Here is a 60,948-nt window from a genome sequence, read left to right on the forward strand (position 1 = left end):
TCGGCCACGCCACACTCCTCTTCTGGGCGCTCATGCCACCGCTTCAGGAGATTCATGTGCAGGGTCCTCCGCCGACGCCGGCCAACCCCACACTGGACTTCGTAAGTAGTGGGGCCCAGCACCCTCCGAATTGGGTAGGGGCCCCTCCATGGGTCCCCTTCCTCTCTGGGGAATACCGAGTGGTGCACCAGGACCTTCTCTCCCGCCTGGAAGGCCCTCATCCGTGCACCCCGGTCGTAGGTGGCTTTCTGCTTCGCCTGGGTGCGAGTCAGTCTGCGGTTCGCCTCGGCTTGAGACTGTTGCACCCGGTTACGGAGTTGGCTTATGTACTCCCATGCGGTGGGCGCAGGGCTGCTGGCCTGGGGCGCCCAGCGTTCTGTCAGCCGGGAGAGCATCCCTCTTGGCTTGCGCCCATACAGCAGCTCGAACGGGCTGAAGCCAGTGGAGGCCTGCGGGGTCTCCCTGAGGGCAAACATGAGTGGGTCGATGTACAGGTCCCACTGATGAGGCTTCTCCCGTGTCATCTTCTTCAGGGCCTCTTTGATGGTCTGGTTCAGCCGCTCTGCCAAACCGTCTGTCTGAGGGTGGTAAGCCGAGGTGAACACCTGCCGGATCCCCAAACTCTGGCAGAGTTGGTGCATGGCGGTGGCACGGAACGGGCCTCCTCGATCTGTCAAGATTTCATCTGGCAGCCCCACCATCGCGAAGAACTTGGACAGTGCCCGGACCACCCCCGGGGTCTGCATGGTCCTCAGCGGGATGACCTCAGGGAACCGTGTGGCGTAGTCCACAATCACCAGGGCAAAGCGGTGGCCCCGGGGTGTGCGTGGCAGCGGTCCGATGAAGTCCATCGCGATGCGTTGGAAGGGCGTCCCCATGACGGGTAGTGGGGAGAGGGGGGCCTTCGGTGGGCGGCGGGCTGCCACCCGCTGGCAGGTGGGACACGAGCGGCAGTGGGCCTTCACGTCGGCATTCACGGAGGGCCAGTAGAACTGCTCAAGGATCTTCTTCAGGGTCTTGTGGTGCCCCAGATGCCCGGCCCACGCATGCTCATGGGCCGTGCGGAGGACTTCGGCCCGGTAGGCAGTCGGCACCAATAGCTGGCGGACCTCCCCCTGGCCACTTGGGGCGCGAGCTATGCGAACCCAAACCCCTCCTTGCTTCTCGATGCGCGGGAGCCGTTGGGACCTCCGCTCATCCCGCACTAGCTCCTCCTCACGAGCTGCCGTCTCTCGTAAGCGCTGCAAGGACTCATCTGCCCCTTGGGCGTCACAGAATGGGCGATCGGCCGGGGGCCCAGCTGGGTCTCCAGTCCGTGGTTCTGCCCCTGGTCTAGTAGAGGGACCCTCTCCCGGGTCGTCGGCCTCCTCCACTTGCAGAGCGGTGGCAACTTGGGGGTCTGTCAATTCCCCTGCTGCCTTCAGCCGAGACCCGGCTATCCCTGGGGTATCTCCTCCCAATTTCTTCGCTGCCTGCTGGAGGAGCCTGAAGAACCCCGGGGCATCTCTTCCCAGCAGCATTGGCACGGGTAGGTGAGCTAACTGGGCAACTTCCATTTGGTGGCGGACCCCTAGGTACTCTATCGTGATTAGGGCCGTAGGGTACGGCTGGGTGCGGCCCATCACATCCGTCACCGGGATCCAGCGGTGCACTGGGGTAGCAGCTGGGAGGAGCTGGGGCCGAATTGCTGAGACTGCACTCCCAGTGTCTAACAGGGCTTGTAGGATCAGCCGGCCTATCTTCACGGTGGCGCATAGACTCTGCACCTGCTTGCCAGGCGGTGGGTTATTTTCCCAAACGAGGGCACAAACCCTTGGCAAGGCCTCCGTGAGCGCGTCGGCTTGCAACCGCAGCTCCGCTGTCTGTGCTAGTTCCACTGGAGCGGCTGGGTAGGCTGCCTCCAGCTTTCCCCACATCCTATCCTGGCGTTCCTCCAGCCACAGTCCAAGCTCCGCTGGGGTGGCGGCCTTGGGAGGCCGCCCCTTGACTGGCGCCTGCGTTGGAACGTCTCTCCCCGTACGGGCCACCAACTTGTCAGGGCTTGCCACCGCTGCCACTGGGCGTGGCACTGGGCGGTCTGCTCCTGACGTCATAGGGGGGCCAGGGATTCTGCAGGACCCTGCTCTGTGGAAGGAGGGGCGGTATACCTCACCCAGACTCCCTCTCAGTCCACTCGCTGGCCTGCTCAACCTGGCCTGCTTACCCTCTGCGTCCTCTTTCACCTCCTCCTCCCAGAGCTCTCCTCCAAACCTCCATGCTTGCATCGCACCGCTCTTGCTCCACATCATCACTCCCTACTCACACCCACCACCACAGGGCTCTTCCCAGCCAGCTTTTATAGGGCTTCCTTCTACTGTCCCACCCCTCTTCCAGCCTGGTCTTGGGCTGCACCAAGCAGTTGCAGCTGGGGTAGCTGATCTGGCCCCACTGACCAGCACCAGCTGTGCCTTGTTCCCTGGCTGCCCAGCCTCCCTGCCTTGGCTGATTGCTGCAGGCCTGTCCAGCTGCAGTCCCCTGGCTAGCAGCCTGGCCTGCCTGGCTGAGCTGATGGCTGAAGGTGGGTCCAGCTGCGGCTCCTTGGCTGGTTGCCCAGGGCTTCCTGCAGAGTGCCTCCAATAGCCCCACCTGGAGTGGCTTGGCTTTTGGCAACTCCTGGGCCAGGCTACTATTTTCTAGCTGGGGCGTGGCTTTGGGTTGTTGGGGCTGCTGCTGCTTCTCCTCCTCAGGTAAGGTTTTTGGGTGGGTGACTGCTGGGCCCCCAATCCCTCTGCCCTTGCCCCCTTCTGCCTTGCTTAGTCCCCTTTCCTTCCCCAGGGGAGTGGGACTCGCTGGCCTCCTTCTGTCTCCCCCTGCCTCCTGAGGCCCTGGGCCTTTGCCCCTTGCCCCTGGCACAGGCAGGTTCTGGCTCCATTTGCCCATGGGAGGGGTTGACCTGCTGTCCCCCGGCTGCCCCCTCTGCTTGCCAGTCAGACCGGTTGACCTACTGTCTGCTGGCTGACCAGTTGACCTGCTGGCTGCTGGCTGCCCCCTCTGTTTGCCCGTCGGCCCGGCTGACCTGCTATTCCCTCTTGTCAAGTCTGGGGGCTGGGGCTCAGACCCCGGACAGAAATAACAGCACAGATTGGGCAGCTAAGGAAGGGGCACTGTGGTCCCCAACTCAGATGCCACTCATCCCAACCCTCGCATTGCCTGAGGAACCAGCCTGCACAGAAGAAGAGCAGCAGCGAGCAGGAAAGGAGGGAGCTGCCGTCAACGACATAGGATGGCTCATCGGTCAGGATGGTAGGATCTGGATCCAATGTACCCTCCTGAGGAATATCATGAGAGACTACCACCAGTCAACTCATCTCGACGGAACTTGCATGGGGGAAAACCCTCAACAGGCTGATTGTGGTGACAGGACTCTTCCAGGAAGCAGAGCAGGAGGCCCATGGGTGTTGCATCTGTCAGCAAGTCAATACCAAAAGGGGGGCTACCAGAGAGACCGGGTGCAAGGCCATGGGTCAAAAGACCTTTTGATGTGGTTCACGTAGACTTTACTGAGCTGCCTAGGGCAGATTGTTATAGGCATTTGTTAGGTTTTTTTTACAAGATAAACTTACAGGGGGGCTAGAAGCCTCCCTGCCTAGGGCTGCGATAGCAAAAGTACGTAGCCAAGGCTCTTTTGTATAACATGCTGCTGCATTTTCACCTGCCAATGACCTAGTTGCTGCCCATAGCATTGACAAGAATTAGAGCATCAGCAAGAGGAAAGTTGGGGCTGTCTCCTTTTGAGTTACTATATGGTGGACCTTATTCTATTACAAGGAACATTGGCGGTGAAGTGTCAGGTCTTGTATGCTTTTGCTTAACCGACTCCATTTTTAATCCTTTCAGTGTTTAAGTGCTGTCTTCACAGGTGCCAAGGTTCCTAGGCAGCTATCTCACAGAACTGAATTGTTTTGGCTACCGATGTTCCACCGAGAACCGGCCTTGAGGAAGCTTTCGCTCTCATGACTTCAAAGGGGTTGTTTTGAGAACTGTGGGGGGAGGTTGGGCCAGCTATGATCTTTTACTTTGTATCTCATGCTTTGCCTGCCATTGGTAACAAGGCATATGTACCAACCTGAATATTGCATTCAGGCCAGTGGACTATAATGATCTTTTTCTTCATTAAATGCTTTTTGGAAACAATGGACTATTGTCTATGGTTGTTGGGGGTTTTCCGGGCTGTATTGCCGTGGTCTTGGCATTGTAGTTCCTGACGTTTCGCCAGCAGCTGTGGCTGGCATCTTCAGAGGTGTAGCACCAAAAGACAGAGATCTCTCAGTGTCACAGTGTGGAAAAGATGTAGGTCATTTGTATCTACTCAGGAGGGGTGGGGTTGAGCTGAGTCATTCTGTAAGAGTTTTCCAGGGTGTGGAATGCTAATGGCGGGAGGCTTCACTGAATCCTGAGGAGGTTCTTTTGCATATGGATTGGTGCTTGATGTGCTAATCTTCTCTGCAGGGCTATTGTCGGGTGTGGAGTGTTTTGTTGGCCTGGTGTTTTTCAGAACTGGAGCCCATGCTCTGTTCATTCTTAAGGTTTCTTCTTTCCTGTTGAAGTTTTGCTTATGCTTGTGAATTTCAATGGCTTCCCTGTGCAGTCTGACAAAGTAGTTGGAAGTGTTGTCCAGTATTTTGGTGTCCTGGAATAAGATACTGTGCCCTGTTTGAGTTAGGCTATGTTCAGCCACTGCTGATTTTTCAGGCTGTCCAAGTCTGCAGTGTCTTTCATGTTCTTTTATTCTTGTCTGGATGCTACGCTTTGTGGTCCCGATGTAAACTTGTCCACAGCTGCAGGGTATACGGTATACTCCTGCAGAGGTGAGGGGGTCTCTGCTGTCTTTTGCTGATCGTAGCATCTGTTGTATTTTTCGGGTTGGTCTGAATACTGCTTGAAGGTTATGCTTTTCCATAAGCTTTCCCATCTGATCAGTAATTCCTTTGATATATGGCAAAAACACTTTTCCTGTAGGTGACTGTTTTTCCTTGGATGTTTGATTCATCCTGGGTTTGATTGCTCTTCGGATTTCATTTCTGGAGTAGCCATTTGCCTGAAGTGCGTGGTTTAGATGATTAATTTCCTCATTGAGAAAGCGCGGCTCACATATCCGTCTTGCACGATCCACTAATGTTTTCATTATGCCTCTTTTCTGTCGGGGGTGGTGATTGGAGTTTTTGTGTAAGTAACGATCAGTGTGAGTTGGTTTCCTGTAGACCTTGTGACCTAACTGAAAGTTTGCTTTGCGGATGACCAAGGTATCCAGGAATGAGAGTTTTCCCTCACTTTCTTTCTCCATTGTGAATTGTATGTTCAGGTGGATGTTGTTGAGATGATTCAAAAACTCCCTCAATTCTTCCTCCCCATGGCTCCAAATGATGAATGTATCATCCACAAACCGGAACCATACACTGGGTTTGTGGGGTGCTGATTCTAGAGCTGTTTTTTCAAAATGTTCCATGTAGAAGTTTGCTATAACTGGGCTGAGTGGGCTCCCCATGGCCACCCCATCCATCTGTTCATAGAATTCGTTGTCCCATTGGAAGTAACTGGTTGTCAGACAATGATGGAATAAGGCTGTTATATCCTCTGGGAAAATCTGATTAATCAGTGCAATAGTGTCTTTTACTGGAACCTTGGTAAACAGGGATACAACATCAAAACTAACAAGTATGTCTTGTGGATTGAGTTTCAGAGAAACTGATTTTGTTGATGAAATCTGCTGAATCTTTGATGTAAGACGAGGTTTTCCCGATGTGGTCCTGCAGGAGATCTGCCAGATGTCTAGCTAATTCATATGTCGGTGAACCACTGGCACTCACAATGGGTCGGAGTGGGACTGAATCTTTATGTATTTTGGGGAGTCCATATAGTCTAGGTGGCTGTGCTTCAGTCTTGCATAGTTTTCTGTGCGTGTCGGGATGTAGTGAGGAATTCTTGATCAGCGCATTTGTTAGCCTGGTGATTTTGCAAGTGGGATCTCGTTTTAGTTTTTTGTAGGTGGAGGGGTCCAGGAGTTCCTTAATCTTCTTTTTGTATTCCTCCGTTTTCATGATCACTGTAGCATTGCCTTTATCAGCTGGTAGAATGATGATGTCTGGATCTGCATTGAGGGTCTTGATGGCATTTCTCTCCTTGCGTGTTAAATTGCTGGTGGGAAGCTTTGCCTTTCGTAGAATCCTGGCTGTCTCTCCTCTTATTTCCTCAGCTTCCTCTTCCGGTAGATGACGGATGGCCGCTTCTACATTTGCAATGATGTCTTCCACAGGAATTCTGGTGGGGGTGACTGCAAAGTTTCCTCCCTTTGCCAAGATGGAGGTTTCTTCTGGTGAGAGTTGACGGTCTGTCAGATTGATGACAATGCGTGCATTGTCGAGCATTGGGCTTGTCTGTCTTTTTTCCTGTAGTTTGTTAAACTTCTGCTTCTGTCTGGATGTGTGGTTGGTAAACACTTGTTCCATCTTCCTGTAGGTGAGATTATCGACCTTGTCCCAATCCGGTTTGTGGATGATACATTCATCATTTGGAGCCATGGGGAGGAAGAATTGAGGGAGTTTTTGAATCATCTCAACAACATCCACCTGAACATACAATTCACAATGGAGAAAGAAAGTGAGGGAAAACTCTCATTCCTGGATACCTTGGTCATCCGCAAAGCAAACTTTCAGTTAGGTCACAAGGTCTACAGGAAACCACTCACACTGATCGTTACTTACACAAAAACTCCAATCACCACCCCCGACAGAAAAGAGGCATAATGAAAACATTAGTGGATCGTGCAAGACGGATATGTGAGCCGCGCTTTCTCAATGAGGAAATTAATCATCTAAACCACGCACTTCAGGCAAATGGCTACTCCAGAAATGAAATCCGAAGAGCAATCAAACCCAGGATGAATCAAACATCCAAGGAAAAACAGTCACCTACAGGAAAAGTGTTTTTGCCATATATCAAAGGAATTACTGATCAGATGGGAAAGCTTATGGAAAAGCATAACCTTCAAGCAGTATTCAGACCAACCCGAAAAATACAACAGATGCTACGATCAGCAAAAGACAGCAGAGACCCCCTCACCTCTGCAGGAGTATACCGTATACCCTGCAGCTGTGGACAAGTTTACATCGGGACCACAAAGCGTAGCATCCAGACAAGAATAAAAGAACATGAAAGACACTGCAGACTTGGACAGCCTGAAAAATCAGCAGTGGCTGAACATAGCCTAACTCAAACAGGGCACAGTATCTTATTCCAGGACACCAAAATACTGGACAACACTTCCAACTACTTTGTCAGACTGCACAGGGAAGCCATTGAAATTCACAAGCATAAGCAAAACTTCAACAGGAAAGAAGAAACCTTAAGAATGAACAGAGCATGGGCTCCAGTTCTGAAAAACACCAGGCCAACAAAACACTCCACACCCGACAATAGCCCTGCAGAGAAGATTAGCACATCAAGCACCAATCCATATGCAAAAGAACCTCCTCAGGATTCAGTGAAGCCTCCCGCCATTAGCATTCCACACCCTGGAAAACTCTTACAGAATGACTCAGCTCAACCCCACCCCTCCTGAGTAGATACAAATGACCTACATCTTTTCCACACTGTGACACTGAGAGATCTCTGTCTTTTGGTGCTACACCTCTGAAGATGCCAGCCACAGCTGCTGGCGAAACGTCAGGAACTACAATGCCAAGACCACGGCAATACAGCCCGGAAAACCCCCAACAACCATCGTTCTCCGGCCGTGAAAGCCTTCGACAATACATCGGACTATTGTCTAATTGCAGAAGGCAGACTGGAGTAAGGATATTATCTAGCCACAGTTCTGACAGTGAAGTAGGAGATGGGAGACTTGCAGACTATGTAGATGCCTTAAAGTCTTGTTTGTCTTCTCTTCACAGGGTCGCTGCTGCTGTGCACTCCTTGCCGTATGACAGACTGGTACGCTTGTTTCAGCTGGGAGATTGGGTGCTCGTGAAGTCATGGAAGCAGGAGCTGCTGACGCCCCAGTGGAAGGGACCAGTCCAGGTGCTGCTCATCTCTGACAGTGCAGTTAAGACAACCGCAGCAGACGGCTGGATCCATCACACCAGAGAGCAGCGTGCAGACCCACCGGGCGATCCAGAGGACTCAGCAGGAGGCGACTTGCAAGGTGACACGACACCGGCAGCAGATGGCAGCGGCCCTTGTGAGGACATCCAAGCATCGCAAGACTCTCCAAGAGCAACAACACAGCCTCCGGAAAGGGACTGGAGGACAATTTTGAGGCCCCGGACAACTGTAGTTAGGACCTGCACAGGACCTGCACAGCAGATTGTCTGGGGATGAGATGTTTTCATCCTGCATCCTCTGCAAATTGGGGCCTTTCGATATCTTTATCAATGGACGCATGGACCAGTTAATGCACAGAGACAATGCATGGTGACGATTGGACTCTCTAAAGTATTGCCTCCACAAGAATGTTTTCAGTTTCCAGCATGCACAAGGCGGGGAGGGGGCTGCTTTGACGTGTCCCATGGCCACTCCCTTAATTGCAATGTGACATATCCCTTAAGACATGAGACAGGGAATGTGGAACTACCTGCAGGCTGGTTCATGTTATGTGGGGCTGTCACCTTTTTTTATATTCCTAAGTATTCTACGGGGGGACCCTGCACCATTGGGGGACTAACGCCATTACTGGTCCCCTGGAAGGGAGAGATACACAGACCATTGTACTCCCGCACTGGCAGGACTGCTTCAAGATCTTCCAGCAACAGAGGGAGAGACACTACGAAACCGTATGGCTGTTGACTTTTTACTTTTGATATCCAACCATGGTTGTGAGGGATTTGAAGGACTGTGCTGTTTAAACCTGACTGACCACTCCCACACTGTCGAATCCCACATCAAGAAGTTGCAAGACTTTGCAGCAGAGATTTCCATGAATACCAGCTGGCTTGATGATTGGTTTGGATGGGTGGGAGGGTTTGTTTAAGAGGCTGGGGTCAAGATTTAAAGCCATACTTGTTTATGTTGCAGCAGGGATTTTACTGATAGTATGTGTATGCACTTGCATTCAATGTTTTCCTCTTATTATTTCTTGTGCACACTGTTTCATTCCAAAGCCTACACCACAGGCCATGGAAGAGCGTTTGATAATGATGGTGCGCCCGTTTTTGTGAACAAAATGAGCACAATGACCAGGATGCAGATGACCGGGCTGGGCCTCCATGTGGTGGTACCTTATAGTTGTTGAAATGTACAGTGTGCCACAGTAACATTTCAACAACACGAAAAGGGGGGTCTGATGGATATAGAGTTGGAGGATTTTTATATACTTATTTTTATATACTAAACCTATGCTTTTTCAGTATTACATCCTTTGCACTTTTTCTATGCTTAGGAGCCAAAGTAGTACTTGTAATGTAACCTGTAAGAATTTGACACTTGAAACAAGAAGACTTGAAACTCTGTAAGAACTGGTATACTTCTTTTAGGGCTGCAATTATATTATATGTTATATTATTCTATAGATTCTAATAGAAATCAGTACCAGAGAGCCTTTTGTAGAAAACTGATTTGATGCAGCAAGCTGGTTTTGGCCACCTGTGATATTATCTTCCTTAAAGCTGATAAGAAACTGGGGAAAAGGACACGAATAGGAAAACATCCCTTCCTATCCACCAGAATGAGACTCATTGGCGCCCTTGAAAGTATTATGCCCAGAAGAAAGTAGGTAAAAGGTTAGACTGTGTCCTTCCAAAATGAGGGCAGAGGAAAAAAACTGTGAAGACTGGAATTCACCCAAATAGAGAGGCCAGCCCAGAATTGCATCTTCAAATCAGAACTGACCCTAGATATGTTACGAGCCAATAAGATATCAAATATTAGAATACTGTAATATTGTTATGATTATCTGAAAGTATTAATTGCCTGTATTTCTATTGTAATTTTGATGAGCTCAGGACACAAGGAGACCACCTACTCCTGTGAAAATAGGCTCCTCCATTGTTTAAATTAAACAATCATATATTGCTTCATTCTACAGGACTCCGTGGTGTGTGTCTCTTATTGTGATTGGCGAGAGGGACACCTAAGGCACAAGTTTGTGCATAACAAAAGGAACAATAGACAATCAACCAATAACTCTAGGCTCAATTTATGCCCCAAACTCCAATCAAGTAGACTTTTTAGAACAAACTTTTACTAAATTACGCGACTTTCAGATGGGAGAAATAATTATCGGGGGAGATCTCAATTATATCAGCAATTACAATTTAGATAAATCACACTATAAACACCCAAATTGCAAGAAAAAACGAGATTCAGAATTACCATCTATGTTAAAAAAATATTTATTAACAGACATTTGGTGAACGATGCACCCGAATGAAAACGATTTTACGTATTTTTCATCCAGACACAAAACCTACACTAGAATTGACTACATTTTAACAACGGAAAATATAAAAAACAACATAATTAATTCACAAATTGGTAATATCACTAACTCAGATCATGCTTGGGTTTCATGTCTATTATCTTTGAACTCTCAAAGAGTCCCTGAAAGACACTGGACCTTTAATAAATCCCTTTTACAAAAAGGACTCTCTACTAGGGAAATTGAAAAATCCATAAATGACTACCTGCAAGACAACAATTCACCAGAAATATCCCCTCACATTAGATGGGACACCCTTAAAGCAGTCTTGAGAGGACAAATAATATCAATTACAGCCCACACAAATAAAACGAAACAGCTACAAAAGAAATCGATTTTGGAAAATATCTCTTTATTAGAAAAGCAACACAAGGAAACAGGAAGTAACAAGATATACCATAAACTACTACATGAACGCAAATTACTGGAGACCATAGAGACTAGCCACATCCAAAAGAATCTATTATATTAAAACAAAAAATTTGGTTTCAGTCACCCAAGCAATTAAAACTTTTGGCATGGAAAGTAAAAGAAAGGAAAGCATCCAAACTTACTAAGGCAATTCAAGACAAAAAAGGAAATATTTTGCACAAATCGACAGATATTACACATTGTTTTAAGGAATTCTATACTAAATTATATACCTCGCCTAACCCCCTATAATTACTAAATAACACAATCTCTCCTCCAGAAATACAACCAACAATTAAAAGTTTGAAGAATAACAAATCAGCTGGCCCCAATGGCTTTCCCTCAGGATTCTATAAGAAATTCAGCATAGCCCTAACTCAACCGTCAACTGAAGCATGTAACCCTCTATTAAAAACTGGCGATCAACCTCCTACTTGGAAGGAAGCAAACATAATAGTTATACCAAAACCAGGTAGAAATCATCTTAATCCAGCCTCATATCGCCCCATCTCATTACTCAATCAAGATTACAAAATCTTTACCTCCGTCATGACCCAAAGACTCAACTCAATTATAAAGGACTATATCCATCCGGATCAGACCAGATTTATCTCTGGAAGGGATATAACACACAACATTCACAAAACTCTACTTATTCTCTCCACTTACAAACACTATGACTCAGAATTAATACTGGCATCGCTAGATATAGAAAAAGCCTTTGACACACTTGAAACAACATACCTACAATCATTACTACAACACATGAATTTTGGTCCCAAATTCTGCCAAGCCCTTCAAACTATATACTCACAAGCCAAAGCCAAAGTGCAGGTTAATAATACATCATCACCAGAAATAAACCTCATGAGGGGAACCAGACAGGGATGCCCACTATCACCACCCTTATTCACAGTAGCACTAGAACCCTTAGCAAATGAAATATGAAATGACTTAAAAATCCATGGCGTTAAAATTGCATCCAAATCTATTAAAATGAGCATGTTTGCAGACGATATGCTTCTTTATATCATACAACCAGACACACCATTACAACAGCTACAAACAATCCTTGACACATTTTCACAAATTTCAGGCTTGGAAATCAACATACAAAAATCACTGCTACTGCCAATCAATCTTTTACAAGCAAATAAAACTAAGCTTTCCTCAAAATTTAAATTTCAATGGACTTACAAATATTGGGTACTAATGGACTAACTGTTTGGGTACTAACATACCAACTAATTTGGACCACTTATTGAAATTCAACCACACACAAACAATGCAAGAAATAAAGAAATTAATCTTGACATGGAACAAACAACAGCATAGCTGGTACTCAAGATTTCATCTGATTAAATCTTTTTTGCTTCCCAAAACAATATTTTTGTTTCAAACCATTCCTGTATCTATACCACACAAATTAATGAAACAATGGCAAACAATCTTTAATAATTTTTTATGGAACCATAAACAACCCAGAATTGCATTTCACATATTACGACAGAGTCCTCAAAATGGGGGCTTCAAATATCCAGACCTTGAACTATATGCACACTCAGTCCATCTCTCTATTATATTACAAATACTAAGATCTAAGGAAGAAACAATTTGGTCACAGATATCAGAGTCATTATACTCCCCTTTGTCATTTCAAGAAATTCTTTGGAGCACTAATCGCCTTAGACCAACACAAACTGATAACAACACACTTTGGGCAAGTCTAATGAAACTATGGGACCACTACAAAACCAAACTACTCCCACCACTATCACGGTATTCAGCTATTCTTTTTCAAGAATGGTTTCCACCAGGCTGCAGCCTATTAAACCGTAAGCAATGGATCTTTTTGAAAAATACAAATCTCTTAGACATATCTTCCCAATTGGGCCTTTTATCAAAAACTGATTTAGAAAAGAAATTAAACACTACTATCCCCTGGTTTCAGTACCTACAATTGGTCAATATGACTAATAAAATACATTTAAAAGATATCATATCAACACCCAAAACAAACTTTGAAGACCTCATAGACATGAACACTCACCATAAAAAGGGCTGATTTCAAAAGTCTACAAAATCATTATACATTTGCATAAACCAAAACATTACGCCTATCAAAAAAAATGGCAACAAGACTGTGACACACCAATATCCCAAAACCAATGGAAAGAAATTTGGTCATCTTCTACTTTAAACTCAAAAGCAATAAACATAAAACTTCAGTCATTTAAAATCTTAACACGTTGGTATCTAACCCCTAAAAAACTTTCTGTTATCACCTCAAATTATTCACCCATGTGTTGGAAGAAATGTGGAAATATCGGCACGTTTGCCCACCTATAGTGGCAGTGCCCTAAAATTCAAGCATTCTGGGAGATATTAAAGCAAATAAAATTAATAACAAATTAGGACATACCTTTTGAACCTCAACTAATATTCCTAAACCTTTGGCAAAATACAAACATACCAGTCTCACAACGTGATTTAATAAATAACTTACTTGCTATAGCAAAATTGTCAATAGCTTATTTCTGGAAAAACCAGTCCCCATCAACATTGAATCATTGGTACACAAAAGTGTGGGACCAGCTTATAATAGACAAAATAACTGAGAATCTTTCTGCTAATTCATCGACAAGCAATTACTATGAAAAATGGTGGTCTTTTTTGGATGATGTTGATAAAACTGAAACACTTCCTCCTAACCATCTATATCAGGATATTTTGAAAATCTAGTACTATAAACTAAACAAGTTACTTCGGCATCTGGTGAACGCTACTTATACTTAACAATTATAGACTATAGTAAGCAATTGTTTTAAATGTTTTTTTTTCTCTTCTTTTTTCTTTTTTTGTAACCAGCAATTTTGTATAACTGTTATCTCACTCCCTGTATTTGTTGTTCAAGTTAATGTTGTAGTTATTCTTTTGTATTTAATAAAAGTTAAAATGTTTAAAAAAAATCACAAGGAAGATGATTTCCGTTTCACTGTTTTATTTTTGGGCCATGATATACCAGAACGCAGCAGAAGGAGAATTTTGCTGCAAAAGGAGTCTATGTGGATTCATAAATTACAGTCTCTTAAACCCAAAGGTCTGAATCATGAAATCAATTTAGCATGTTTCATATAAGCAGGAGGTCCTGACCAATGTTATACCTTTAAATGACAACAAGGGTTTGGATGGATGTCTCTTTAAATTGGGTGCGAGGGCGGGGCTGAGGGCGTCTCAGTCGCCGCTCTTCATTTGACTACTTGATTTTTTGACTGCGTCAATATTCAATCCAAGATATTTTTGATTTACCTTGGTAATCTGTAAGTATGCAATGTATTTTTTTTATTATGTATGTCTCGTACATTGTAACAAAGGTTGGTATTTCTGTATTTTGATTTTTACGTTTGTTAACAGTGAGTTCCGTTACCGCCCCGGAGGAGGTCTACCGATGAAACAACAGGTAGCACTGCCGGCCCTGTTTGTCGGGCGGAGAGCGCCTGGCTGGCGTCTTGAAGATAATGATCATACCTTTTGAAGAGACGCACCCATATTTGGCGAAGGGAACGGAGTCCTTAGCCATTTCACACACCGGACGGCATTCACTTGAAGTTTCCTTATTGGGACTATTTCAAAACGGTTTACCACACCGTCACGGTTTTGTTCATGGGACATTTACTTTTGAATTTCACTATAGCGGTTTGAGGCTGCATTAATGGCGTTTATCATTGTCTGTTTGGCTGTTTCTGATTTCCTGTGATAACAATGCCACTGTGCCATTTAATTGTGTCATTGTGTTTACATTAATTTAATTTGCCTATTTCCTTCACTTGTAGGTTTGTACCTATTGTGTTTGTCTTTAGCAGTGAAGGTGCCCACCATATAGTACTACTACCGCTCCTAATATCAGCTGGGTTAAGGTGGGGGTGGGCAATGCCACCTGCTCTGCACTGAATACCAGCTGTGTTAAGGCGTGGGGAGGGCATTGCCACCTGCTCCGCTCCTGTTCCCTGCCTGGGCTTCCCACCTTGGCATGTTTTCTGGAGTGATATAGTGAATTACCTGGGCTGTCCTCTGTGACAATGCCCTCTGGTGGTGCACCAGGGTATAAAGTGAGTTAAGGTGTAGGGAGGGGGGAATGCCTGCCTGCCCGCTCTCCCCTTTCTAGATCCCGTTGTATTTTTTTACACAATGGGCTTTGTTTCTAGTTAACTATGTAATGCAATTTGATACCATTTTTTCCCCAAGAGACTTTCATGAAATATGCCTTTGAATCACCTAATTACTGGGCAGCTCTAAATTTAAATTTAGCCATACTGAATGGTTTGTTACCTGGTGATTGCCCAGGCCAGTTTACTTACTGTTCTGGACTAAAGCACTCAACAATCGATTATATATTGATTTCCAATGACATGCGTGATAGCGATTTTAAATTGAAGATCGGTGTAAGAACAGAAAGTGACCTCTTAACTTTAGTTGGGTAGGGACTTTAGGACCCCTTAAGGATAGAGATGGGATGGAAATTGGTATAACGGAGCAGCTTGAGAGGATGAGAATTAAATGGGGTACTCAGCTCAATGAGAAATTTCTCATCTGGACACAGACAGAAGAAGGAAAATTAATCTCCCATGCACTAATGGCAATTGCAGAAGAAGAGGTTACCTTATTAAAATCATATAATTTGATTATCTCAAAACTCACATTTCTTTTATCAAGACGTGGTAGTTTTAAAGATTGAGGAAAATCATTTTTAAAAAATGGTTTGATCTGAGTGTGTACAGGCTAAAATAAAAATCACAGAGTGCTTTAAAGCATTCCAATTAAATTCCAACCCAAACACAGAATCTGAAATCCAATTAAGGAAGAAAGAATATAAATTAAGGAAGAAGGGAGATAAAAAAGACAGCAGCTGCACACCTTATGTGGAAGTCACTTATTATGGCTACCAAAAAAAAAAGATTTTTGGAAAATGATTTCTGGTACCCAGGAGAATAAAGCTAATACCATGGCAAGCACAATACAAGCGGGAATTTGGGAAGGGCATTTTACTGTCTTGTATGAGGATCAACAATATGTATCACCTTTTGCCAATTCCTTAGAAAATATACCAACATGGTCAGTCACAGTAAGCAGCTGATATTGCAGCTGAGAAATGGGAAAGCCCCGGGAAATAATTTTAGTGTAGCAGAACTCCTCAAAGCATACATATAATGGTGGGCTCTGATATTGGCCAGTCTTTTTTTTACATATAAAGATTTGACAGCTCAAATATTAAAGGACTGGGGCTTGTCAGGTTCTACCACATACACCATGGTGCTGTATGCCAGTGCAACTGACTTCGACTCTGTGAAGCCATTAGGGATGGTGTATAGCCTTGCTCTGTGTAAGGAGGAGGTGTATACCTCACCCTCACTCCCTCTCAACCCACTTGCAGGCCTGCTCAACCTGGCTGACTCCCAGCTGCTTCCTCCTGCCTCCAGCTTCCCAAAGCTTTCACCCTCCTCTCCTCCTCCTTGCTTGTTGTTCTTTCCCTCCTCCTTCTCTCTCCTTCTTCCTCATTCCATCTCTCTCCTAAATAACCCACCATCCTCCTTCTCCCACATCCTGCTCCTAACTCACCACCCCACCTCTTGTGAGAGAACTTCCCTTATATCCCTTTTCCCATCCCTGGCTCCACTTGCCAACCAGGCCCCCAGCCCTCTAGCCAGGACCCTAGCTGTCTTAGGCAGCCACACCTGTGGTTGCTTTGCTGGATGCTCTGAGCAGCCACACCTGCGCCTCCTTTGCTGGCTGCCGAGCCTTCTCTGCTAATTGCCCCAGGCAGCCCCACCTGTGGCTGCTTGTCTCCCAGTCTCACCTGGCTCTGGCTAATCCCTTCTAGCCTGCCTGCAGCTTGGGACGTGGCACTATGGTGCCTTGGTTGCCTTCCCTCTACTACTGGAAAGGTTGTTGGCTGTTTTGCTGCTGGCTGGCTGTCCCTGCTACCTCTGGTCTGGTCCCCTCCTGGTTGTCCTCCCTCTCCCTGCCTGGGCTCCTAGCCTCCCACTGGAGGGTAGGGCTAGCTGGCTTCCACCTGCCCCTACTAACCCTCTAAGGCTTGGGTGCTTCTTTCCCTCCCTTGGGTGCTGGAAGGTTCTGGCCCTGAGTGTCTGTTGGGGTGGCTGGACAGCTGTCTCCCGGCTGTCTCCTGTCCCCTCCTCCCAGCAAGTCCGGGGGCTGCGCCTCAAACCCCAGACAGGGCTTTCTTATATAATGCCCATATATAAGAAAGGGAGTAGATCTGATCTGAATATTTAAAGGCCTATTAGTCTTTTGAATGCCACCTGTTAATTATATTCTAAGCATTTATGCCTGAAGTTGTGCAAGTGGTTATATCAAGAGAATTTATTAGAAATTGAACAAGCAGGTTTTACACAACAAGGCTACTAAATTCTAGACCATTGTTTAGTCCTATATTATCTTATCCACAAATATGCAAAGTCTTCCAGGAGTCATCTATATGCAGCATTTGTGGATCTCAGGGCAGTCTTTGACATTATTTCATATGGAAGGTTATGGGCAAAGTTGGGAGATACATCCATGGACAAAAGGTTGTTACATGATTAAAATCCATGAGAATAATCTTCAGATAAGATATACACAAGATGGTAAATTATCCAAAAAAATTCTGGTCCAAAAGGGAGTCAGACAAGGCTGTCTCCTTGCACCCTTCTTATTTAACTTCTATGTGAATACTTTGATCCAGTGTCTTCACATGAGAGATGTTCACACTCCTAGCCTCTCAGGAGGAAAAAAGGTGCCAGTTTTCGTGTATGCAGTAGTATGCCAGTTTTCGTGTATGCAGTAGTATGCTGTACTACTGTCACAAACTCTTAAAAAATTTAGTTATCAATGTGGTATAGAATTGCTAACAATTAATTATTCAAAAACTAAAATCTTACATTTTAGCAGACACTTTAGGAGGGTTAATTGGAAAATCAATGGAAATACCATTTATCAGCTTAAAACATTCCAACATCTAGGAGTTACCTTTACACATAATGCTAATTTTATGACACATACAGTTTCACCAGCCAATCCTGCAGAAAAGAGAGCTAACTCTATTCTTAGCCTTTTTTGAGAAAGAGGGTTCAGGCTTTATACCTGCGGCACTAAAGCTTTATCTCAACTTTTATATTGGTCACAAATTGGTCTGATTTCCAATGTTAAGACCCTTGAACTAGTTCAGTCCAAATTTATTAGGTCTTTGTATAATGCACCTAGATGTACCTCTAATGTTGTTCTCAGACAAGAAGCTGGTTTACCTAGAGTAGAGCTAAAATTTTGGGAATACGCAATCTGTTATTAATTAATGATACATCTTTTAACCCGAAGGGTCTAATTCCCCTTATTTTAGCATCTTACCCCTATCCCTTATGGTCAATAAAGATAGTTGATAAAATTAGAGCGATCAGTTTGAATCCTGGAGATCTTTTTGATATGGGATTGAATAAAACAAAAGATCTGATTTTAGAAAAACAGATTGACATAGAGTTTCAAAATGATGAAGCAATGCTTCCCATACAGTAGTTTAAAAATGTGGCCAAATTATGCAGCTGGCTGAAGGAGGGGCGGGCATTGCCACCTGCTCCACACTTAATACCAGCTGGGTTAAGGCACAGGGAGGGTATTGCCACCTGCTCCACTCCTGTTCGCTGCCTGAGCTTCCCACCACATCATGTTTTCTGGAGTGATATGGTGAGTTATCTGGGCTTTCCTCTGCAGCAGCACCCTCTGGTAGTACACCAGGGTATAAAGTGAGTTGTCTGAAACACGCTTACTCAATTTTATAGTAAGATAAAATCCCTATCATGAATTTTAGACCTCCAGCCTGCTATATTCCAGGATATGAGGGTTAATGATTGTCAATTTATTTTTTCAATGTTATCTAGAGTTTTAAAATCATCAGAGATACAGCCATTAAACTTGGGGTGAACCCTATTATTTGATGTAAGAGGTAAAGCACATGGTTTTTTTTCATTAAATCCCTCCTTATTTAAAGTTCCCTGTAAGGCTGGCAGATGGGAGGGAGGCTGTGCTGTTTATCCCTTCTTCACAGTTCTGCAAACCCAACAAAAGGGGAGGACTGAGGTATATGATGTTCTTCTCTTCCACACAATCCAAAGTATTCCATTCCATAGCTTTCAGGAATTCCTCATCTGGACTCCTCAGGCCATAACAGGTGCATATCCCTCTAATATGTCAGCATGTTTTGCTGATTTTTGAAGTTTAGACATCAGCCCTTCTAATCTGACCATAATTTCTGAGCACTCTACCCTTGGAAGGTCAGTAAAAGATGATAGTAGGTCATGCTCCACAGAATTCTCCAACTAGGTATCTTTCACAGATGGTATGGCTGATTGATCAATCCAGTTGATCAAATCAGTTTCTGCAGAGGTTGTTGCCACTGTTGCCAAAGCAATTACTGCCTGTCTTTCAAGCTCAGCAGCTCGAGACTTATAGGAGTAACTTGGGAGGAGAGGAGAGATCTTTGCATTATAGAAAACTCTAGTTGGGAATACTCCACTTTGTTTCAAGAGCCACCTCTGTGACATCGGCACCCTTTTCATTTTAAAGGAGAGATGAACTTTTTGCATCTGGGCAGGGCTGTTAAGAACTTCAACTGAGGTCAGATGAAAAAAGAGGGGCACTTCTTCAGTAGGGTACTTAAATGCCTTATTACACGTTTTTTGGAAGGCCAGTTCATTATTTGGCCTTTATAAGGACAAATAATTATACAAGTTTTATGATCTTGTAGGGAAAGGGCATAGGTAGATGTGTCTTTCAGCTCCTTTTTATCCCCACCGATCACTTGTTGGCAACATTGAGAGAGATCAGCAGAAGATGTTACAGTATATTTCTTTGGGGGTCCAAACTGCCACTCGTGGTTTTTAATGCCCACTTCTTTGTTGTAAGAGGAAGTTTTTCTAGAAAATCAGACATGTCCTTTAAAGCTTTATAAGTATAATTCTCAGTTCTAATCATTAGATTTAACATATCAGCCTGCTCAGTGAAGTTTCCAGCTTTGTAGCCTTCTGCCTCCTCCTTTTCCAGCAGTAAATCTTTCAACTTTGTATTCTAGCCAGGCTGTTCCAAATTAGGATCATAATTGCTGAGAGTCCAGGGGGGACTTCTAGAATGGCGTGGTGCTGTCATGGCAGCTGTTATGAGCTCAGTGCCATGATCTTCCTGACTCCTTGGGACTCGAGGATTTGGGCCCCCAAGAGCCCCCCACGGAGAAGGGGGCAGGCCAGAGCAAGGTGGAAGAGCTCAAGGGGACTGGCAACCTCATGTGTAGCCCCCACACTGGCTCGAAAGGCAAGGACCGAGGAAGAAGCCTATATGGCTCTCAAACTGCGAACTCCGGGATTTTGAATAAGTGAAAATAAAGCGAGGATTCCTGATGAGATAGAAGTAAAGACAACTGAGTGACCGAAAAAGAGTGATTCTACTTGACATCTCTTCAAGTAAGAGAATTGTTTATGGCTTTATGAGAGCTAACCAGCTTGATGGGGGGGGGTATTATTCTCTGGAGAAGTGGCTGCTTTGTGAACCAGGGGACTGTCATTGAAGAGTGATTGCAAAAAGTGTTTTGCTGGAAGACAGCTGGGGAGCAAAAATCTTTTGAACTATAAGCAGCGTGAGGAAAGTCGTTTTTTACCTGTTTTAAGAGATCTTTGATTGATCATCTGAAAGTAAGTGAATAAAATGGCACTCTTTGAAGGGATATTTTCAAAGCTGCAGCAAATCTCTAAGCTGATGGATGGCATATTAAGAAAAGCAGAAGAGACACTTGGATGGAAATCAGATAAGGGCACTGTGATTTATGTCAAATTAGAAAAAAAACCTTGAGGGAACATATTTATTTGAAAGAAAAGTAGAGAAGAAATGACAACAAAATGGAGTAGAAAATCAGGCTTCTTCTGTGAAAGTATGAACGGTGGAGAAGAAGGGGGAGGAGCCTGGAAAGAAAGCTGAGAGGAAGAGATCTAGTGTATTGCCTCTGTATGAAGCAAAAAGCACACAACGTACTTCAATTAAGAAATACATCACAAAGAAGAAGAAAGACAATCAGAGACATAGCAATGTACCCATCAACACCTTGCAGAAATGCTTGGAAGGCAAGAAGAGCTGCTTATGGTTGATTGTCGGAAAGAAAGAGTTGCAACACTATTCTAGAGGGAGAAAGAAGAAGAAAGAAGATGGAACTTAAATCATGATCCAGGGGCTTTAATAACTGGAGTAGAGGGAGTGGGGCAAAAGGGTTCTTGGAGTCTTCTGCTCCTCTTCTTATCTTTCTTTTTACTTGCCTTCTGTTGGAGCTCTTTTTTTCCCTTAAATAAAAGTATTTTAGGAAAGAAGGAGCCATAATATTATTTTAGAGTGAGGGAGAAGAGGAACAAAAATGAAATACAAAGTACGACAGGTCTTGGGTGTCTCTTATTTCCCCACTTATTTCTTATGTTTTTAATTGGGATTCCTTTTTATTTCTTTAAATAAAAGGATAAGAATGATTTTTATAGGTTAAGCTAAGTCTGCCTATATATTTGCTTGTTTTTCTTCTGCCTTTTTATAATGAAAATACAAGTATTAAATCTTAGATGGCTTGAGATCTGATATATTAAAGATCGAGGGTAGGCTGTTATAAAAATTTCATTGTATACTTCTCTCCTTTAAGAAAATATTTAGTTAATGACATATCCAAATAATGGGACGGACAATAGAATGTAATGATGTGGATGTTCACTTCTATTTTCTGGGTTTTTTCCCCTTTTCTCCTCTCTGTTCTATTTCTGGAAAGACTAAGGGCTTAATACCCTAGGCTCAAGAATTAAAGGATCGAAATGTGCCTTAAGATGATGCTCACTTAAAATATAAATAATTGTTAGAAATAAGAAAGGGAACTGAAATTTTGTATGTGCAATATTGGAAAAAAGAAGAAATACCAGAAATTGAAGAATGGACAAGAAAGCTGTTGTACATGGCTGAAATGGACAAATTGACTAGAAATTTGAAAGTGCAAGATCCAGAACATTTTTGGAAGATTGGAAAAAGTTCAAGGAATATTTGGAAAAAAATGGGATGTTAAAGGACAATTGTAGTCTTTGGAAGGATTGTAAATTAAATTATATAATGAAGGGGAAAGACATTAAGATTTTTACCATGGTTAAAGTAATAACAAGTATAGCAAATAATAACGTACATAAATTAACGGGGGGGGGTGTAGTGTTGTTGGAAGTCAATGGAGAAAAGGGGGAGGGGGAAGGGTGGGGTTCTATATTCGGAAGGATATGATTTGTATGTACTAAACAAAACATTATATTACCTCATCCAATAAAAAACTTTAAATTAAAATAAAAAAAGAAAGGGAACTGAATAGGTGGGTTAAAAAGCAAGAAAATTAAAAAGTGCTTGGAGAGATTTAAATGGACAGTGCATTATATAAAGAGAGAAAGAAGGAGGTGTGTGGTTATTCAGTTTACCTTTCTATGGATTGATGTCTATATTGCAAATTTTCTGAAATATTGACCATGTAATGGACTATCTTGTACATGAATCTGATACTAATAAGTTTTTTCCCTTTCTTTGTATTTTTGAAAAATTAATAAAACTTATATTATAAAAAAACAAAAAACAAATTAGGATCATAATTGCCCAAGAAGGCTGCAGTTTGTTTAAATACCATTCCCCTCTTTTCACTTCATCTACCATCATTCACAGCCAGGGGAGCAAAGGAGTTTGAGAAAGGTATAGCAAATATATCCTCAGGCTCCAATGGGAAGAACTCCATAATTTTTGTTTGTGTAGTGGTTGCGAAGCAGGAAGAATCTTCCTGATCTTCCCTATCTTGTAAGCATTTCCCAGCCCCCATGCTTTCCTGGTTTGAGTTGCTAGCTGACACGCTCAGCTACTTTGTAGCTTCAGACAAAGATTCAAAGAATTCCTATCAACTATCAACTATATGAAAAGGTTCACTTGTCTGAAGTATTCAGACAGGTGTAAATTAAGTGGCTACAGGAATTTCAAAATAATTCAAGCAGTAGAAGCCTTCAGCGGTATTGCCTCTCCGTCACCATCTTTTTTTCTATTGTGCTACATCTGGTAACCACCAGCATTACTGTTCCCATTTCCACCTCCTATTAGCAATCCACATTGCAAAGCCTAACAGGAATCACCCATCCTCAATACATAATTCATTCTTCAGAGGTTGCAGGATATTTGACTGATCAGTGTATTGCTTCAGAATTGTAATAAAACTGAACCTCTACTGGAGACTAATTGGATAGGTTAGTGACAGGATATAGTAATGTACTGAATACAAAGAAGAAGAGAAAAAGATCCAGCAGGGGCCAGGAAGCTCTATATAGGCTGATTCCGCACACGTTGGATAATGCTCTTCCAATGCACTTTATCAATCGTTTGAGGTGGATCTTTTGTTCCGCACACAAAAAAATCTGTTCCAAATGATCTATAAAGAGGATTGGAAGTGCATTAGCCAACGTGTGCGGAATCACTCATTGACAGAACTGTAGGGGAATTACTTCTTGGCAGGTCTCATGTGCTGTTAGAACAAGAGGCAGAAATCAACTGATAAATTTTTTCTCTTCAGCATGAACTAAGATTGGGGGCTGGGTCATCATCACTCGTTGAATTTTTCCTGCCATTCATCAAGAAAACTGGCCACAGTAGTTCATATGATGGTCTGCAAATTATTTGAAACAATGAATGTATAAACAATATATTTGAAATGAGTATATAAACAATTACCTCACTGTGTGTGGTGATGGAGAGCATAAAATAGTATTTTAAATGCTTTATTAATTTTTTTTCACTGCTGTAGGTAAGACTTCATTTCAGAGAAGCCACTATTACAAGTCACTATTAGGGAGACTGAGAACTAGGAATACAAACCTATGTGTAATTAGAATAACTATGAATGTCTACAGAATATCCCATGATATGCATATCTGAACACGTGGCTATACATTTTTATCTATGCTCATAAAGGGAATCACAGGCAAAGCATGTTAATTTCTTCTGATTAAATCATCTAAATCAACAAACTATATTTTATTTTGCATAATCCTTGGGATAAAGATGGTCAAGGCAATCAAAAGGGAACGGTCTAATATAAATTTCATTAGAAAACTGGCCTAACATTTAAGAGATAAAGAAACTTTCCTGGAAATAAGCCCAGTTGAATAAAATCTTACTATTTAATTGAGTAAGAGTGTCTCAGACAACTGTCTTTATACCCTGGTGCACCACCAGAGGGCACTGCCGCAGAGGAAAGCCCAGGTAACTCAACATATTGCTCCAGAAAACATGCCATGGTGGGAAGCCCAGGCAGGGAACAGGAGTGGAGAAGGTGGCAATGCCCACGCCCCTTCTCCCAGGCGGGATCAGGAGCAGAGCAGATGGCAATGCCTGTCCCATTCACTCAGCTGGAATTAGGAGTGGAGCAGGTGCCAATGCCCACCCAGTGCCTTCATCTGGGTGGGATCAGGCACAGAGCAGTAGGCAATTCCCTTCTTCCCTTCACCCAGCAGGGACAAGAATTGGAGCAGGTCGCAATGCCCACCTCCTTCAACCTACTGGAATAAGGCATGGAGAGGTGGCAATGCCCACCCCATCTTCACCCTGTTGGAAGCAGGCGTCAAGCAGGCAGCAATCTCTGCCCCCCTTCAACCTGCTGGAATCAGGAGCAGAGTAGATGGTAATGCCTGCACCCTCTTCACCCATTTGGGATCAGGAGCAGAGCATGTAGCAAAGCCCACCTCCTGCCTTCGCCTGTCAGGATCAGGCAAGGAGCAGGAGGTAGTGCTCACTCCTTCCTTCACCCAGCAGGGAACAGATGGTAATGCCCACCCCCTTCACTCAGCTGGGATCAGGAGCAGGCAGCAATTCCTGCCCCCCTTCACCCAGCCATAATCAGGCGCAGAGCAGAAGGCAATGCCCATTTCCTCTTCAGCTGGCTGGGATCAGGAGTGGAGCAGGTGGTAATGCCTGCCTCCCTTTACCCGGCCTGTATCAGACGTGCAGCAGGTAGCAAAGCCCACCACCCCTTCATGTTGCTGAGATCAGGTCTGGATCAGGTGGCAATGCCCACCCCCCTACTTCACCAGCTGGGATCATTGATGGAGGAGGAGGGAATGCCTACCTGCCCACTCACCTCCTTTCTAGAGCCTGTTGTATTTCCCCCCACAATGGGCTTTGTTTCTAGTAGGAATTATATTTGAATAGACTCTAAGAATTACATTCAAATTTGACCAGACAAACACTCTGCAAACAGAGGAAAATGAATTATATGTATCTTGTCAGATCTCAGAAGCTAAGCAGAGTTGTGCTGGATTAGTAATAGAATGGGAGACCTTCAATGAAGACCAGGTTTGCGGAGGCAGGCAATGGTAAACCATTTTTGTTAGTCTCTTATTATGAAAACCCCACCAAGAGTTGCCATAAGTCAGCTATGACTTGAGGGCAGGCTTCACCACCACTGAAGGATAGTGACTAGAGATGGGCACGAACCACAAAAAAAATGAACCATGAGGTTCGTGGTTCATGGATTTTCATGAGCCAAGAACCACAAACTGGCATGAACTGGGGCCAGTTTACGAACCAGTTCATGGTTCGTGGGGTTTAAATGACCCTTTCCGACCACTTAGCAGCAGCAGGGAAAGTGGCATTTGACAGTTTAAAGGGCCCTTTCCTGCCTTGCAAGTGGCAGGGCCCTTTAAACTATCAGTTGCCAAGTGGTGGGGGGATCCCCCCCTCGCTGCCTGCCAGCTGATAGTTTAAAGGGACCTGCCACTTGCAAGTAGCAGGGCCCTTTAAACTGCCCAAACCCCAGTCCCAGCCCAAGCCCCCGCCCAGCCCCTGAGGGCCCACGGCGTCCTCCCCCTTCTCCCATGAGGGGTGGGGAAGCCATTTTTGGTGGCAGAGGAAGCCAAAAACGGCCTTCCAGTCCCTTAAATGGCCACTGTGGCTGCCATTTGAGGGCCGGGAAGGGCATTTTCACCCTCCTCCGCCACCCTGCAGGTCTGCGCAGTGGTGAAAGAGGCCAAAAATGGCCTTCCTGCCCCTTGTGCGAGGAGGGGGAGGACGCTGCAGGCCCACAGGCCAAGGTAAGGTTGGGGTAGGGCTTGGGCGGTTGCTGGGGCTGGGGGGTGGGGGTGGGGGCTGGGGTTTGGGCAGTTTAAAGAGCCCTGCCGCTTGCAAGTGGCAGTTCCCTTTAAACTATCAGCTACCCTGCCGCCTGCCAGCTGATAGTTTAAAGGGACCTGCCGCTTGCAAGCTGCAGGAAAAGTTTAAACTGCCCCTTTGTGACCCAAACGAACCAGTAGATGAGTTCATGGAAGTTCATGGAAACGAGCTTCCACGAACCACTGGTTCACAAACCACGAATCAGCCTGGTTCGTGTGTTTTTTTGGGTCATAATTCGATTTGTGCCCATCTCTAATAGTGACTTGGATTTATGCATCGCAGTTTGACGTGCAAAATATTGTTAGCATAAAGGGAAGCAGAGTTTCAGACATTTAATATCTGGGCCCAAATCTGACATCCCAGTGCAGGTCAATCAGCCAAAATCAGGGCAGGTCCAGCAAGTCTAGCAAGGAGGAGAGGGCAGCATCAGAGCATACAGTAAAAGCAGCAAGCTAGGTGAGACAGAGTCACAGGGAAGAAAATTGTCCAGATCCAAGGCGGACTTCAGAAGGTCTCAGCAATCTCCAGAAAGCTAGACAGCAAGAATTTGCCAGGAGATTCTTAGTAATTCTGTAATTGGCCAGCCAACTCTGCTTTGTACTGTTATATCATAAAATCTCCTTCATAAAATTATAGGGAAAATGCTACAACAGAATTTCTGTGAGGGAAGTTTCTATGCTACTCTTGGATATTTTTTTTCACTAAATTTTCCACTGGAATGAATCTCATGATATTTCATTCATGACAGGGTGAAGCCTGGGGAGGTTTGTCGAGGGAAGGGAACTCAATGGAGTATAATACTATAGAGTCTATCCTTCAAAGCATCCGTTTTCTCCAGGGAAACGGATCTTTGTTATCTGGAGATAAGTTGTAATTACAGATCTCTGGATCCTACCTGGAGGTTGGCAACCCTATTTAAAGTGCCTGAAATTAGAAGCAAAATAAGAAAATATAGAATTCAGAATCAGTTTACTTTTTGAAGTCTATAACATCCTTGGTTTACTATACAGCTGTAAAGCAAATGTATGGTATTGTTTAAGGGCTAAGAAATCTTCCCATAGAGATGATAACATTGTTGAATGTTATGACGAGGAGGAATGGACTATTAAAGTTTATTTCTAGTTCTTCCATAATTGACTCTACCACTGTACCAGTGGCTGTTGCAGTTTCTGTACCTTCTTCGTTGACTTCTAGATAAGCTTTATGAACTACCCTGGAAATAAAAATGTCCTGATTTTCAGACATGCCAGTTAAATCAGCCTTTCCTCTTGTAAAAACATCCTTCATTCCTAAAACTTTTAAAGCTGGAAGGAGTTCATATTGTACTTCGAGCTTCAACTTCGGCAGCAAAACAATCAGCTGTTCCTCCTTCATGTTTGATGGAGAGGTCCATTCTTTAAATTTTGCATAGCTGAGTTGCTTCTGAAGCTGTCCAGTAAAAACAGAACAAGCAACAAGCAATGAATATTAGTCTATCTATATAATTGAGAAAGTGTGTTCCAGACTATACACTATTATTCTGGTATGCCTGCATGGGAGCACCAGTATAAAAACTGTGTCGGAGCCAATGAGGCCTCCGAAAGGCTCCCCTGCCCACCCATTTGGAGGGAGCTGCAGTGGCAGGGCTGCCCCCCCCTCTGGAGGGAGCTGCGGTGGCAGGATGGGCAGGCAAGCCCACCTGCTCCTCCGGAGGGAGTTGCAACAGCAGGGTGGCCAGTCGAGCCTGCCGCCCCTCCAGATGGATTCAAGGTGGCAGGATGGCTGCAGCAGTTCCCTCCAGAGGGGCAGGTGAGTTCACCTGAACGGAGCTGCACCGGGTGCATTGGCAGGAGCAACAGCACCCTGCTGCCTCCTCCCCTCCCCCTACTGCCTAACACGTGCCTCCAGCGGTGCGGCTCTGAACTGGGCTGCACTGGGCGAGTTGGCAGGCACAGCAGTGCCCGGCTGCCGCCTCCCCTTCCCCAACAGACAAAACCCGCCTCCCTCCTGCAAAACATGCCTCCATCCTGCCCAGTGTGGCTTCGAATGGGGCTGCTCCCGGTGAGTTGGCAGGCGCAGCAGCTTCCTGATTCACACCATGCCGTCTGCTCTCCTCCCCTACCCCAACCTCTGTGAACAAGGGCCAGTTCTCCCATCCCTTTGTTGGCCAGTAGACCCGGCCGCCAACCCCTTGGAGGCCAGGTCTACCTCCCCTTTCTTTACTGGTCTGGTAGACCTAGCCTCTGGACCTTCAGAGACCAGATCTACTCACCATGGCTCTCCTGGCAGGGTCGACCTCGCTTCCATACTCTTGAAGCCCAAGTCTACTGCCTGTAGCATTGCTAGACCAGTAGATCTGGCCTCCAGACCCTATTTTTTTGTAGGGCTGGTACACCTGGTCTCCATACTCCCAGAGGCCAGATGTACCTCCCATTCCTTTGCTGGCCAGGTAGACCTGACCACCATTACCTCAGGGGGCCCATCCAGAATGGGCTGCTACTGGGCCCAGGAGCCCACCAGGGTGCCTGGTGCCACCCCCCAGCAGTGCTTCCCACCTGCAGAAGGCTGTTTTGATCCCAACAGGGCTGCAGCGGGCTTCTGCCAGAAGCAGGAGGCCGCCAGGGTGCCAGGCCATGGCACTCCATTTCTGCAGCGGTCAGATTCAGCACCAACAGGGCCAGAACAGGCCACTGCTAGCCGCAGGAGCCCACCAGGGCACCTAGCGCCTCCCCCCAGTGGTGCTTCCTGCCTGCAGCAGCCCAATCCAGGGCCAATAGGGTTGGAATAGGCTGCTGCCGGTCGCAGGAGCCTGCTATGGCACCTGCCCCCTATTGCAGCCCTGGGGAGGGGGCAATGCCAGGCCCAGCCACCTTGCTCTGCCCCCAACCAAATCAGGGTGTGGCAGGGGCAGCAATGCCTGGCCCACCTGCCCTGCCCTTTCTAGAACTCATTGTAATTTTGAATTTTAAATTTTTCATCAAGTTGGAAGAATATTTCCATTCAAGCTTTTGTTTGAAAAATGTTTGGATAAACTGCTGAACTGGTTTGTTAAAAAAATTTTTTGTAAAGGCTTTGCTTTATACTGTAAGATTACAGAGAAAATGCTAAATAGTCAATCTCAGAGCTGAAACAGACGTGATGAAAAACCTAGGTTCAACTCGTGTTCTCTTACCTCAAGGTTTGGCGGGAAGTGTAGGCGTCCTTGCAGGTTAAAGTTTATGCAGCTCCGAACCACACGGCTTCAGGTGGGGGCCAGGCGAGCGAGGGGGAACATGCAGTGATGCCCTCACCCAGCCCCCACAGAGCGATGCCAGGCTGCATGGGGAGAGCAGGAGGAAAGGCCCCTAGAGCTTTGCTGCATCTCCCCCCCACTTGCCTGCCTCCCACCTGAAGCTACGTGGCTCAGAGCTGCATAGCTCGCCATCGCTCTGTGTGGGCTGGGCAAGGGGTGGATGGAGCGACAGTCCGTTCGATGGGGTAAAGGCAGAGCACGCTGGGCTATGCAACTCTGGGCCATGTGGCAGGGGCCAGGTGAGCAAGGGGGGGGGAGATGCTCCGGGCGCCTTTACTCCCGGCTCTCCCGGTGCAGCTAGGCGTCGCTTTGCAGGGGACAGGCCGGGTGAGGTGGGGGGAGATGCTCTGGGTGCCTTTCCTCCCGGCTCTCCTGATGCAGCCAGGCGTCGCTCTGCAGGGGCCAGGTCAGGTGAGGGGGGGAGGGGAGATGAAGCGATCCTCTGTGTAAGCGGGGAAGGGAAAATGCTGCGATGCACCTTGAGAGCAGGAGGAAAGGTGCCCCATGCCTGCACTTCACTCCCTGCTGCTCTGTAAATGCTAAACTTTAAGCTACAAGGACGCCTACATTTCCCGACAAACCTTGAGGTAAGAGAACATGAGTTGAACCTAGGTTTTTCATCACGTCTGTTTCAGCTCTCAGATTGCTTAATTTGAGAGGGTAAGGAAGGGAGAATCCTGAAGCAATGCACCGGGCACTCCACATCATCTGCTCTGGGGTCCTTCTCCTTTTGTTTTGTGGGTCCCATTGGAAAATCCAAGTCCATGAACAGTGAACTATACGTTTAACTCACTGATATATTGTGGCAATGTTAACATTAGAATTTAAAAATCAAATTAACAGCAGAAAGCACTTTGAGAACTGGAGCAACAATTAAAATAAATGCATGCTTCTACAAGAATGCTTTTAAAAGTATAGGAATATGAGTGAAATTTAATGTATCACTTAACTAACTGATTGGATTATCAGAAATACAGAGCTAGTGCTGTTGTGCTATTTGCTCATGAGAAACCCCCCCACACACACACATTCATTTAAAGGGAAGTATTCAGACATCAGATCACATTACCTGGTCCAGACCTTCTTTATCATCTGGCAGCAACAAGAGCATACTTAGATCGCCCTGATCATAAGGAAGTTCAAGAACTTGCATTTTGGGGTTTTGTATTTGAGCCCAACTAAAAACATCTTTCTGACGCATCATTTGCACATTTTTCCTTTGATTCTGAAATAAATAAAACAATAAGGTGTGTTACTGACCCATGAAGGGACATCGCATCACTACGTTTTCTTGGCAGACTTTTGTTACGGGGTGGTTTGCCATTGCCATCCCCAGTCATCTACACTTTACCCCCAGGAAACTTGGTACTCGTAAAATAATGCCAAAGTAATAAAACAATGTAATGGACTGTGTTACCAAGGAAATTTAAGGGATAGCTACATGTCAAATCAAGAGTGGCCAGTCCACTGTAATGAGTTGGTCCTCTAAGTATGACTTAAAACAAGTGTAGAACAACTGGTCTCTCTTGGTCACTGCATGCATAACTCTTTTTTTCTCTTTCTTGCATTAAGTATACAATTCACCTCTGGGGTGGGATATGTGGCTGCTTGCTGGTGGCACCCCCATGTGCCTACCCGCCAGGCCTTCCAGAGGCTACTTTCTGGACAGAAGTAAGGTGGGTTATGTCAGCAGCTGCCAGGCCTGGTGGGCTGGAGAAGGTGGTGACGGGCCATCTCCCATCTAGGGGGCAGGGTGTGTGGCCGCTCACTGGCGGCACCCCCATGTGCCCACCCACCAGGCCTCTGAGAGGCTACTTTCCACCAAGGACATAAGGTGGGTGATGTTGGCAGCCGCTGGGCCTGGTGGGCTGGGGGAGGTGGTGGCAGACCACCTCCCCTCTAGGTGGTGGTGGGGTGGCCACTCACCAATGGCACCCCCATGTGCCCACCCACCAGGCCTCCCAGAGGCTACTTTCTGCCAAGGCCGGAAGATGGGTCATGTTGGCAGCCGCTGCATAACCAAATGACCCAGCAACAGTCTGCTAAGAAAACCCTCCAGCAAGACATGGTGGCATACATGGAGGCCTTGCACAAACACACAGTCTGGTGAGTCAGAGACACCAACATACATCCACCAGATGGGGACATCATGGCATTTGGGCCAATGCTGTTGTCCACATCTCATGTGGTGCATAGGCTGTTGCCGCCCAAACACACCGGCTGGATATGGAGCATTGGACGTTTAGGTACATGAGATAGATAGGTTTCTCAATAGCTGTACGGGATAGGTGCACAGGATAAAGAGATGCATAGATACATGGAATACTTGTATTGGATTGACAGGAGGGACAGATACCGTGGAGACAGGTGGATTGCATAAATATCTGTGTTATCCCATCATTAGAAAGTTGGAAGTAAAGAACCAAGGGTAGGAGGTGGGGCTCACCCCTAACATGTAGAAGCGGAGGCTCACATGTTGGCCATCAAGGCGGTGGAGGATGCCCCCCCATTGTGAGGGAGGCATCGGTTCCCCTAGGAAAGGGGATTGTGGGCAGACAGGTAGGTGCCCACATGGGGAGCTGTGGGCTGCCACCCGCATCACCACTAGCCTGCTGTCACAGACATGGCAGTCTATTCAGCACCCTACAGAAGACTGCAGTTCCACAGAATCCACACCACTCAGAGACACCTTACTTGTGCAGGCAGTACAGGCACTACTAATAAGCAGTGTCGGATGCCCTCCGCATCGCCCGCCTTCCTGCCTTTGCGGAAAGGACAGGAGTCGCGGGACCCATTCCCCCCTGCTCAGAAGGGACAGCAGGTGCCATGTATAGGGGGCACCATGCAGCATAACCGTATCAGCAACTGCTCTTGAGCTGCCCCTTATGCCCAAAACCAGCATCAGCAGACAGTACCCAACTTCCAGCCTTCACAGAAAGGGCAGGAGTCACGGGACCCATTCCCCCCTGCTCAGAGGGGACAGCAGGTGCCATGGAGGGGGGGCACTGTGCAGCACAACTATACCAGCAACAGCTCCTGAGCTGCCCCTTGTGCCCCAAACCACCACCAGCAGACAGCACCCACATTCCTGCCTTCACGGAAAGGACAGGAGTCATGAGACTCATTCCCCCCTGCTCAGAAGGGAAAGCAGGTGCCATGGATAGGGGGCACCGTGCTGTACAACCATATGTGCAACAGCTCCTGAGCTGCCCTTCATGTCCAAAAGCAGCAGCAGCAGACAGCACACACCTTCCTGCCTTCACAGAAAGGGTGGGATGGATCCATTCCCTCCGGGCTCAGAGGGGACAGCAGGTGTCATGCAATGGGGAGCACTGTGCAGCACAACCATATCAGCAACAGCATTTGAGCTGCCTTTTGTGCCCCAAAGCAGCAGCAGCTGACATGACCCACCTTCCTGCCTTCGCAGAAAGGATGGGATGGGCAGGACAGGAGAGGTCGTTGGGAAGGGTCAGAGTGGTTCCATCCACAGAGGGTGAGGTTGTAAGAGGGACCATCCAGGAACTTGTCAGGGAGAGGACACGATGGGCAGGACAAGTCGTGGGGAAGGGTCATTTGGGCACCATCCAGAGAGGGAGAGGTTAAAAGTGGGACTATCAGGGAACTTGTCAGAGAGAGGAGGACAAAGGGTTACCGGCTGCATTGCAGAGCAGGACTGGGAAGGCCCCTTCATTAGCGAGCCATGAGCCGAGAAACCCACTGAGTTGTGGGGCAGCGGACATGACTCACCTTCCTGCCTTTGCAGAAAGGACAGGATGGGCAAGACAGGAGAGGTTGGGAGGCTTCTGAGCGGTTCCAGAGAGGGAGAGGTTGAAAGATGGACCATCCGGGAACTTATCAGGGATAGGGGGACAAAGGGTCACCGGCTGAATCATGAAGCAAGACCAGGAAGACAGCTTCATTGGCGAGCCATGAGCCAAGAAACCCACTGAGTTGTGGTGCAGTGGTGGCAGGCAACTTGACCCGCCTTCCTGCCTTCATGAAAAGGATGTGAGTCACGGCATGGGACCCATTCCCCCCTGCTCAGAGGGGACAGAAGAAGGCGCCATGGATAGGGGGCACTGTGTGGTACCATACAACTGCATGCGCAAAAGCAGCTGAGCTGTCCGTTGTGGCCCAAAGTGGTGGCAACTGACAGTACCCACCTTCTTGCCTTTGCAGAAAGGATGGGATGGGCAGGACAGGAGAGGTCATTGGAAAGGGTCGTATTGGTGCCATCCAGAGAGGGAGAGGTTGAAAGAGGGAATGTCCAGGACCTTGTCAGGGAGAGGACAAAGGGTTGTTACCAGCCACATTGTGGAGCGGGACTGGGAAGGCCCAAAGGTGGCAGCAGTGCCGTGGTAGTCTCTCGTGCTCAAGAGCAGTGACAGTTGACATTGCCCACCTACCAGCTTTCATGGAAAGAACGGGATGGGCAGGACAGGAGAAGTAGTTGGGAAGGGTCATAGTGGTTCCATCCAGAGGGGGCGAGGATGAAAGAGGGAATGTCCAGGACCTTGTCAGGGAGAGGACATGATGGGCAGGACAAGTTGTGGGGAAGGTTCAAATTGGTGCCATCCAGAGAGGGAGAGGTTGAAAGAGGGAATGGGAACTTGTCTGGGAGAGAAGGAAAAGGGTTACCAGCCGTGGAAGCAGCCCCGAGAACTGAGGGGGGCTAGAGCCCGCTGCAGCCTAGAACCACAATAGACTGAGATTGCTCAGAGCCCAGGTAGGTAGAGGTCCACGGAGGGATACCCAAGTAGGTTGACCTTGACAAAGGTCAACATGTTCACCAGGTCTGGGTGCAGAGGTGCGCAGCGGGGACAGAGGAGGTCTCCCAGGTGGGAGAACACCCGCTTGCTCTGTACGCTGGTGGGAGGGCAGGACAGGATGTTGGTTGGCATGATGGACAGGTCTGGATATAGGGCAGATTCCCACTCCAAGGGGTGGGAATGGGGGGGCTCAGTGGGCTCCACAAGGTACTCTCACACCATGGCCCCCTCCGAGTCCTCCACTGTGAGAGGTGTGCCCACTGTGCTGCAGCCAATCACACCGATGAGGCTCAGAGATCAAGTGAGGCCGTTTGGGAGGGTCTCTCCTGGTGTGGCTCTCTTCCCACCTCCTCCTCCCCCTCCTCCTCTTCTTCCGCCTCCTCCACCGCCGCCTGCCCCTCACCCCTGCCCAGTTCCCTCCGTCCTGCCTTCTCTTTCTGAAAACGGAGCACTGCTGTGTGGAGCTCCTTTTTTCCAGCGCTGCATCTGACCCACCTGCATGGCAATGCTGCCCTTGATCCGGGGGTCACAGAGGGAGGCCATTTGGTGCTGCACCTCATTGCACAGAGGATGCAATTGCTTGGCCACGCATGCCTGCATCCTCCTCATAAAGTCTCTGACCCTGGGGAGCAGCTCTTTCTCTTGCTCAAGATCCTTGGCCAGGAGCTGGGCGTGCCCATGGCTCAGGGGGATGACCTGACCCAGGCTGGCCTTGTAGGAGCACAAGAGCTCGGTGGCATCCTTAAAGGGTTTCAGCATCCGGGACATCTGGTCAAGGACTCTCCATTCCATGGAGCTGAGGCTCAGCTCCCCTCCCCTCCTCAGAACGTCCGTGGATGACAGGATGTCCTGCAATGGGCCTTTTGCTCCCTGAGATGACATACGTCGTAGGTGGAGTTCCAGAGGGTGGGCAGATTCTGAAAGAGTTGGTGCTCAGGGTCCACCCTCTCCATACCTCTGGAACAGCTCGAGGGAACAGTTGATGCTGCGAGAAAAGTGGGAAGTGATGCGCCAGCAGCTGTCCAGCAGATTGCGCGTCCACAACGTTCCCTCATCCCAGCTGTCCCTTGGCTTGCTCCCCAGCCCGAGAACGTCCCTCATCACCAGGTGCAGCTTGTGCACCATGCACACCAGGCCTGGGAGGAATGCCTTTTTCAGGGCTGCCAACATGTTGCTTCCTGCCTCTGTTATCATGAAGCCACGGACAAATCCTTCCCCCCCTGGCTGTCCACTCCTTTAGAGCCATCTTTACAGTGGTGATGATGTTCTTCCCAGTATGGACATTGTCCATCCCTGGGCCTGGAGAAGAACTACCCTGTAGGCTGGTGTCAAGCATGGCACCTTTTTCTGGGTGCCAGTTTTTGGCCTGGGGTGGTGGACGACCTCTGGTTGCCACCAGTGGGCAGTGATGGCAAGGTAGCCATGATGGCAGCCACTCCAGAGGTCTGCTGTGAAGTGTACTGTTCGGCCTTTGGCAGCTGACAGCTCCCTGAGCACCATGTCTTGCACTGACTGGTAGAGGGCAGGCAGGACTCGATGCCCAATGGTGCACCGTGACAGCATGGAGAACCATGGGGTGAAGTGCTGAAGCAGCGTCCATGATGGATAGGGGGTATCCTTGCAGGGCAATTGTCTCTGCCACAATGCCTCCTGAGCCCTTGACCTCATCCTTTTCAACGGCACTATCCCCGACCTTGATGGAACAACCTCCCCAAAGGCAGCCTGCCTGACCATTCTGCTCCCACCAGCAGCACCCTCGGGGCAAGGCTTCTTTCTTGGAGTGGCTTCTGGTGGCCCTCCCACTGTTCCTGGCTTAGAGGAGCTGGTGGCCCTCTCTCTCTCCCCTGCTGGATATTTCGCTGGCTGAGGACGGAGACCACAAGCTCGGGTGGTGAGTCTTCAGGTGCCTAGTCAGGACTGTCGATAACAGGTGCTTTGGGTCATTGTGCCTGCATACTAGGCCATCACAGACAAGGCACCGCACCACACGGGGGTCATTTGGAAGGGCCTGAAAGTGCCTTCATACAGAGAGTTTGAACCGTGGCCCACTAACTGTTCCAGGGGAAGGAGGATGAAGGGTTACTGGCCGTGCTGTGGAGCTGGCACCAGAAGATGGAGTGAGGGGTGGACTGCAGGCAGGGACAGCACTGGGAGTTTGGGATGGGGATGGAATGGATGTTTCATCGAACCCCAACCATAACTCCATGGATCCCTCACCCTCACCCTCACCCTCACCCTCACCCTCACCCTCACCCTCACCCTCACCCTCACCCTCACCCTCACCCTCACCCTCACCCTCACCCTCCTCCTCCTCAAATAGTTTAAAGAGTTCCTCTTTCACCAGCGGCAAGACCTCTTTGGCCTCCTCCATAGCATGCACAGGTAATTTTTGAGGAGCAGGAGTCTCTGTTGCCCTAGAGCCCTGCCCAGTACTGCTTCCCGCGGGGCAACTAGGACAATCTTTGCACTTCCCCTCATGACCACCATTGACTCCCCGAAACTTCATAGTGCCAGCAAACAAGAATTGTGGAGGAAAGAAATGGATAGAACACTGTGAGCCCTCAGCCAAGGTGCCCACTGAGCTTGGACCGAGGTCCAGGAAGCAGCTGTGGAACCAGAAGGAGAGGATAGAGCTCTAGCCCAGCATGCCCAGAAACCTGACCTGATCAGGCACTGATAATAATAATCAGCGTGAGCCATCAGCCAAGGTGCCCACTGAGCTTGGCCCCAGGGCCTGGCAGCAGCTCTGTAATCAGAGGAAGGGGGTAGAGCCCTAGCCCAGCACTCCCAGAAACTTGACCAGATCAGGCACTAATAATAATCACTGTGAACCCTCAGCTGAGGTGCCCACTGAGCTTGGCCCTAGGACCAGGCAGCAGCCCTTGGAACCAAAGAGAGGGGGTAGAGCCCTAGCCCAGCACTCCCAGAAACCTGACCGGATCAGGCACTGATAATAATAATAATCAATGTGAGCCCTCAGCTGAGGTGCCCACTGAGCTTGGCCCCAGGGCCTGGCAGCAGCTCTGTAATCAGAGGAAGGGGTGAGCCCTAGCCCAGCACTCTCAGATACCTGACCAGATCAAGCACTGCTAATAATAATAACCAGTGTGATCCCTCAACCGAGGTATCCACTGAGCTTGGGCCCAGGGCCTGGCAGCAGCCCTGGAACCAGAGGGAGGGGCTAGAGCCCTAGCCCAGCACTCTGAGAAACCTGATCAGATTAAGCACTGATAATAATCAGTGTGAGCACTCAGCCGAGGAACCGACTGAGCTTGGCCCCACTGCCTAGCAGAAGCCCTGAACCAGAGGGAAGGGACTAGAGCCTAGCCCAGCACTCCCGGAAACCTGACCAGATCAGGCACTGATAATAATAATCATCAGTGTGAGCCCTCAGTCGAGGTGCCCACTGTCCCGATGCAGACTCACACTGGCAGCAGGCAAGGGATAACTCCAGAGTTGTCCAAGCAGGGCAGCACCCAGTTCCAAGGGTCAGGCACCAACTGGGCACACTCACGGCTTCAAGTCCAAAGGGGGATTCCAAAAACACATCCACAGGAACAGGCCAAGGTCAGGGACAAGAGAATCAATTCCAAACAGCAGCAAAGTCAGTAGTGAGCGGACTCGTTGCTTCCACGCAGCCACTCCCTCTTCGGCTGCTTTTAAGCCTCACAGTGCTCAGCTGCTTGTGCTATAGCAAACACCTGCCGGCTGTCTCAGTCCTGCTCCTGCGAGCACTCATCATCACTAAAGATGCTGGGCCGGTGCTGTGCTGCTAGCCTGGCACTACGCCTTCTGGCTTGGAGGGCTCTTATAGCCTTCCTCTGGCAGCACTCCCGAGGCTCTGGTGATGAAGGGGGAGAGCTGGCCTGCACCTGGCTTTCTGTTGCCAGCCCAGGGCTGGGAAGCTGAGGAACCGATGTGCTGCGACCTGGCTGTAGATCAGTATCTGAGCCTTCAGAGCCTGCCTCCTCCTGCAGTGCCTCTGCCACTGGCTGTGGATCTGGGTCAGGTTCACCAGCTGCCTCTTCCTCAGAAGAGTCCTCTGAGTCTCACTGCTCCACTGGGTCAGGTTGGTCCATGACACCCTCTGAGCTTGGCCCCAGAGCCAGGCAGCAGCCCTGGAACTAGAGGGAGGGGCTAGAGGCCTAACCCAGCACTCCCAGAAACCTGACCAGATCAGGCACTGATAATAATAATCAGTGTGAGCCCTCAGCCGAACTGCCCACTGCAGTTGGCACCAGGGCCTGACAGGAGCCATGGTACCAGAGGGAGGTGCTAGAGCCCTAACCCAGCACTCTCAGATACCTGACCAGATCAGGAACGGATAATAATCAGTGTGAGCCCTCAGCTGAGGTGCCCACTGAGCTTGGCCCCAGGGCCTGGCAGCAGCTCTGTAATCAGAGGAAGGGGGTAGAGCCCTAGCCCAGCACTCTCAGATACCTAACCAGATTAGGCACTGATAATAATAATAATCCGTGTGAGCCCTTAGCCGAGGTGCCCACTGAGCTAGGCCCTAGAGCCAAGCAGCAGCCCTGGAACCAGAGGGAGGGGCTAAAGCCCTAACCCAGCACTCTCAGATTCCTGACCAGATCAGGCACTGATAATAATCAGTGTGAGCCCTCAGCTGAGGTGCCCACTGAGCTTGGCCCCAGGGCCTGGCAGCAGCTCTGTAATCAGAGGAAGGGGGTAGAGCCCTAGCCCAGCACTCCCAGAAACCTGACCAGATCAGGCACTAATAATAATCAGTGTGAGCACTCAGCCGAGGTGCCCACTGAGCTTGGCCCCAGAGCCAGGCAGCAGCCCTGGAACCAAAGGGAGGGGGTAGAGGCTTGGCCAGCACTCCCAGAAACCTGACCAGATCAGGCACTGGTAATAATAATAATCAATGTGAGACCTCAGCCGAGTGCCCACTGCGGTTGGCCCCAGAGCCAGGCAGCAGCCCTGGAACCAGAGCGAGGGGCTAGATCCCTAGCCCAGCACTCCCAGAAACCTGACCAGACCAGGCACTGATAATAATAATCAGTGTGAACCCTCAGCTGAGGTGCCTGCTGAGCTTGGCATTAGGGCCTGGCAGCAGCACTGGAACCAGAGCAGATAGATCCCTATCCTACCACACTCACAAAAAATCCCAGGACCTATGCACTCTCCCTGTCTCTCTCCCAAAATTATAGCAACAGCTCTTTCCCACTCCACTGCCTGCTGAAACTGAAAGCCAGCCTGGGAGCACAGTGCTTTTTATAACCAGAGGTCCCATAGAGCAACACAGGAGGTTTGTGGTTGGCAGTAGGAGTGTGCGCTTTGGGAAACTGATTCAGGTAAAATACCCGAATTAGACCTGATTCGGAAAGCCTTGGGATCGGGGCATGATGGCCCCAATTCAAAAATCCTGAAGCAAAGTTTCCCGAAGCATTTGTAATGCCGATATCAGGGCATTATGTAATGCCAATATTGGGGCATTATAGGAACACCTTGGCCCCGTCACCAGCGGGCGAAGGAGGCAGCGGGGATGCAGCCATAAACCTGCATCCCCCTGTTGGGTGCTCCGTTCACTTGCTTATGTCAGGACCAAGGAGATTCCTTGGCTCTGTCACCGGCAGGTGAAGGAGGCGGCAGGGACGAAAGCATAAGCCTGCACCCCCTCTTCCATGCGCTCCATTTGCCCGCTGATGTCAGGGCCAAGGAGTTTCTTCAGCCCCGACACCGGCAGGCAAAGGAGGTGGCAGGGATGCAGGCATAAGCCTGCACCCCCCCCCCCCGCTGTGCGCTCCGTTTGCTCGCTGATTTCGGGGCCGTGGAGTTTCCTTGGCCTCGACACCGGTGGGCGAAGGAGGAGGCGGGGATGCAGGCATAAGCCTGCACCTCAGCAGACCAAAGGTAAGTGGGGGCGCTGTGGGGGGCTGGGTGTTGTGGGGTTTTTAAAGGGCCCTGCTGCTTGCAAATGGCAGGACAGGGCCCTTTAAACTATCAGCTGGCAGGCGGCAGTGGGGAATCCCCCCTGCTGCCTGCCAGCTTATAGGGAGAGGGCCTGTGGGGGTTTGGGGAGTGGGTGTGGGTGTGGGTGGGGGTGCTGGGAAAAAACCCAGCCCCCTGAATCACTTTGGAATGCTCCGAATCTTTTCTGAGCATTCTGAAGCGATTCAAATACCCGAATCCAAAGCGGCTTGCTGTTTCGGGTTTGGGGTATTTCCAAATGTTTTTCCTGCCTTGGGTAAACCCAAAGCAGGAAATCCAAATATTCTCAGCATGCACACCCCTAGTTAGCAGTCAGAGCTACATAACAGGGTTTGCAGGGATGAGATTGGAGTTCCTATGGCTATAGCACGCCCTCTCCCTCCCTCCTGGTGTCTGCTCCCATGTAACCAATTGTAACTAATTTGGAGTTCCACATTTGGAAGGAAGACCTGCCCTTCAAGCTAATTTGGGCTTAGATTGGGGTTTCCAGGGTGAGAGAAGGAGTGCAGGCAGAGTTCAGGCAGTCCTTGCCTCCATTGCCAAGGGAATTGATTGAAGGCACCTGACTGTCTGGTTTCATGAACAGCGGACGAACACAATGAACCAGGCTTGTGATGACCTCTTGTTCGTCTAAAATGGGGTCGTGAACAGCCAATTGGGATGTTCGTGGTTTTTTTTGCGTTCATAATGCTGTTCGTGCCCATGTCTAGTAGCAATGGTACGGCACCAGGGGCCGCTCCTTCTTGCAGCACCACATCATCAGTGCTCCATTGGAGGGGGCAGCCATCCTGGTGGCCCTCCATATCTGCGAGAGAGTGTTGCGCTAGCAGTGATCTAGGTCTGCCTAGTGGCTGGGCCACTCATTTCTCCACAATCCCCCCAAGAATCAGGGTTTCTGCTTGTTTAAGGAGTTGTGATCTTATTAAGGACGATGGTCTGCATCTCTCATTATGAACCCCCCTGCCTGCTTTGTTCATCTTTGCAGGGATTGTTGGTGGTTCCTGATGTTGGACTTTCTTCCACTAGGAAGAGGGCTTTCATGATTGTGTCACGCTTTCTTTGGAATGCACTGTTGGAAGGCACTCATGCTCAGCAGGACCTGTTGATGTTTTGGTAATTCTGTAAGACAGAAGTATTTTGGCATGCCTTTGCTATCTAATATTCATTTGTGAGGCAGAAATATTTCTACCCTGCCTTTGCCTTGTGGCCTGAGGAAGCTCATAGTTCCAAAAATTAAAAACATTGCTGTGCATTTTTGGGAGGAGAGTGCCCTCAAGTCAGAGTTGTCTTATACAGATCCTTGCTAGGGTTTTTTCATGGCAAGCGACTAAAAGAGGTGGTTTTCCATTGCCTGCCTCTGCATCCCTGGTCTTCATTGGAAGTCTCCTATCCAATCACTAACCAAGGCTGACCCTGCTTAGCTTCTGAGATCTGACGAGATTTCAAGCTCACCTGGACTATCCAGATCAGGGGGTGTGAGTGGGCTGGGCAATTTTTATGTTATTCGTAGGGGGTTTTAGAGGCTGAGGTTGGGACTAGAGTGATTTTTAATTATTGTATCAGGCTGTTTTATTGTGGTTTTAGTGAATATTATATTTTTGTATTGTTTTTAACAGTTGGAATTGTTGTGAACCATTTAAAGATCTTCACTGAAGAGAAGCGGTACAAAAATTGAATAAATAAATAAAAAATAAAGATGACGGAGCTCTTTTGTCCCAGGGAATTTTGCTTTTCTTGGAGTAAAGAATTTACAAGATTAACAGATGAAAAAGATATAGAATCAGAGACTCGCAAAAAAGCCCTTAAAAGTTGCGAACTCACAATTACATCTCAAGATTTCAGCATATCAACAGTTTATGAAAAACAAAGCTGTAGCAATACTACCTTAAGTAGAAGCTAACTTTTCACAGAGATGGTGCCCTAAAACACACCTTTCTCTAGGAACAGTATAGCTCAATAGGGCCCTGACCAGCAGTCAAGAGACATTTTTGGCTACTGGTTTGCAGACCTTAATACTGAATCTAGTTCCCCTGTATGATTTCTGTACTCCCAATAACTTCTATAAAATGCAAGTTAATCCTTCTTTAAGAAGACTTTTTGATCATTCTTGTCTGCTTCTGGCACTGAAGGGTCACCAACCTCAGTCTATATTCAGTCTCTGTCCCACCATACTCAAGAGCTAAGTTTCTTACTTTGGGGACTGAAAAATGTCTTTTTCCACAAGTTTCTAGACTTACTGCACCTGGTTTATCCAAAACGGTTCTTCCTTTGTGTTACTTTTCTGAAATGGTCTCTTCCACATTCCTTTGAAGTAAATGGCATTCACCAAGACCAAAATGGTTGTTTCATCAATAGTTCCAGGAGGGAAAAGGTTCTTGATTTTATCTTATAAGAAATGAATTCAAGAAAAAAATATTGTTATAGAAATATTTAATGATTCACTCATTTCTCTAAGCAACATTTATCAGTATTAAAGAAAATCTATAACATACCCCAAATAATCCAAAATTAATAGAAAAACACAAAATAATAGAAATTTATCTCTTTGCTCCTTCATGAATCGGAGGAATATGTGGCCCAGAACCGAAAGTGGCCAGTTTAAATCAAGTGAGAGAATTCCCTGAGTAACTGGAGTAACTCCGCATGGGATTGCACTGAGAGACACTTAAGGAAGTTGATAGGCAATACATTCGGGACAGACAAAAGGAACTATTTCTTCTACTGAATGAGTATTTAAATTGTGAAATTCCCTGCCAGTGGATGTAGTGATAGCCACAAGTATGAATGGTTTTAAAAGGGATTTAGATTCATGGACAATGAGTCCATCAAGGGCTACTGGCCAGGGTGACCAAAGGGACCCTCCGTATTCAAAGGCAGCAAAGCTCTGATTATCAGCTGTAGGAGGCTACATCAGGGGGAGGTATGGGCCACTATGCCCTGTTTGCTGGCCATCCAAGCTAACTGGTTGGCTGCTATGTGAAGTAGGTTGCTGGACTAGATGAACCAGTGGCCTGATTCATGAGGGCTCTTCTTAGGTTATTGTGTTTCTATGATGAGTTCCGACTTGATTGGAAATTAGACCTGTGGCCTCTTACCATTTGTTTGACTTTCATCCCAGGAATTAATCTTCTTTCTCACTTCCTCAGCAGCGTGCTGGAAGTCAACTCTTTCCAGCTCAGCACCATACAGCTCTTTTATGCAATATAAATATTGCTACATATATTAAATACAAAACAGTTTTAAATTAGCAATTGTCACCTGTTCAATAATGTATTTAGCCATTTAAAGACTGCTGCTGAAGAAAAGCAAAGCGGACCTTTAGATACTTATGAGGATGGAGAAACAAATGCTAAACTTTTACCCGTATTCCATTTTTAAAAAGAAGTAAAGCTAAAAGAATGGGTATTTTATCAGAAAGATGTGATAATTTAAAACATAAGAGTTCTAACCTGGCTAGTTACACATTGACAGTGAAATAGTAAGCAGAGTTACTCCAGTTGAAGCCCAATGAAATCAATGTGCCTAGACTAGAACAAAAAGAGCCCTGTGGCGCAGAGTGGTAAGCTGCAGTACAGCAGTCCAAGCTCTGCTCATGACCTGAGTTCGATCCCGGTGGAAGCCAGGTTCAGGTAGCGAGCTCAAAGTTGACTCAGCCTTCCATCCTTCCAAGGTCGGTAAAATGAGTACTCAGTTTCCTGGGGGTAAAGTGTAGATGACTGGGGAAGGCAATGGCAAACCACCCCATAAAAAGTCTGCCAAGAAAATGTCATGAGACAACATCCCCCCATGCGTCACTAATGATTCGGTGCTTGCACCCCTTTACCTTTTAGACTAGAATAACTCTGTTTAGGATATCACTGTAAGTGTTGTAGCTTGCTGGCAACTGGGGTATACTTCCATGGCAGCAGCCTGAGAGCTAATTTATCAATTATCTGGGGGAAAGCACAGAAAGGCACAGTACTGTCTATTTACATGCCATTATTGGAAGGACCAAGTGCAGAAAACATGAGAGCTAGGAAGAAAAATGAGTGAGAACACAAAGGTAGAGCTAGAAAGAATAAGGAAAGTAAAGCAGAAGGTGGAGGAGGGAGATGAAGGGAGCAAACACGTGGATGTATCTCACTACAGAATGAAGAACTGAAGGAGAGAGAAAAAATTCCCTGTGAAGTGGGGAGAGAAAGGGCAAAGAGCTGGCTGCATGAGTACTGGCCTTCTCTAAGACCTGAGAAAACATTCCTGGATAGGGGCATAGCAGACCCTAAGAGCCAAAGTAATGTAATTGAGGTCAAGGCACGGGGGTATGGAGACCTGCTCCTGGCCCCTTTATCTGTATATTAAACTTGCATCAGAGCTCCTGGCAGGAGGAGAAGTATGCCAGGTATGTGAGCAATTTTGAAACCAGGGCCACTAGCAGTTACGCCTCTACTGAAACCTGCCAGGCTGTTCAAAGAAAGTCTCTCTTTCCTATGGAATTGGCCCACGTATGCTTGGGCAGATATGCACCCCTTCACAAGTGCTACTGAAACCAGTTGGAAAGATCAGTTGTTACCAAAGACCAGTTTTTCCTAATGGAAAGTAATCATGACTAGACATGGGCATGAATGGAAAAAAAACTTGAACACCCTGTTCGACATTCAGTGCCATCCACAAACAATGAAAAATGAACAAAGACGAACATGAACTGTTCCCGGACATGTTTGTTGTTAGTTGTTCGTGGGGGCCAGAGCCCCCCCTACCCCACCCCCACTTAGTCCCCCTCCCCTCAAACCCGCTTACCTGGACCTTTAAAGATCTCTTTAAACTATCAGCTGGCAGGCGGCAGGGGGGATTCCCCCCCCCGCCGCCTGCCAGTGGATAGTTTAAAGGGCCCTTTCCTGCCACGTGCAAGGAGCAGAGCCCTTTAAACATCCCACAAACTGACCTTCCCAATGTCCAATACCCACCAAATTTTCAGGGGACATAGTCCTCACTGTTCTCTGAAGACCCCCCAAGTTTCAGAGAGATTGCACCTCGGGAAAGGCATGATCCACGGGTCTCCCAGTTGGCTGTCATTTTCTCTTTAGAGTGGCAAAACGGGACTCTCTGCTGGAAGTACTTCGAAGGGTTAAAACCAGAAGGAAAGCCAGAAGGAGTTCAGACAGAGTTCAGTCCCTCTCTCCCTCAGATTTCCAAGGGGATTGATTGCAGCAGGCTCCAGACTGTTTGGCTTGCCGAACGGCTGCCGAAGGCAACGAACAAGGCTTTTAACGACTACCTGTTTGTTTAGGACGGGTCTGTCAGGGCTTGCTGCCGCTGCCACTGGGCGTGGCACTGGGCGGTCTGCTCCTGACATCACAGGGGGGCCAGGGATTCTGCAGGACCCTGCTCTGTGGAAGGAGGGGCGGTATACCTCACCCAGACTCCCTCTCAGTCCACTCGCTGGCCTGCTCAACCTGGCCTGCTTACCCTCTGCGTCCTCCTTCATCTCCTCCTTCCAGAACTCTCCTCCAAACCTCCACCCTTGCATCTTACTGCTCTCACTCCACATCATCACTCCTCACTCACACCCACCACCACAGGGCTCTTCCCAGCCAGCTTTTATAGGGCTTCCTTCTACTGCCCCACCCCTCTTCCAGCCTGGCCTTGGGCTGCACCAAGCAGTTGCAGCTGGGGTAGCTGATCTGGCCCCACTGACCAGCACCAGCTGTGCCTTGTTCTCTGGCTGCCCAGCCTCCCTGCCTTGGCTGATTGCTGAAGACATGTCCAGCTGCAGTCCCCTGGCTAGCAGCCCAGCCTCCCTGGCAGAGCTGATGGCTGAAGGTGGGTCCAGCTGCGGCTCCTTGGCTGGTTGCCCAGGGCTTCCTGCAGAGTGCCTCCAATAGCCCCACCTGGAGTGGCTTGGCTTTTGGCAACTCCTGGGCCAGGCTACTATTTTCTAGCTGGGGCATGGCTTTGGGTTGTTGGGGCTGCTGCTGCTTCTCCTCCTCAGGTAAGGTCTTTGGGTGGGTGACTGCTGGGCTCCCAATCCCTCTGCCCTTGCCCCCTTCCGCCTTGCCTAGCCCCCTTTCCCTCCCTAGGGGAGTGGGACTCGCTGGCCTCTCTCTGTCTCCCCCTGCCTCCTGAGGCCCTGGGCTTTTGCCCCTTGCCCCTGGCACCGGCAGGTTCTGGCTCCATTTGCCTGTGGGAGGGGTTGACCTGCTGTCCCCCAGCTGCCCCCTCTGCCTGCCAGTCAGACCGGTTGACCTGCTGTCAGCTGGCTGACCAGTTGACCTGCTGTCTGCTGGCTGCCCCCTCTGTTTGCCCGTCAGCCCGGCTGACCTGCTGTTCCCTCCTACCAAGTCTGGGGGCTGGGACCCAGACCCCGGACACCCCCCCCCCCGCTTAGCTTTGAGTTGTGGGGGTCAGGGTCAGACTCAAACATGCGGGACATGAAGTCTGCATCCACATGCTGCGCCCCCTTGCGGTACTTGATGGTGAACCGGAAGGGGAGGAGGGAGAGGTACCACCGCAGCACACGGGGGTTGTGTGCCTTCATGTGGTGGAGCCACTGCAGGGGCGCATGGTCCGTTAGTAGGACAAAGGGATTATTGGCCAGGTAGTATTGCAGAGCCCCCACTGCCCACTTGACCGCTAGGGCCTCCCGCTCCACTGTTGCATAGCGCCTCTCTGCGGGCTGCAGCTTCCGACTCAGGAAGAGGATGGGGACGTCGGTTCCGTCACGTTCCTGAGTCAGGACTGCCCCAAGGCCGGTGTCAGAAGCGTCTGTGGCCAGTGTAAAGGGTCGGTCAAAGTCCGGGTTCCACAGGGCTGTGGTATTAGAGAGGGCTGACCGCAGGTCCTTGAAAGCTGCTTCTAGTGCTGGGGTCCACCGGACTTGGTTGGGCAGCCCCTTCTTTAAGCAGTCTGTCAGGGGGGCGGCTCGGGAGGCAAAGTGGGGGATGAACCGCCCGTAATAGCCCAGTAGTCCCAGGAAACGTCGGACCTGCTTCTTGGTCCGGGGCTGGGGAGCATCAGCTATTAAGGCCACCTTGTCTGGTGGTGGGCAAACTCGGCCTCCCCCGACCACAAAGCCCAGGTACTGGAGTTCCTGGAACCCCAGGTGGCTCTTCTTTGGGTTAGCCCGTAGTCCGGCTCGCTGGAGGGCCCTCATGACAGCTTCCAAGTGTTGGAGGTGGGTGGGCCAGTCCGGGCTGAAGATGATGATGTCATCTATGTACGCCATTGCATACGCCCGGCACTCTCCCAGCACTTGGTCCACCAGCCGCTGAAATGTGGCAGCTGCCCCGTGTAGACCAAACGGCATCTTCTTGAACTGGAAGAGGCCTCGTGGGGTGGCAAAGGCTGTCTTCTCCCGGTCCGCTGGCCGCACGGGCACTTGCCAGTAGCCCTTCGTCAAGTCTAGGGCCAACAGGTAGCGGGCGGACCCTAGGTGGTCTACCAACACATCTGCTCGGGGCATGGGGTATGCATCGAACTGGGCCACCTTATTCAGTTCGCGATAGTCGATGCAGAATCGGGTGGTCCCATCCGGCTTGGGCACCAAGACTATCGGGCTCCTCCAAGCGCTTCGCGAGGGCTCGATTACCCCAAGCCTGAGCATCTCGTCGGTCTCCTTCTCCACTGCCTCCCACCGCTTCCTGGGGATGGGGCGCCAGGTAGCCCGGGCTGTCTGCCCCGGGTCCGTTGGAATGGCATGTTGGATCAGGCTCGTGCTGCCCGGCCTGCGGGAGAAGACCCCGGGAATCCGAGCCCAGAGGTCTTGTAGCTGGGCCCTCTGAGCTGGGTTGAGCTGAGGGTCCACCTTGGGCTCCTCAAACTCCGGGGCATCAGTGGTCCAAGGCAGCACACTGTCAGGGAGCTCTAGCAGGTCCTCAGCCACGCCGCACTCCTCTTTTGGGCGCTCGTGCCACTGCTTTAGGAGGTTCACATGCAGGGTCTTCCGCTGACGCCGGCCGACCCCACACTGGACTTCGTAGGTGGTGGGGCCCAGCACCCTTCGAATCTGGTAGGGACCCCTCCATGGGTCCCCTTCCTCTCTTGGGAACACCGAGTGGTGCACGAGGACCTTCTCTCCGGCCTGGAAAGTCCTCATCCGCGCACCCCGGTCATAGGCGGCCTTTTGCTTTGACTGGGTGCGAGTCAGTCTGCGATTTGCCTCCGCATGGGACTGTTGCACCCGGTCACGGAGCCGGCTCACGTACTCCTGTATGGGGGGCGCGGGGCTGCTGGCCCGGGGCCCCCAGCGTTCCGTCAGCCGGGAGAGCATCCCCCTTGGCTTGCACCCATATAGCAGCTCGAATGGGCTGAAGCCAGTGGAGGCCTGCGTGGTCTCCCGGAGGGCGAACATGAGCGGGTCGATGTACAAGTCCCACTGGTGAGGCTTGTCCCGCGTCATCTTCTTCAGGGCCTCCTTGACGGTCTGGTTCAGCCGCTCTGCCAACCCGTCTGTTTGAGGGTGGTACGCCGAGGTGAACACCTGCCGGATCCCCAAATTCCGGCAGAGCTGACGCATGGCTGTGGCACGGAACGGGCCCCCCCGATCCGTCAAAATTTCATCTGGCAGCCCCACCATCACGAAAAACTTGGACAGGTACCATCCCCGGGGTCTGCATGGTCTTCAGCGGGATGACCTCAGGGAACCGCGTGGCATAGTCCACAATCACCAGGGCAAAGCGATGGCCCCGGGGTGTGCGTGGCAGCGGTCCGATGAAGTCCATTGCGATGCATTGGAAGGGCATCTCCATGACGGGCAGCGGGGAGAGGGGGGCCTTCGGCGGGCGGCGGGCTGCCACCCGCTGGCAGGTGGGACACGAGCGGCAGTGGGCCTTCACGTCTGCATTCACGGAGGGCCAGAAGAATTGCTCAAGAACCTTCCTCAGGGTCTTGTGGTGCCCGAGGTGCCCGGCCCAAGCATGCTCATGGGCCGTGCGGAGGACTTCCGCCCGATAGGCTGCTGGCACAAGTAGTTGGCGGACCTCCCCCTGGCCATTTGGGGTACGAGCTATGCGAACCCAGACCCCTCCTTGCTTCTCGATGCGAGGGAGCCGTTGGGACCTCCGTTCATCCCGCACTTGCTCCTCCTCACGAGCGGCTGTCTCTCGCAAGCGCTGCAAGGACTCATCTGCCCCTTGGGCATCACGGAATGGGCGGTCTGCCAGGGTTCCAGCTGGGCCTCCAGTCCGTGGTTCTGCCCCTGGCCTGGTGGAGGGACCCTCTCCCGGGTTGTTGGCCTCCTCCACTTGCAGAGCGGTGGCAACTTGTGGGTCTGTCACTTCCCCTGCCGCCTTCAGCCGAGACCCGGTGGTCCCTGGGGTGTCTCTTCCCAATTTCTTCGCTGCCTGCTGGAGGAGCCTGAAGAACCCTGGGGCATCTCTTCCCAGCAGTATTGGTACAGGTAGGTGAGCTAACTGGGCAACTTCCATTTGGTGGTGGACCCCTAGGTACTCTATCGTGATTAGGGCCGTAGGGTACGGCTGGGTGCAGCCCATCACATCCGTCACTGGGATCCAGCGGTACACTGGGGTGGCAGCTGGGAGGAGCTGGGGCCGAATTGCTGAGACTGCACTCCCAGAGTCCAACAGGGCTTGTAGGATCAGCCGGCCTATCTTCACGGTGGCACATAGACTCTGCACCTGCTTGCCAGGCAGTGGGTTATATTCCCAAACGAGGGCGCAAACCCTTGGCAAGGCCTCAGTGAGCACGCCGGCTTGCCTCTGCAGCTCCGCTGTCTGTGCTAGTTCTACTGGAGTGGCTGGGTACGCTGCCTCCAGCTTTCCCCACATCCTATCCTGTCGTTCCTCCAGCAACGGTCCAAGCTCCGCTGGGGCGGCGGCCTTGGGAGGCCGCCCCTTGACTGGTGCCTGCGTTGGAACGTCTCTCCCCGTACGGGCCACCAACTTGTCAGGGCTTGCTGCCGCTGCCGCTGGGCATGGCACTGGGCGGTCTGCTCCTGACATCACAGGGGGGCCAGGGATTCTGCAGGATCCTGCTCTGTGGAAGGAGGGGCGGTATACCTCACCCAGACTCCCTCTCAGTCCACTCGCTGGCCTGCTCAACCTGGCCTGCTTACCCTCTGCGTCCTCCTTCATCTCCTCCTTCCAGAACTCTCCTCCAAACCTCCACCCTTGCATCTTACTGCTCTCACTCCACATCATCACTCCTCACTCACACCCACCACCACAGGGCTCTTCCCAGCCAGCTTTTATAGGGCTTCCTTCTACTGCCCCACCCCTCTTCCAGCCTGGCCTTGGGCTGCACCAAGCAGTTGCAGCTGGGGTAGCTGATCTGGCCCCACTGACCAGCACCAGCTGTGCCTTGTTCTCTGGCTGCCCAGCCTCCCTGCCTTGGCTGATTGCTGAAGACATGTCCAGCTGCAGTCCCCTGGCTAGCAGCCCAGCCTCCCTGGCAGAGCTGATGGCTGAAGGTGGGTCCAGCTGCGGCTCCTTGGCTGGTTGCCCAGGGCTTCCTGCAGAGTGCCTCCAATAGCCCCACCTGGAGTGGCTTGGCTTTTGGCAACTCCTGGGCCAGGCTACTATTTTCTAGCTGGGGCATGGCTTTGGGTTGTTGGGGCTGCTGCTGCTTCTCCTCCTCAGGTAAGGTCTTTGGGTGGGTGACTGCTGGGCTCCCAATCCCTCTGCCCTTGCCCCCTTCCGCCTTGCCTAGCCCCCTTTCCCTCCCTAGGGGAGTGGGACTCGCTGGCCTCTCTCTGTCTCCCCCTGCCTCCTGAGGCCCTGGGCTTTTGCCCCTTGCCCCTGGCACCGGCAGGTTCTGGCTCCATTTGCCTGTGGGAGGGGTTGACCTGCTGTCCCCCAGCTGCCCCCTCTGCCTGCCAGTCAGACCGGTTGACCTGCTGTCAGCTGGCTGACCAGTTGACCTGCTGTCTGCTGGCTGCCCCCTCTGTTTGCCCGTCAGCCCGGCTGACCTGCTGTTCCCTCCTACCAAGTCTGGGGGCTGGGACCCAGACCCCGGACAGGGTCCTCACAAACAGCTTGCTCGCAAACAGCATATTGGGCAATGGTTGTTGTGGATTTTCTGGGCTGTATAGCCATGGTCTTGGCATTGTGGTTCCTGACGTTTCGCCAGCAGCTGTGTCTGGCATCTTCAGAGGTGTGCCACAGAGGTGTGCCACATGCCAGCCACAGCTGCTGGTGAAATGTCAGGAACTACAATGCCAAGACCACGGCTATACAACCCGGAAAATCCACAACAACCATCATTCTCCGGCCGTGAAAGCCTTCGACAATATATAGAGCATATTGGGCAGTTCGTGGGTTTTTTCTGTTCGTAATGCTGTTCGTGCCCATGTCTGGTCATGACAAAATAGATTAGAAACAGTACTATGGAAAAAAATAGTTCTACTGACTTCATGAATCAATCATGGCTTGAGGCACAGAGAAATGTGAAAGCATGGCTCTGTACCTGAAGGAATTCATACTGCTGTGCTCCATACAGCCTGTTGGCAATGCTCAGCGCATAGTTTTTCGTAGGTTGGTTGATGACTTCCAAGAGTGCCTTGATCTGGGAATGTATTCCTCTGGGTTTATCACACCGAGCTCCTGCAACCTTCAGATGCAAATGTGTTCAGAGGGACCGTCTCTCATGAATACAGTGTTCTACAGTCTGCACATTAATGTTTATATTTGAAAAAGCGTCTATTTTTCCTTATGATATTTGTTATTTACTATTGCAATACTTTACCTCAACACTTCATCCACTATCTAACTCATGCTTAGTTGCTACTGTACACCAGATAAAATTCAAAGATAAAGATATCTAATTTTGAATGGATAAATTGCCTGGATCTGTATTTCCCCTCCTCATGTCAGGCAGTTACACACGTACTTACATCTGAACTGCTTCCAGATCCAGTGATCTTATCTAAGCTAAGATCCTGTAACACAAAACAAAAATAGCCGGTGTTGTGTTTCATTTCTAATTCATGAAAATGTAGTTTATCATACTGAGCGCCTGAAACCTTCAAAAGTAAATTTGTACAGTAGGGCTGTCTTCTGTGAATACAGTGTCCTACATTCTACACACTAATGTTTATATTTTACATTTGAAAAACCTTTATTTTTCCTCATGATATTTGTTATTAGCTATTACAATAATTCATCCCAACACTTCACCCACTATCTAACTCATGTTTTGTTTGGGACTCTAACATCTTACTCCTCCACAGAGGAAATCCCAGGTAACTCACCATATCGCTCCAGAAAACATGCTGTGGTGGGAAGCCCAGCCAGAGAACAGGAGCAGAGCAGGTGGCAATGCCTGCCCCCCTTCAGCGAGCTGGAATCAGGAGCGGAGGAGGTGGTAATGCCTGCCCCTGCCTTAACACAGCTGGTATTAGGAGCAAAGCAGGTGGCAATGCCCACCCCCACCTTATCACAACTGGCATTAGGCACGGAGAAGGTGGCAATGCCCACCCCACCTTAACCCAGCTGGTATTAGGAGTGGAGCAAGTGGCAGTGCTGGTCCTCCACCTTAACACAGCTGATATTAGGAGCAGAGAAAGTTGCAATGCCCACCCCCCTTCAGCCAGCTGGTATTAGGAGCATAACAGGTGGCAATACCCACACCCACCTTAACCCAGCTGGTATTAGGAGTGGAGGAGTTGGCAATGCTCACCCCCACCTTAACCCAGGTGATATTAGGAGTGGAGAAGGTGGCAATGGCCGCCCCCTTCAGTGAGCTGGAATCTGGAGCAGAGCAGGTAGTAATGCCTGCCCCTGCCTTAACCCAGCTGGTAACAGAAGCGAAGCAGGTGGCAATGCCCACCCCACCCTATCACAACTGGCATTAGGTGTGGAGAAGGTGGCAATGCCCACCACTGCCTTAACCCAGCTGGTATTAGCAGCGGAGAAGGTGGCAATGCCTGCCCTTCTTAAGCCAGCTGGTATTAGGAGAAAAGCAGGTGGCAATGTCCACCCCCTCCTTATCACAACTAGCATTAGGAGCAGAACAAGTGGCAATGCCCACCCCCCAATGTAACCCAGCTGGGATCAGGAGTGGAGCAGGTGGCTATGCCCACTCTCTGCCTTAACCGAACTGGTATTAAGAGCAGAGCTGGTGGCAATGCCCGCCTCCCTTCAACCAGGTGGGATCAGGAGCAGAGCAGGTGCCAATGCTCACCACCCAGCTGGTATCAAGAGTGGAGAAGGTGCCAATGCCCATCCAGCGCCTTCACCTGGGTGGGATTAGGCACAAAGCAGGAGGTAATTCCTTTCTTCCATTCACCCAGCTGGGACAAGAAGTGAATTAGGTGGAAATGCCCACCCCCTTCAACCTACTGGAATAAGGCACTGAGCAGGCGTCAGTGCCCACCTCATCATCACCTTGTTGGAATCAGGAGCCAAGCAGGCAGCAATCTCTGCCCCCCCCTTCAACCTGCCAGAATCAGGAACAGAGAAGATGGCAATACCTGCCCATTTCATCCAGTTGGGATCAGGAGTGGAGCACATAGCAAAGCCCACCGCTTGCCTTCACCTGTCGGGATCAGGCAATGAGCAGAAGGTAGTGCTCGCTCCTCCCTTCACCCAGCAAGGAACAGGTGGCAATGCCCACTCCCTTTACCCAGCTGGGATCAGCCTTGGAGCAGGCAGCAATGCCTGCCCCACTTCACTTAGCCTAATCAGGCGCAGAGCAGAAAGCAGTGCCCATTTTCCCTTCACACGGCTGGGATCAGGAGTGGAGCAGGTGGCAATGCCTGCCCCCCTTTACCCAGCCTGTATCAGACATGCAGCAGGTAGCAAAGCCCACCACCCCTTCATGTTGCTGAGATCTGGTGTGGAGCAGGTGCCTTCACCTGTCGGGATCAGGCAATGAGTAGAAGGTAGTGCTTGCTCCTCCCTTCACCCAGCAAGGAACAGATGGCAATGCCCACCTCACTTCACCCAGCCATAATCAGGCACAGAGCCGAAGGCAATGCCCATTTTCCCTTCACCCTGCTGGGATCAGGAGAGGAGTAGGTGGCAATGCCTGCCCCCCTTTATCTGGCTTGTATCAGATGTTCAGCAGGTAGCAAAGCCCACCACCCCTTCATGTTGCTGAGATCAGGTGTGGAGCAGGTGGCAATGCCCACCCCATTCCTTCCCCGGCTGGGATCAGTGATGGAGGAGGAAGGAATGCCTGCCTGCCCGCTCTCCCCTTTCTACAGCCCATTGTATTTTTCTCACAACAGGCTTTATTTCTAGTCTAATATAATTCCAAGGTAAATATAAATGTCTGGCGTGGAAGGCCATGCCAGATTCACTGAGGCCGCTACCCATCCCCTCACTCCCCTGCCTTCTTTACCTGAGCCTGCGGAGGGGCTGACAAGAGGAGCATGGGAGTATATCCATTTTAATTTTGAATGGATACATTACCTGGATCTGTATTTCCCCTCCTCAGTTCAGGCAGTGACACACATACTTACATGTGAACTGCTTCCAGATCCAGTGAGCTTATATAAGCTAAGAGCCTGTAACACAAAACAAAAGCAGCAGGTGTTGTTTCATTTGTAATCCTGGAAACCTATTTCATATCGAATTTGGTACAATTTCTTTTTATCTTGGGCAATTTCCTGTTTCTGTCAAATTTGGTGCAACTGCCTTTCCCCCCTGGGGCTTACCAGAACAAATAAGCCACCCCCTCCGGATGTTCTCACAAGGAGGCAATGTAAAGGGCCCTTTGTTAGTGAGGGGCACGTCAAATGTAAGGATTTTTTGTGATTCACCTGAAACATCCAACAAACCACCAGCAGTGAGTTCTAAATTTGTTGTGATGTCAGGAAGATCCAGAAGATCAGTTTCCCCCTTCCTTCATCTTCACTGGATAGAACTTTATCTGAGATGCTTTTTGACTTTACCACAATCATGTGCATGATTTCCTTGCTCTGTACCACTGATATACCACTGGACATTGGTGTGCCTGTGACGTTTCCAAGACATGCTCTAGGATGTTCAGGCAGATTATGTATTCCATAGCCAAATCCAAGCCTATCAGGCCTTAGCTTGTAGACATTTTAAGTATGTGTCTTATGGGGGGGGGATCTTTAAAAATGAGGAGATCAAAGGCCAATCAGCAAGAGGAGATGTTAGCAAGGTAAGAGTCTTCATGATTCTGGGGAGTGGCATGATAAATGTCTCTACACATCAGGCACACACACCACAGGTTACCAATGGGAAGCCTTTCCCTATGTTTTCCTCACAGCTGGGATAATACGTAAGCAGGCCTTACATCAATGAGGACACAGTAGTGAGGCAGGGGACACCTACCTTTTCCATCTGCTTAGCAGTGTCATGTCTGGAGCCCAAAAGCACCATGGCCAAAGATGCTGAGATGCTCAATGGGGAGAGGAAGATATTTTCGGTAGGATTTTCTTTGGCCAGTTCTTTGAAAAGGTTCACACCAAATTGGTTAATTGCTTCTTTGACAGTGCTCATGATGGTGTTGATTGTACCTGAGACCAAAAAAAAAAAGCTAAGTCCTTCTTCTGTTCTCATTCTTCTCCAGCCTTCTAAAACAAGGAGCAGACGACAACATGGTAGTGATCCATGCCATTTTCTAACAACAAGACAATATTGAATGGCCTGACTGTGTTTTGTTGTTGTTGTTTAAAAATAGACCCCAGCCCACTTTAAATGCAAATGAGAGAATTCACACACAAGGATCCCTGCAGAGACAGAGTTGCAAGTTCAAGATTCAAAAGTTATTTGTGGGAGAAAAGATGTACAAATCACTCTTGCTTATGTGTCTTTTGCACAAAGTATCAATCAGCCCTTGGATAGTAAATGGTGTCAAACCCCTCAGGCCGTTTCGCTTACTTCAGTCTTGTCTGACATACAATGGGTAACCTAATCCTCATCTAGAGGAAGTCACACATGAAGCTGCTTCATACTGAATCAGACCGTTGGTCTGTCAAGGTCATTATTTTCTACTCAGGCTGGCAGCAGCTCTCCAGGGTTGCAGGTAGAGATCTTTCACATTACCTCCTAACAGGTCTTTTTAACTAGAGATGCTGGTGATTGAAACAAGCAGGGGCGTAGACTTTCCCATTTCCGGGGGGGGGGGGCTGGGGCAGAGGCAGAGGCATTGCTATGCCAGTGACATCACAGGGAGGACCCAATGACATCACAGGGAGGGGCTTCCATTGCCACCATCTATGGAGGCAGGGCCATAGGAGATTTAGGGAGAGGCTCCACACAAATTTAGGGGGATCCAGGCACTCATGGGGACCCCCCTAACAATGCCCCAGGGCTGGGCCAAATCTAGGAAAAGTGGGAGTTGGTCAGTGGTTATAGTGCTATCTCAGGGCCAAGCTACACATGACGAATGACACTTGAACGGCAAGTGGATTGAGTGGAGGGCAAGTGAACAGGGAGAAATACACTTGCTGTTCAAGTGTCATTCGTCATGTGTAGCTTGGCCCTCAGTGATCTCTTGCTGTGTCCTGTTTTTGAAATTCACTTTTAGGATAGTCACTTTATGATCTATAATTATACATACCATGTGTATAGGGCAAACTAATGGTCACAAATTTGACACTAAGAAAGGCAACACAGAAAAACCTGTAAGGGAACATTTTTTAAGTTTTCCTGGACGTTCATTTACAGGAATCTTGATTCTGCCTTATTAATAAGGGTGACTTAGTACTGAAATTTACTAAATTATGGCATTGCAGATGCCTTTGTTTGGTAAATGCATGGTTGAACTCTGAACCAGGGCAGAATACAAAACAGTTGCTGTGCCCTCGATTTCTGAGCAGTGTACAGAGCGCAACGTAGTAGCAAACTCCCATCTTCTTACTTCAAACTCATATCCTATAAGTGAGTACAAGCACATTTTGAGGAATTCAGAACAGTGCTAGTCATGACCCCAAATAAAACTTGCCGTTATACTACCTAGGATTTTATATACCTTGCTTTCTCCTTGCCCAAACTCCAGCCCCCCTACTCCCTCCTGCCCCAGCCCCACTGCAGTGCAGCATCCTTTCTCTCCTCCCCGGAGGGGCAGGAAGGCCGTTTTCAGCCTCTTCCACCTCTCTGGGGGCCTGCAGGGTGACGGAAGAGGCTGAAAATGGCCTTCCTGCCCCTCAAATGGCTGCCACGGCAGCCATTTGAAGTGCAGGAAGGCTGTTTTCAGCCTCTTGAAGGGCAGGAAGGCCACTGGGGTTTGGGCAGTTTAAAGGGCCCTGCCAGGCAGGTCCCTTTAAACTATCAGCTGCCAGGCTGCGGTGGGGGGGGGGACCTGCTGCAGCAGGGCCCTTAAAGGAGGTTTAAATGGCCATTTAACTGGGGAAATGGCCATTTAAACTGCCCTTGTAAATACGACCCAACTAACCAGCATACAGTTAGTTGAACTTCCGTAGAAAGGAGATTCCATGAACCCTGGTTTGCGAACCCCAAACCAGCCTGGTTTGTGGGTTTTTTTGGGGTCGTATTTAGGTTCGTGCCCATCTCTGCTCCTGAGTAGTAATCTACACATCAAAGGGGAGTAAAGGAATAAACAGTAAACAGATGCTCTGACCTGTCTATCTTTCTAACTCTCTGGTTTCTCCCCCTCTGAAACTTGAGGACAGCATTAGAAGTGGAATCTTCTAACATTCCCTGAAGCCAAGCACTTATATTGCACTTATATCCAACAGAGGTCTTGCAATCTGACTGTTGCTACATTGAAAATGGGTGGAGCCAGCCAGGGTTAAGGACTAAACTAATTAGTATATCATAGTCAACGGTATTTTAAGGCAGTGTATAAATTCTTTTTTATATAAAATTTATTTTTATAAATATAAGCAGAACAGAAAAAAGAAAATAACAATAGCACAATTATAATTATGTCAAAAGAAAAAGAGTAAACATAATATAACAAACAATGTAAATAACTCAGGTTTTTATATCCAGCACATATCAATCCTTGAATGTGTTTGGTGTCTGTCAGAAAAGAAAGTATAGTCTCCAATATTCAGATTTTTGATCCTACAAGAATCTTCCAGTTGTAACATTTCTGTATAACTAAACACATTTTGGAGAAGATGGGGGGAAGTGAAGAGAGGGGAGAGACTTCTGAGGTAAAAGCTCTCTGGATTTATGGCTGTCAAAATCTCACATGCTCTCTGGTCCTTTCTTTTATTTATGTAAACCGCTTCAGTCGCCCACAATGTAAAAGAGACACAAGCTTGGTTGATAGTTTGTAAGCTTTGTGTTCCCTTCGTAGGATCAAAAATCTTTTAGACATTTAACCCTCTGAAGCCATCATATGCAATTTAGGATATTACTTCAAAAATACTTTTTTGATAGGACAGGAGAAAGCACATTTTGGGGAAGTTTGCTTTCTTTGTTTTTGTTTTTTCCACCTATCTTTTTCTTAGATCCATTACCCCATTCATGTCTCTGAAGATCATTATCTTCTTGAAAATTGAAAATGGATTGGAAAACATTTTCATAAAAACTTTCTCTTGCATTGTTTGGCGCATATATTGTTGCTAGTGTGTAAAGCTTGCCTTCCAGGAGCCTGATTTTCAAAATGAAATATCTTTTATCAGAGTCTCTTAATTCTTCTGTAACATTTATTTGTAAATTGTTTATATAAACCGCAATACCTTTAAAAATGATAAATTCTTAATAAACACACTAATACATACAAGCAAAAAAACAGGAACAAAGCCCCAAAGAATCATAGAAATTATAATATGATATAATAGGAAGTGGGGGACAATCCTGTGCTTCATCAGCTACTGTAACTGAGTCCCTCATGTGAGATCTGAGGGGGCTTGAGCCCCTCAGCCCCCATGTAGTTCACTGGCTGCCTGGGGGGGCTCAGCCCCCACTGGCCAAATCCGGAGGGGGGCTCAAGCCCCTCAGCCCACCCGTAGTTTACACCTATGGAAACAAGGACCTTCTCCATGCAAAGCAGAGACTCTAACACTGAGCCACCGGTCCCTCTTATGCATGCTGGTCCATGCTGGAAGGCATACGCTCTACCCCTGAGCCATGATCCTGATCACACGTTATCGCATGTTTGTACAAGGTTGAAATCATTCGGAAAATGGAACCAATATCACTTCTGATGGGGTGCTAATTCAGCACACCCAATAATCTACCAGCCTCTATAACATCTTATGGCCAACCAACCAATAATGATTGATGGATTGGATCGGAGCACTCAGCCTGGGTGCCACCATCTGCTGGCCAAGGATGAGTGTCCTGCTCAGAAGCTCTTTTGCATTCAATGCCAAAGATATTCTGGAAACACCCAAAATCTATTTGGCCTGGTCTAGAACATTGAATTTAGGCAGCAGAGGCTTGTCTACTAGGTGGGAAACACAGCTAGTTATGTAAAACTACGGAGCTGGGGCAGATCCAACATTTCTGTTTAGACATTTATGCATTTCCAGTCAGTGCTTTAAACTCTAATGGTAATAAAACCTTCACTTTGATGCATTAGCAAGGTATGTGATCGTGACTTGTATCCACCTGTAACTGATGGCTTGCACTCCAATCCAATAAGGGAGACAGGCTTTCGTGCGCACAGTTCATGAAAAATCAAAATCCTTCCCCTCTGCTACTGGAAAAGGTGTGGGTCTTGTGCTTGGAAACATCAATGGTGTGATTTTTTTTAAACAAAGATTTAATACAAGAAATTATAAAACCACAACATACAAACAAGAAAGGGATTAAAATTAAACCATAGTTTAAAGTGTGATTTTTGAAATTTGTTTTGACCTGTGATTTCTTTTTTGCGCTATGACACCAGGGGCCCCAGATTCAGATGTGACCACAAATGTGATATTACTTATAATAAGAAGGCATACATTGCCACCCTAGGAATAATGGGACAGACACAAGGCTTGGAACTAAAGGGCCACTTTATTAAACATAACATCAACCATTAATACGGCAAGGGCCAACTAGTGGTACAGGTCAAGCCATGGGGCCACCCTTGGACCTCCATCTTGACCTGTCTGCGTGAGCACTGAAGCCTCGGGTGCAAGCTATCCATGCGTCTGGCTGGGACCCGGCGGGCTAGACAAATATTACTTATAATATGAAGGCATACATTTTTCACATAAGCACCTTTGCCTTGTTTAAGAATTTGTTCACTGATTCTTTACTAGATGGAAACATGAAGCTAAACCCTATGCTCATCTCTCTCTCCACCATTTTGATTAACTGGGAGATCATCTACACCACTTGTGGCAATCAGATTTTTTTACATGACTTCCCTCTTTTTTGCATGAGTGGTTTTTACTGCTTTGAACCCCATTTTCCTTTGGGTTTTCTTCTGAATTCTGGACACATCTCCCCCTTAATATTTCAATATGGCATTTGCTTCCAATGTGCTCCCTGGATTGTGCTCACCAATGTGCTCACCAGCCCATTGTGGCTGGTGAGAGCCAGTGCCAATGAGTTGGGGGCCCAATTGGAGGTCATTGTTAATACATCACTGAGTTCCAAGGATTTTCCCGAGGCACTAAAGGAAGCCGTAGTGAGGTCTCTTTTGAAAAAACCATCTTTGGACCCCACTGAACTGTCCAGTTGCTGCCTGGTATTGAACCTCCCATTCTTGGGAAAGGTGATTGAGTGAAAGGTGGCGGATCAGCTACAGGTGTTCCTGGAAGAGACCTCTGTCCTGGACCCATACCTGTCCGGGTACCGTTCGGGTCATGGGGCAGAGACAGTGTTGGTTGCCCTCACGGATTTCAATGTGGCATTTCAAGGATTCTCGTCCAAATTTTTTGGAACAGGCAGAAAATTAGGAAGAGAACCCTCGAAATGCCACATTGAAACATGAGATGGGAGTTTCGTGTCTGGAATTTGGAAGAAAAATAGAAGAGGAATGGAACCAAAAGCGGCAAAAATTACCCATGCAAAAAAGTGGATCAGGACTGTAGTTCT

The 60,948-nt window shown here is 48.5% G+C and overlaps 1 protein-coding gene across 1 annotated transcript; it reads right to left on the reverse strand.

The window, feature by feature from the left end:
- Nucleotides 1–26,484: 26,484 nt before the first annotated feature.
- LOC129333905 (serpin B4-like) lies at nt 26,485–55,497 on the reverse strand. Its single transcript, XM_054985844.1, has 8 exons — nt 55,330–55,497; nt 51,918–51,962; nt 51,491–51,634; nt 43,189–43,306; nt 42,336–42,478; nt 30,442–30,597; nt 27,253–27,529; nt 26,485–26,504 (listed from the first exon to the last, which is right to left on the reverse strand). The coding sequence occupies exons 1-8, from the start codon at nt 55,495–55,497 to the stop codon at nt 26,485–26,487; spliced, it is 1,071 nt and encodes a 356-aa protein (XP_054841819.1).
- Between the last annotated feature and the right edge of the window lie 5,451 nt (nt 55,498–60,948).

The sequence above is a fragment of the Eublepharis macularius genome, chromosome 7, assembly GCF_028583425.1.
Source record: "Eublepharis macularius isolate TG4126 chromosome 7, MPM_Emac_v1.0, whole genome shotgun sequence".
In the NCBI taxonomy this organism is placed as follows: Eukaryota; Metazoa; Chordata; class Lepidosauria; order Squamata; family Eublepharidae; genus Eublepharis; species Eublepharis macularius.

Excerpts from the sequence above, each read along its gene's own strand:
- LOC129333905 (XM_054985844.1), bottom strand. The coding sequence starts at position 55,497 with ATGAGCACTGTCAAAGAAGCAATTAACCAATTTGGTGTGAACCTTTTC. Across the intron at positions 30,598-42,335 it reads AACCGTTTTGGATAAACCAG|AATCAAAGGAAAAATGTGCA; the intron begins GTGCAGTAAGTC and ends TATTTATTTCAG. Across the intron at positions 26,505-27,252 it reads AGAAACTGCAACAGCCACTG|ACTTGCTGGACCTGCCCTGA; the intron begins GTACAGTGGTAG and ends CCTCCTTGCTAG.